We start from the raw sequence: 72,089 nt of genomic DNA on the forward strand, positions 1-72,089 counted from the left end.
ACTTTGAAAGGTCAAATAGCTCACTTCCTGTTGGAATCAGGTCCTGGGTGTCAATGCGTGATTTGTAAGTCAAACACACCAGTTTTGGTTTGATCTTGATACGACATTCCTACGGGCTGCAGTGGCCATTTTAGTGTGTCTAGGTGGCGCTAGAGAGCCCATTTTGGCACTGTAGGGGTTAATAATGTGTATTTGCTGTTTCAAATGAAGTTTCTGCTGCTGTAATCTGTCCTTTAAAGATTGTGAGACAGAGAGAGCTGTGTGGCTGTGTGTGTGTGTGTGTGTGTGTGTGTGTGTGTGCAGCCGTTGTCATGGCGATTAATGACTTGTCAGCACCTGTGGCACACACAGACAGCTAAGGAGAGCAGCTCACCAAAGGCTGTTTATAATGGGTTTGAACTCCTCAAACAAGTCCTTCCCATACCCAAACCGTTGGTCCAATCAAGAAAATAAAGTGATTTTGAGAGACAGCCACTTCTCCTGAACGCACGTGCCGCGTTTTATATTTCTCGAGTCAAAAATGTGGTCAGGGGAGCGAGTTTAAAATGTGTTGCACCTAAGCTGTTTCCAGAAATTTCTCCTCTGAGTTTACATGGGAGTGAATGAGAAAAAAATCTGCGCTCCCTTCACTTTGGAGCCACTCAGCAAAAATGTGTACGTGTGAGAGATTCCATGTCAACATATCTGCGAGCAGGACAAATTTTCCTACGTTTTGTGGTATAAATTGTGTCTGTACAGTGAAAATTGTGGCCATGGCAGCGAGTTAAAGACAAAAGTTTTAGACGATTTTTAGAGCCCTCTCCACTCTAGCTCACAGCATTCCATGCAATACACACCCATTGTAAAGTGAGAATTTCTCCACTTTTGCTCATGGTACTTTGAGAGGCACAGATCAAAAACGGTAAAAGATATGAAAAAGATGAAAACATGAGTGAATAGATGAGACCTGTGGCAACATTTGAGAGTTGGAATGGAGTCTGTAGCACAAAGTATGGAGACGCTGTAAGTGCGAGAAAAAGCCTTAAGATTGGTCTCTTTCTCCCCCCTGCTGCCATTCATTTCCTATGGGACAGCTTTGGAAGATCGTCAGGACATTTTTCTGACATCTCACCTTATGGAGGCCATAAAATCCAAACGAAGCGAGTAATGAAAAAGTTACGCACAACTTTTGATTAGAAGGAGTTGATCTGTCATCTGTGCAAGTTTGAAACCGATAGGATAAACGCTGTATGAGAAGAAGATTTTTTAGGAAAGGCAGTTTTAAGGCAAAATCTTACTTTGAAAGGGCAAATATCTCACTTCCTGTTGGATTTAGGTCAGGGGTGTCAGCGCGTGATTTTTCGGTCTTGATGAGACGAACACGCCACTTTTGGTTTCATGTTTCTACGGCGTTCCTACAGGCCGTGGCGGCCATTTTTGTGTGCCTAGGTGGCGCTAGAGAGCCGTTTTTGGCTCTTTTTGGGTTAATGTCACCATTTTATAAAATTTTTCACCGGTTCTGATGTGCGTGCCAATTTTGGTGAGTTTTTGAGCATGTTTAGGGGGTCAAATTCCAGTTCAAAGAGGCGGCGGAAGAAAGAAAGAATAATAATAATTAAAGCTGCAAGCAGCGTTTGGCGGGACCTTGCACTCACGCCCGTTTCCGCCCCCAGCATATGTCGTCACTGTGAATTATTTAGAAACATCAAACATATTGCCCCAAACATCAGAAAATCCTTACAGAGCTGAACGGTTTGATGTTTGAATGTTTTCTGTAGCTGTAGGTATGCAGAAGTGATGTCACATTATGCAAATTAGATGGGCGAATTTCTTCCCATCAGATTCCTCTTCCTTCATTTTGAGGAAAACATGACAAAAACAACACAAAACAAAATAAATCTACTGTGTAAATGTGTTCAAAATGTTTTTTGACTGAGATTTCTGAAATCCAATATGGCTGCCTGCTGGTGATGCCACAATATGCAAATTGGATGAGTTAATTTACTCCTATCACAAACTTTGGGTCACGATGAATAGTTTTCTCATTTACAGTATGCCTTTATCTGTCACCACTTTCAAGCCACAGCCTTTTGAAATGTTGAAATGAAAATGGAATATTTTCCTCAATTAACTCTGGCACCTAAAGGGTTAAAATGGAGATGCTCCCTCTGTCATGTCTGAATGTAAGATCTAGAAACGCACAGACATCATATTTCTGTGAGTTTGTGTGTGACAGCGGTTGCCATTGTAAGTAAGTAGGCGCACCTGGCAGAAGAGCAGAGAGAGACAGACACCTGTTTTAGTGGAGATTTAACTCCTCGAACAAGTTCTTCCAATTCCCAAACTGTTGGTCCAATCATGAAAATAATGTGATGATGAGAGAGATAAAGTTATACAGAAGATCTGTTTAGTAGCAGGTGAGCTGGCATGTGTGCATCTTTAAAACTGATAAAATAAACGGTGTAGGAGGAGATGTGTTTTCTTGAGACCACGTTTGAGGCGAAATCTTACTTTGAAAGGTCAAATAGCTCACTTCCTGTTGGAATCAGGTCCTGGGTGTCAATGCGTGATTTGTAAGTCAAACACACCAGTTTTGGTTTGATCTTGATACGAGCTGCAGTGGCCAGTTTAGTGCGTCTAGGTGGCGCTAGAGAGCCCATTTTGGCACTGTAGGGGTTAATAATGTGTATTTGCTGTTTCAAATGAAGTTTCTGCTGCTGTAATCTGTCCTTTAAAGATTGTGAGACAGACAGAGAGAGCCGTGTGGCTGTGTGTGTGTGTGTGTGTGTGTGTGTGTGCAGCCGTTGTCATGGCGATTAATGACTTGTCGGCACCTGTGGCAGACACATACAGCTAAGGAGAGCAGCTCACCAAAGGCTGTTTATAATGGGTTTTAACTCCTCGAACAAATGCTTCGCATGCCCAAACCGTTGGTCCAAGCAAGAAAATAAAGTGATTTTGAGAGCCAGCCACGTCTCGTGAACGCACGTGTCGCGTTTTATATTTCTCGAGTCAAAAATGTGGTCAGGGGAGCGAGTTTAAAATGTGTTGCACCTAAGCTGTTTCCAGAAATTTCTCCTCTGAGTTTACATGGGAGTGAATGAGAAAAAAATGGGCGCTCCCTTCGCTTGGAGCCACTCAGCAAAAATGTGTACGGTGAGAGATTCCATGTCAACATATCTCAGCAGGACAAATTTTCCTTCGTTTTGTTGGATAACTTGTGTCTGTAGAGTGAAAATTGTGGCCATGGCAGCAAGTTAAACACAAAAGTTTTAGACGATTTTTAGAGCCCTCTCCACTCTAGCTCACAGCATTCCGTGCAATACACACCCATTGTAAACTGAGAATTTCTCCACTTTTGCTCATGGTACTTTGAGAGGCACCGATCAAAAACGGTAAAAGATATGAAAAAGATGAAAACATGAGTGAATAGATGAGACCTGTGGCAACATTTGAGAGTTGGAATGGAGTCTGTAGCACAAAGTATGGAGACGCTGTAAATGCTAGAAAAAGCCCGAAAGATTGGTCTCTTTCTCCCCGCTGCCATTCATTTCCTATGGGACAGCAAGATCGTCAGGACGTTTTCTGACATCTCACCTTATGGAGGCCACAAAATCCAAACGCAGTGAGTAATGAAAAAGTTACGCACAACTTTTGATTAGAAGGAGTTGATCTGTAATCTGTGCAAGTTTGAAGTCGATAGGATAAACGCTGTATGAGAAGATGATTTTTTTAGGAAAGGCAGTTTTAAGGCAAAATCTTACTTTGAAAGGGCAAATATGTCACTTCCTGTTGGATTTAGGTCAGGGGTGTCAGCGCGTGATTTTTAGGTCTTGATGAAACGAACACGCCACTTTTGGTTTCATGTTTCTACGACGTTCCTACAGGCCGTGGCGGCCATGTTTGTGTGCCTAGGTGGCGCTAGAGAGCCCATTTTGGCACTTTAGGGGTTAATGTCACCATTTTATAAAATTTTTCACCGGTTCTGATGTGCGTGCCAATTTTGGTGAGTTTTTGAGCATGTTTAGGGGGTCAAATTCCAGTTCAAAGAGGCGGCGAAGAAAGAATAAAGAATAAATAATAAAGAATAATAATTAAAGCTGCAAGCAGCGTTTGGACCTCACTCGCGCCCATTTCCGCCCCAGCTTATGTCGACATATTGCCACAAACATCAGAAAATCCTTACAGAGCTGAACGCGTTTTGATGTTTGAATGCTTTCTGCAGCTCTAGGTATGTACAAGTGATGTCACATTATGCAAATTAGATGAGCGAATTTCTTCCCATCAGATTCCTCTTCCTTTATTTTGAGGAAGAGGACAAAAACAACACAAAACAAAATAAATCTACTGTGTAAATGTTGGTCCAAACTGTTGGTCCAATCATGAAAATAATGTGATGATGAGAGAGATAAAGTTATACAGAAGATCTCTTTAGTAGCAGTTGAGGTGGCATGTGTGCATCTTTAAAACTGATAAAATAAACGGTGTAGGAGGAGATGTGTTTTCTTGAGACCACGTTTGAGGCGGAATCTTACTTTGAAAGGTCAAATAGCTCACTTCCTGTTGGAATCAGGTCATGGGTGTCAATGCGTGATTTGTAAGTCAAACACACCAGTTTTGGTTTGATCTTGATACAACATTCCTACGGGCTGTAGTGGCCATTTTAGTGTGTCTAGGTGGCGCTAGAGAGCCCATTTTGGCACTGTAGGGGTTAATAATGTGTATTTGCTGTTTCAAATGAAGTTTCTGCTGCTGTAATCTGTCCTTTAAAGATTGTGAGACACACAGACAGAGAGAGCTGTGTGTCTGTGTGTGCAGCCGTTGTCATGGCGATTAATGACTTGTCTGCACCTGTGGCACACACAGACAGCTAAGGAGAGCAGCTCACCAAAGGCTGTTTATAATGGGTTTTAACTCCTCGAACAAATGCTTCGCATGCCCAAACCGTTGGTCCAAGCAAGAAAATAAAGTGATTTTGAGAGACAGCCACTTCGTGAACGCACGTGCCGCTTTATATTTCTCAAGTCAAAAATGTGGTCAGGGGAGCGAGTTTAAAATGTGTTGCACCTAAGCTGTTTCCAGAAATTTCTCCTCTGAGTTTACATGGGAGTGAATGAGAGAAAAATCGGCGCTCCCTTCGCTTTGGAGCCACTCAGCAAAAATGTGTACGTGTGAGAGATTCCATGTCAACATATCTGCGAGCAGGACAAATTTTCCTACGTTTTGTGGCATAAATTGTGTCTGTACAGTGAAAATTGTGGCCATGGCAGCGAGTTAAAGACAAAAGTTTTAGACGATTTTTAGAGCCCTCTCCACTCTAGCTCACAGCATTCCATGCAATACACACCCATTGTAAAGTGAGAATTTCTCCACTTTTGCTCATGGTACTTTGAGAGGCACAGATCAAAAACGGTAAAAGATATGAAATAGTGAATAGATGAGACCTGTGGCAACATTTGAGAGTTGGAATGGAGTCTGTAGCACAAAGTATAGAGACGCTGTAAATGCTAGAAAAAGCCCGAAGATTGGTCTCTTTCTCCCCCCCGCTGCCATTCATTTCCTATGGGACAGCTTTCGAAGATCGTCAGAACGTTTTCTGACATCTCACCTTATGGAGGCCACAAAATCCAAACGAAGCGAGTAATGAAAAAGTTACGCACAACTTTTGATTAGAAGGAGTTGATCTGTAATCTGTGCAAGTTTGAAGTCAATAGGATAAACGCTGTATGAGAAGATGATTTTTTTAGGAAAGGCAGTTTTAAGGCAAAATCTTACTTTGAAAGGGCAAATATGTCACTTCCTGTTGGATTTAGGTCGGGGTGTCAGCGCGTGATTTTTAGGTCTTGATGAGACGAACACGCCACTTTTGGTTTCATGTTTCTACGACGTTCCTACAGGCCGTGGCGGCCATTTTTGTGTGCCTAGGTGGCGCTAGAGAGCCCATTTTGGCACTTTAGGGTAATGTCACCATTTTATAAAATTTTTCACCGGTTCTGATGTGCGTGCCAATTTTGGTGAGTTTTTGAGCATGTTTAGGGGGTCAAATTCCAGTTCAAAGAGGCGGCGGAAGCAAGAATAAAGAATAAAGAATAAAGAATAATAATTAAAGCTGCAAGCAGCGCTTATGGACTCGCACTCGCGCCCATTTCCGCAGCTTATGTCGACATATTGCCACAAACATCAGAAAATCCTTACAGAGCTGAACGTTTTGATGTTTGAATGCTTTCTGCAGCTCTAGGTATGTACAAGTGATGTCACATTATGCAAATTAGATGAGCGAATTTCTTCCCATCAGATTCCTCTTCCTTTATTTTGAGGAAGAGACGACAAAAACAACACAAAACAAAATAAATCTACTGTGTAAATGTTGGTCCAAACTGTTGGTCCAATCATGAAAATAATGTGATGATGAGAGAGATAAAGTTATACAGAAGATCTCTTTAGTAGCAGTTGAGGTGGCATGTGTGCATCTTTAAAACTGATAAAATAAACGGTGTAGGAGGAGATGTGTTTTCTTGAGACCACGTTTGAGGCGGAATCTTACTTTGAAAGGTCAAATAGCTCACTTCCTGTTGGAATCAGGTCATGGGTGTCAATGCGTGATTTGTAAGTCAAACACACCAGTTTTGGTTTGATCTTGATACGACATTCCTACGGGCTGTAGTGGCCATTTTAGTGTGTCTAGGTGGCGCTAGAGAGCCCATTTTGGCACTGTAGGGGTTAATAATGTGTATTTGCTGTTTCAAATGAAGTTTCTGCTGCTGTAATCTGTCCTTTAAAGATTGTGAGACACACAGACAGAGAGCTGTGTGTCTGTGTGTGCAGCCGTTGTCATGGCGATTAATGACTTGTCAGCACCTGTGGCACACACAGACAGCTAAGGAGAGCAGCTCACCAAAGGCTGTTTATAATGGGTTTTAACTCCTCGAACAAATGCTTGCCCAAACCGTTGGTCCAAGCAAGAAAATAAAGTGATTTTGAGAGACAGCCACTTCTCGTGAACGCATACGTGCCGCGTTTTATATTTCTCGAGTCAAAAATGTGGTCAGGGGAGCGAGTTTAAAATGTGTTGCACCTAAGCTGTTTCCAGAAATTTCTCCTCTGAGTTTACATGGGAGTGAATGAGAAAAAAAATGGCACTCCCTTCGCTTTGGAGCCACTCAGCAAAAATGTGTACGTGTGAGAGATTCCATGTCAACATATCTGCGAGCAGGACAAATTTTCCTACGTTTTGTGGTATAAATTGTGTCTGTACAGTGAAAATTGTGGCCATGGCAGCGAGTTAAAGACAAAAGTTTTAGACGATTTTTAGAGCCCTCTCCACTCTAGCTCACAGCATTCCGTGCAATACACACCCATTGTAAACTGAGAATTTCTCCACTTTTGCTCATGGTACTTTGAGAGGCACCGATCAACAACGGTAAAAGATATGAAAAGATGAAAACATGAGTGAATAGATGAGACCTGTGGCAACATTTGAGAGTTGGAATGGAGTCTGTAGCACAAAGTATGGAGACGCTGTAAATGCTAGAAAAAGCCCAAGATTGGTCTCTTTCTCCCCCCGCTGCCATTCATTTCCTATGGGACAGCTTTCGAAGATCGTCAGGACGTTTTTCTGACATCTCACCTTATGGAGGCCACAAAATCCAAACGCAGTGAGTAATGAAAAAGTTACGCACAACTTTTGATTAGAAGGAGTTGATCTGTAATCTGTGCAAGTTTGAAGTCGATAGGATAAACGCTGTATGAGAAGATGATTTTTTTAGGAAAGGCAGTTTTAAGGCAAAATCTTACTTTGAAAGGGCAAATATGTCACTTCCTGTTGGATTTAGGTCAGGGGTGTCAGCGTGATTTTTAGGTCTTGATGAGACGAACACGCCACTTTTGGTTTCATGTTTCTACGACGTTCCTACAGGCCGTGGCGGCCATTTTTGTGTGCCTAGGTGGCGCTAGAGAGCCCATTTTGGCACTTTAGGGGTTAATGTCACCATTTTATAAAATTTTTCACCGGTTCTGATGTGCGTGCCAATTTTGGTGAGTTTTTGAGCATGTTTAGGGGGTCAAATTCCAGTTCTAAGTTTTGGCGGAAGAAAGAATAAAGAATAAAGAATAAAGAATAATAATTAAAGCTGCAAGCAGCGTTTGGCGGGACCTCGCACTCGCGCCCATTTCCGCCCCCAGCTTATGTCGACATATTGCCACAAACATCAGAAAATCCTTACAGAGCTGAACGTTTTGATGTTTGAATGCTTTCTGCAGCTCTAGGTATGTACAAGTGATGTCACATTATGCAAATTAGATGAGCGAATTTCTTCCCATCAGATTCCTCTTCCTTTATTTTGAGGAAGAGACGACAAAAACAACACAAAACAAAATAAATCTACTGTGTAAATGTTGGTCCAAACTGTTGGTCCAATCATGAAAATAATGTGATGATGAGAGAGATAAAGTTATACAGAAGATCTCTTTAGTAGCAGTTGAGGTGGCATGTGTGCATCTTTAAAACTGATAAAATAAACGGTGTAGGAGGAGATGTGTTTTCTTGAGACCACGTTTGAGTCGGAATCTTACTTTGAAAGGTCAAATAGCTCACTTCCTGTTGGAATCAGGTCATGGGTGTCAATGCGTGATTTGTAAGTCAAACACACCAGTTTTGGTTTGATCTTGATACAACATTCCTACGGGCTGTAGTGGCCATTTTAGTGTGTCTAGGTGGCGCTAGAGAGCCCATTTTGGCACTGTAGGGGTTAATAATGTGTATTTGCTGTTTCAAATGAAGTTTCTGCTGCTGTAATCTGTCCTTTAAAGATTGTGAGACACACAGACAGAGAGAGCTGTGTGTCTGTGTGTGCAGCCGTTGTCATGGCGATTAATGACTTGTCAGCACCTGTGGCACACACAGACAGCTAAGGAGAGCAACTCACCAAAGGCTGTTTATAATGGGTTTTAACTCCTCGAACAAATGCTTTGCATGCCCAAACCGTTGGTCCAAGCAAGAAAATAAAGTGATTTTGAGAGACAGCCACTTCTCGTGAACGCACGTGCCGCGTTTTATATTTCTCAAGTCAAAAATGTGGTCAGGGGAGCGAGTTTAAAATGTGTTGCACCTAAGCTGTTTCCAGAAATTTCTCCTCTGAGTTTACATGGGAGTGAATGAGAAAAAAATCGGCGCTCCCTTCGCTTTGGAGCCACTCAGCAAAAATGTGTACGTGTGAGAGATTCCATGTCAACATATCTGAGCAGGACAAATTTTCCTACGTTTTGTGGCATAAATTGTGTCTGTACAGTGAAAATTGTGGCCATGGCAGCGAGTTAAAGACAAAAGTTTTAGACGATTTTTAGAGCCCTCTCCACTCTAGCTCACAGCATTCCATGCAATACACACCCATTGTAAAGTGAGAATTTCTCCACTTTTGCTCATGGTACTTTGAGAGGCACAGATCAAAAACGGTAAAAGATATGAAAAGATGAAAACATGAGTGAATAGATGAGACCTGTGGCAACATTTGAGAGTTGGAATGGAGTCTGTAGCACAAAGTATGGAGACGCTGTAAATGCTAGAAAAGCCCGAAGATTGGTCTCTTTCTCCCCCCTGCTGCCATTCATTTCCTATGGGACAGCTTTGGAAGATCGTCAGGACGTTTTCTGACATCTCACCTTATGGAGGCCACAAAATCCAAACGCAGCGAGTAATGAAAAAGTTACGCACAACTTTTGATTAGAAGGAGTTGATCTGTAATCTGTGCAAGTTTGAAGTCAATAGGATAAACGCTGTATGAGAAGATGATTTTTTTTTAGGAAAGGCAGTTTTAAGGCAAAATCTTACTTTGAAAGGGCAAATATGTCACTTCCTGTTGGATTTAGGTCAGTGTCAGCGCGTGATTTTTAGGTCTTGATGAGACGAACACGCCACTTTTGGTTTCATGTTTCTACGACGTTCCTACAGGCCGTGGCGGCCATTTTGTGTGCCTAGGTGGCGCTAGAGAGCCCATTTTGGCACTTTAGGGGTTAATGTCACCATTTTATAAAATTTTTCACCGGTTCTGATGTGCGTGCCAATTTTGGTGAGTTTTTGAGCATGTTTAGGGGGTCAAATTCCAGTTCAAAGAGGCGGCGGAAGAAAGAATAAAGAATAAAGAATAAAGAATAATAATTAAAGCTGCAAGCAGCGTTTGTGGACTCTCGACTCGCGCCCATTTCCGCCCCCAGCTTATGTCGACATATTGCCACAAACATCAGAAAATCCTTACAGAGCTGAACGTTTTGATGTTTGAATGCTTTCTGCAGCTCTAGGTATGTACAAGTGATGTCACATTATGCAAATTAGATGAGCGAATTTCTTCCCATCAGATTCCTCTTCCTTTATTTTGAGGAAGAGACGACAAAAACAACACAAAACAAAATAAATCTACTGTGTAAATGTTGGTCCAAACTGTTGGTCCAATCATGAAAATAATGTGATGATGAGAGAGATAAAGTTATACAGAAGATCTCTTTAGTAGCAGTTGAGGTGGCATGTGTGCATCTTTAAAACTGATAAAATAAACGGTGTAGGAGGAGATGTGTTTTCTTGAGACCACGTTTGAGGCGGAATCTTACTTTGAAAGGTCAAATAGCTCACTTCCTGTTGGAATCAGGTCATGGGTGTCAATGCGTGATTTGTAAGTCAAACACACCAGTTTTGGTTTGATCTTGATACGACATTCCTACGGGCTGTAGTGGCCATTTTAGTGTGTCTAGGTGGCGCTAGAGAGCCCATTTTGGCACTGTAGGGGTTAATAATGTGTATTTGCTGTTTCAAATGAAGTTTCTGCTGCTGTAATCTGTCCTTTAAAGATTGTGAGACACACAGACAGAGAGCTGTGTGTCTGTGTGTGCAGCCGTTGTCATGGCGATTAATGACTTGTCAGCACCTGTGGCACACACAGACAGCTAAGGAGAGCAGCTCACCAAAGGCTGTTTATAATGGGTTTTAACTCCTCGAACAAATGCTTCGCATGCCCAAACCGTTGGTCCAAGCAAGAAAATAAAGTGATTTTGAGAGACAGCCACTTCGTGAACGCACGTGCGCGCTTTATATTTCTCAAGTCAAAATGTGGTCAGGGAGCGAGTTTAAAATGTGTTGCACCTAAGCTGTTTCAGAAATTTCTCCTCTGAGTTTACATGGGAGTGAATGAGAAAAACGGCGCTCCCTTCTCGCTTTGGAGCCACTCAGCAAAAATGTGTACGTGTGAGAGATTCCATGTCAACATATCTGCGACCAGGACAAATTTTCCTACGTTTTTGGTATATAGTGTGTACAGTGAAAATTGTGGCCATGGCAGCGAGTTAAAGACAAAAGTTTTAGACGATTTTTAGAGCCCTCTCCACTCTAGCTCACAGCATTCCATGCAATACACACCCATTGTAAACTGAGAATTTCTCCACTTTTGCTCATGGTACTTTGAGAGGCACCAATCAAAAACGGTAAAAGATATGAAAAAGATGAAAACATGAGTGAATAGATGAGACCTGTGGCAACATTTGAGAGTTGGAATGGAGTCTGTAGCACAAAGTATGGAGACGCTGTAAATGCTAGAAAAAGCCCGAAGATTGGTCTCTTTCTCCCCTGCTGCCATTCATTTCCTATGGGACAGCTTTGGAAGATCGATCAGGGACGTTTTTCTGACATCTCACCTTATGGAGGCCACAAAATCCAAACGAAGCGAGTAATGAAAAAGTTACGCACAACTTTTGATTAGAAGGAGTTGATCTGTAATCTGTGCAAGTTTGAAGTCGATAGGATAAACGATGTATGAGAAGATGATTTTTTTTAGGAAAGGCAGTTTTAGGGCAAAATCTTACTTTGAAAGGGCAAATACGTCACTTCCTGTTGGATTTAGGTCAGGGGTGTCAGCGCATGATTTTTAGGTCTTGATGAGACGAACACGCCACTTTTGGTTTCATGTTTCTACGACGTTCCTACAGGCCGTGGCGGCCATTTTTGTGTGCCTAGGTGGTGCTAGAGAGCCCATTTTGGCACTTTAGCCGTTAATGTCACCATTTTATAAAATTTTTCACCAGTTCTGATGTGCGTGCCAATTTTGGTGAGTTTTTGAGCATATTTAGGGGGTCAAATTCCAGTTCAAAGAGGCGGCGGAAGAACGAATAAAGAATAAAGAATAAAGAATAATTAAAGCTGCAAGCAGCGTTTGGCGGGACCTCGCACTCGCGCCCGTTTCCGCCCCCAGCTTATGTCGTCACTGTGAATTATTTAGAAGTATCAAACATATTGCCACAAACATCAGAAAATCCTTATATAGCTGAAGGGTTTGATGTTTGAATGCCTTCTGTAGCTGTAGGTATGTACAAGTGATGTCACATTATGCAAATTAGATGAGCGAATTTCTTCCCATCAGATTCCTCTTCCTTTATTTTGAGGAAGAGACGACAAAAACAACACAAAACAAAATAAATCTACTGTGTAAATGTTGGTCCAAACTGTTGGTCCAATCATGAAAATAATGTGATGATGAGAGATATAAAGTTATACAGAAGATCTGTTTAGTAGCAGTTGAGGTGGCATGTGTGCATCTTTAAAACTGATAAAATAAACGGTGTAGGAGGAGATGTGTTTTCTTGAGACCACGTTTGAGGCGAAATCTTACTTTGAAAGGACAAATAGCTCACTTCCTGTTGGAATCAGGTCATGGGTGTCAATGCGTGATTTGTAAGTCAAACACACCAGTTTTGGTTTGATCTTGATACGACATTCCTACGGGCTGTAGTGGCCATTTTAGTGTGTCTAGGTGGCGCTAGAGAGCCCATTTTGGCATTGTAGGGGTTAATAATGTGTATTTGCTGTTTCAAATGAAGTTTCTGCTGCTGTAATCTGTCCTTTAAAGATTGTGAGACAGACAGAGAGAGCCGTGTGGCTGTGTGTGTGTGTGTGTGTGTGTGTGTGTGTGTGTGTGCAGCCGTTGTCATGGCGATTAATGACTTGTCAGCACCTGTGGCACACACAGACAGCTAAGGAGAGCAGCTCACCAAAGGCTGTTTATAATGGGTTTTAACTCCTCGAACAAATGCTTCGCATGCCCAAACCGTTGGTCCAAGCAAGAAAATAAAGTGATTTTGAGAGACAGGCACTTCTCGTGAACGTACGTGTCGCGTTTTATATTTCTCGAGTCAAAAATGTGGTCAGAGGAGCGAGTTTAAAATGTGTTGCAGCTAAGCTGTTTCTAGAAATTTCTCGTCAGACTTTACATGGGAGTGAATGAGAAAGTAATGGGCGCTCCCTTCGCTTTGGAGACGCTCAGCAAAAATGTGTACGTGTGAGAGATTCCATGTCAACATATCTGCGAGCAGGACAAATTTTCCTACGTTTTGTGGTATAAATTGTGTCTGTACAGTGAAAATTGTGGCCATGGCAGCGAGTTAAAGACAAAAGTTTTAGACGATTTTTAGAGCCCTCTCCACTCTAGCTCACAGCATTCCATGCAATACACACCCATTGTAAAGTGAGAATTTCTCCACTTTTGCTCATGGTACTTTGAGAGGCACCGATGAAAAACGATAAAAGATATGAAAAAGATGAAAACATGAGTGAATAGATGAGACCTGTGGCAACATTTGAGAGTTGGAATGGAGTCTTTAGCACAAAGTATGGAGACGCTATAAATGCTAGAAAAAGCCCTAAGATTGGTCTCTTTCTCCCCCCTGCTGCCATTCATTTCCTATGGGACAGCTTTGGAAGATCGTCAGGACGTTTTTCTGACATCTCACCTTGTGGAGGCCATAAAATCCAGACTAAGCGAGTAATGAAAAATTTACGAATAACTTTTGATTAGAAGGAGTTGATCTGTCATCTGTGCAAGTTTGAAGCCGATTGGATAAGCGGTGTATGAGAAGAAGATTTTTTAGGAAAGGCAGTTTTAAGGCAAAATCTTACTTTGAAAGGGCAAATATCTCACTTCCTGTTGGATTTAGGTCAAGGATGTCAGCGCGTGATTTTTAGGTCTTGATGAGATGAACACGCCACTTTTGGGTTCATGTTTCTACGACGTTCCTACAGGCCGTGGCGGCCATTTTTGTGTGCCTAGGTGGCACTAGAGAGCCCATTTTGGCACTTTAGGGGTTAATGCCATCATTTTATAAAATTTTTCACCGGTTCTGATGTGCGTGCCAATTTTGGTGAGTTTTTGAGCATGTTTAGGGGGTCAAATTCCAGTTCAAAGAGGCGGCGGAAGAATAAAGAATAATAAACACTCCAAAAACAATAGGGTCCTTGCCTTCGGCGAGGACTGCTCTGTGAGCAGTCCTCTGCCTTAGGGCTCGGTCCCTAATTAAAGCTGCAAGCAGCATTTGGCGGGACCTCGCACTCGCGCCCATTTCCGCCCCCAGCCCATTTCGTCACTGTGAATTATTTAGAAATATCAAACATATTGCCACAAACATCAGAAAATCCTTACAGAGCTGAACGTTTTGATGTTTGAATGCTTTCTGTAGCTGTAGGTATGTACAAGTGATGTCACATTATGCAAATTAGATGAGCAATTTCTTCCCATCAGATTCCTCGTCCTTGATTTTGACGAAGAGACGACAAAAACAACACAAAACAAAATAAATCTACTGTGTAAATGTTGGTCCAAACTGTTGGTCCAATCATGAAAATAATGTGATGATGAGAGAAATAAAGTTATACAGAAGATCTCTTTAGTAGCAGTTGAGGTGGCATGTGTGCATCTTTAAAACTGATAAAATAAACAGTGTAGGAGGAGATGTGTTTTCTTGAGACCACGTTTGAGGCGAAATCTTACTTTGAAAGGTCAAATAGCTCACTTCCTGTTGGAATCAGGTCCTGGGTGTCAATGCGTGATTTGTAAGTCAAACACACCAGTTTTGGTTTGATCTTGATACGACATCCCTACGGGCTGTAGTGGCCATTTTAGTGTGTCTAGGTGGCGCTAGAGAGCCCATTTTGGCACTGTAGGGGTTAATAATGTGTATTTGCTGTTTCAAATGAAGTTTCTGCTGCTGTAATCTGTCCTTTATAGATTGTGAGACACACAGACAGAGAGAGCCGTGTGGTTATGTGTGTGTGTGTGTGTGCAGCCGTTGTCATGGCGATTAATGACTTGTCAGCACCTGTGGCACACACAGACAGCTAAGGAGAGCAGCTCACCAAAGGCTGTTTATAATGGGTTTTAACTCCTCGAACAAATGCTTCGCATGCCCAAACCGTTGGTCCAAGCAAGAAAATAAAGTGATTTTGAGAGACAGACACTTCTCGTGAACGCACGTGCCGCGTTTTATATTTCTCAAGTCAAAAATGTGGTCAGGGGAGCGAGTTTAAAATGTGTTGCACCTAAGCTGTTTCCAGAAATTTCTCCTCTGAGTTTACATGGGAGTGAATGAGAAAAAATCGCGCTCCTTCGCTTTGGAGCCACTCAGCAAAAATGTGTACGTGTGAGAGATTCCATGTCAACATATCTGCGAGCAGGACAAATTTTCCTACGTTTTGTGGTATAAATTGTGTCTGTACAGTGAAAATTGTGGCCATGGCAGCGAGTTAAAGACAAAAGTTTTAGACGATTTTTAGAGCCCTCTCCACTCTAGCTCACAGCATTCCATGCAATACACACCCATTGTAAAGTGAGAATTTCTCCACTTTTGCTCATGGTACTTTGAGAGGCACAGATCAAAACGATAAAAGATATGAAAAGATGAAAACATGAGTGAATAGATGAGACCTGTGGCAACATTTGAGAGTTGGAATGGAGTCTGTAGCACAAAGTATGGAGACGCTGTAAATGCTAGAAAAAGCCCGAAGATTGGTCTCTTTCTCCCCCCTGCTGCCATTCATTTCCTATGGGACAGCTTTGGAAGATCGTCAGGACTTTTTTTCTGACATCTCACCTTATGGAGGCCACAAAATCCAAACGAAGCGAGTAATGAAAAAGTTACGCACAACTTTTGATTAGAAGGAGTTGATCTGTAATCTGTGCAAGTTTGAAGTCGATAGGATAAACGCTGTATGAGAAGATGATTTTTTTTAGGAAAGGCAGTTTTAAGGCAAAATCTTACTTTGAAAGGGCAAATACGTCACTTCCTGTTGGATTTAGGTCAGGGGTGTCAGCGCATGATTTTTAGGTCTTGATGAGACGAACACGCCACTTTTGGTTTCATGTTTCTACGACGTTCCTACAGGCCGTGGCGGCCATTTTTGTGTGCCTAGGTGGCGCTAGAGAGCCCATTTTGGCACTTTAGCCGTTAATGTCATGATTTTCTAAAATTTTTCACTGGTTCTGATGTGCGTGCCAATTTTGGTGAGTTTTTGAGCATGTTTAGTCAAATTCCAGGTCAAATTCCAGTTAAAAGAGGCGGCGGGAGAAAGAATAAAGAACAATAGGGTCCTCGCCCTTCAGCCGAGGTCCCTAATAAACGCTACAAGAACAAGAGAGTCCTCGCCTTTCAGCCGAGGTCCCTAATATACACAGCAAAAACAATAGTTTCCTTGCCTTCGGCGAGGACTGGTCAGTGAGAATAAATGCGGCAAAAACTATAGGGAGGGTCCTCGCCTTTGGCGAGGACTTCTTTGTGAGTAGTCCACTGCTGTTGGGCCCAGTCATTTATAAACGCACGCAGCAAAATCAAGAGGGTCCTCGCCTTTGGCGAGGACTGCTCCTTGAGCAGTCCTCTGCCTCTAGGCTCGGTCCCTAATTAAAGCTGCAAGCAGCGTTTGGCGGGACCTCGCACTCGCGCCCCTTTCGGCCTCCAGCGAATTATTTAGAAATATGACACATATTGCCACTAACATCAGAAAATCCTTACAGAGCTGAACGTTTTGATGTTTGAATGCTTTTTGTAGCTGTAGGTATGTAGAAGTGATGTCATAATATGCAAATTATATGAGTTAATTTACTCCCATCTGATTCCCCTCCCTTTTTTTTGAGGATGAGATGACAAAAAGAACACAAAACAAAATAAATCTACTGTGTAAATATGTACAAAATGTTGTTGTATCGAGATTTATGAAGTCCAACATGGCCGCTGCATAATGACGCAACAATATGCAAATTATATGAGTTAAGTTTTTCCCATCAGATTCCTCTTCCTTTATTTTGAGGATGAGATGACAAAAACAACACAAAACAAAAGAAATCTACTGCGTAAATATGTTCAAAATGGTGTTTTACTGAGATTCATGAAATCCTATATAACGATATGCAAATTAGATGAGTTAATTTACTCCCAGGACAAACTTTGTGTCATCATGAATAGTTTTCTCATTTACAGCATGGCTTTATGTCTCACCACTTTCAAACCACAACCTTTTGAAATGTTGCAATGACAATGGAATATTTTCCTCAATAAAGTCTGGCACCTATAGGGTTAAAATGGAGATTGTGCCCCTATCATGTCTGCATAGGGCTCGGTCCCTAATAATAATAAATGCAGTAAAAACAATAGCGTCCTCGCCTTTGGTGAGGACTGCTCTGTGACCAGTCCTCTGGCTTCGGGCTCGGTCCCTAATAAAAGCAGCAACCGTTTTAACACTGTCTCCTTGTCCACGCTGTTTGTTTGGATTTTTAGCGTTAAAGTGCAGGCGTTATCAAACTGCACTGGAAAATAAATCATCACGATATGGACCTTTTTAGCTCAAACTTCTACAACTGAAATGGTCGCAACAAGTGGTCCCTTGAGTCACAAGTTATGGCAGTTGTTTTGTAGTTTGTGGCATTTTGTAGCTTCAATCTGAACATTTGATTTGACTTACTCTGCTGTTAGTTTGGTTTACGTGTTAAACCTATCTAACCTCAAACGCAGCTGTAAAATGATTGAAATAGTGTCTGTATAAATAATGACATAATCTAACACGTGTAATGACCTAATAATGTAAACAGTTCTGTGTCCAGGCTCCCATGAGCACTATGGTGTTATACATATGAGATAAAAACAAAATTTTGTGTAAACATGCAGCTCAAAGTCATTTATTTTCACTTGTACAAAACCAACCAACCTAAACCAACCATTTGTTAATCAGAATGTGTAACTACACTGCAGCTCGGCACAACCCTGCTGATGCACTATTTTTTGCACATTGTGTGACTTAAAATGTGAATAAACATTTATTATGAAAAATAATAATTCAATGACATCATGGTGGGCATTGTACATCTAGTAAGAGAAAATAATATTTATTACATGGGAAAGTTTAGTTTAAATGTGTTGTAGAACTATTACTGTTACTTTATCTACATAAGATCAAATATTTTGGTATGAAAAGCTGCATTTTTTATTTAACCAAGTATCCTGTAACATAACTACATGTCTTACGATTGTAACAAACCAAACCGCATGAAAATCGGTTGAGAATTCAGCGAGTAATGATGATTTTAATGACAAATAGTCTCCTACCTCAATAGAAATACATGCATTAGGCAGCACGGCTGCGCCTGGGCAAGATGGCGGTCGCGTTGACGTATCGCTCCAATGAGGAGCGCCGTTGAATGCGGCATCTACGTATATCTATGTTGTGAATTGCAACTACATCTGAGTGCTTTTTTTCTGAGGGAAACCCCGCAAAACAATCAGGGGTTCCTGCAGAACGCTGACATTTGACTCCACATGGATTAAGTGCCTACATGCAGTGATAGCTGGTTGGACCTCCCGGTGGCATGATGGCTCATCATCCGAGCTTATAAAAGCCTCACGCAAAGGGCGTTGGCCAGCGTTTTCACATCGACTCTGAGGTAAGTGGCTGTGTTAGCTTTATGCTACCTTAGTGTCAGCTTGTTGCGTGATGACTTTGTGCTGCTAACATTAACTGTAGCTAACTCTACTGATTCCTAAGACCCAGCTGCTTGATGTGGACATATATTAGTGAGTGTTGAAGGCAGTGCAGTGGATGGGAGCGATCCATTTGAAACATTTATTGATGGTTTTGGCTTTGTGTGCTAATGTCCGTTAGCTGTTAGCTTCGTTTGATGTTTGGCTTGAGTGAATTAGCTTGTCAGATAAGTATAGCTAACTTTTGTTTGATAAACTCGATGCCTAATGCACAAGTGGTTGATTTAAAGAAATACTGTGACATTTTAAAGGTAGTGCAGTGGATGGGAGCGATGCATTTGAAACATTTATTGATGGTTTTGGCTTTGTGTGCTAATGTGCGTTAGCTATTAGCTTCGTTTGATGTTTGGCTTGAGTGAATTAGCTTGTCAGATAAGTATAGCTAACTTTTGTTTGATAAACTCAACGCCTAATGCACAAGTGGTTGATTTAAAGAAATACTGTGACATTTTAAAGGCAGTGCAGTGGATGGGAGCGATGCATTTGAAACATATATTGATGGTTTTGGCTTTGTGTGCTAACGTCCATTAGCTGTTAGCTTCGTTTGATGTTTGACTTGAGTGAATTCGCTTGTCAGATAAGTATAGCTAACTTTTGTTTGATAAACTCAACGCCTAATGCACAAGTGGTTGATTTGTGACATTTTAAAGGCAGTGCAGTGGATGTGAGATGGATTTGTAATGATGGATTTTAATTTGTACTTATGCTAATGTGCGTTAGCTGTGTATTGTGTTTGATGTTAGCCTTTTTAGCTTTTCAGACAACTACAGCTAACTTCTGTGTGATAAACTCGACGCCGAATGCACAAGTGGTTGATTAAAAGAAATACTGTGAAATGTAAAATGCATTGCTGTGCATGTGAGATAGATTTGTACCATTTGATGACAACATGTTGCCCCATGCTAGCTTAGGTGATGACTTTGCGCTGCTAACTGTAGCTCACTTTACTGTGGTAAACTCAATTGCTGAGGCACAGATGGTTGATTTAAAGAAATACTGTGAAATTTTAAAGGCAGTGCAGTGGATGTGAGATGGATTTTTAATTGATGGATTTTGATTTGTACTAATGCTAATGTCTCTTAGCTGTGTATTGTGTTTGATGTTAGCCTTTTTAACCTTTTCGGTAACTACAGCTAACTTTTGTGTGATAAACTCGACGGCTAATGTACAAGTGTTTGAGTTAAACAAATATTAAATAGGCTATAAGATGTAGCACAATACATGTGATGTATTTTAAGCATTTATTGAAGGTTTTTGGTCAAACAGGATTCTTGCTGATGCTAATGGGAAGCAGTGTTATTGAACACAGCTATATTTGACCTACATTTAGCGGTTGTTCATCAACTGTAGTTTGACTGTAATGTGCTAAGTTGATTGTTGTGATGCTGTTCAGTCCTGCTGAGACTGAAATTACAGAGTGTATGTGTGTGTTTGTCTGTGTTTCTGTTCATGTTATTTAGCCCAGTTGGGGTGTAGATTGATTTGTGTGATGTATTTAATGAGTGCTTTTGTGTTAGTTGAGCACATTGTTTAAATGAAAGCTCTGTGTAGCTGTGTGGCTGTAGCTTAGAGATTTGTAATGTAGTGTCAGCCATTTTACTTTCAGTATGAACATATATTTAATATGGATGCTGTTGTGTTAGTTGAGCATATATTGTTTGAATGAAAGATTTGTGTAGCTGTGTGGCTGTAGCTTAGAGATTTGTAATGTAGTGTCAGCCATTTTACTTTCAGTAAGACATATATTTAATATGGATGCTGTTGTGTTAGTTGAGCATATATTGTTTGAATGAAAGCTCTGTGTAGCTGTGTGGCTGTAGCTTAGAGATTTGTAATGTAGTGTCAGCCATTTTACTTTAAGTAAGAACATATATTTAATATGGATGTTGTTGTGTTAGTTGAGCATATATTGTTTAAATGAAAGCTCTGTGTAGCTGTGTGGCTGTAGCTTAGAGATTTGTAATATAGTGTCAGCCATTTTACTTTCAGTAAGACATATATTTAATATGGATGCTGTTGTGTTAGTTGAGCCTATATTGTTTAAATGAAAGATCTGTGTAGCTGTGTGGCTGTAGCTTAGAGATTTGTAATGTAGTGTCATTTTACTTTCAGTAAGAACATATATTCAGTATGGATGCTGTTGTGTTAGTTGAGCATATTGTTTGAATGAAAGATCTATGTAGCTGTGTGGCTGTAGCTTAGAGATTTGTAATGTAGTGTCAGCCATTTTACTTTCAGTAAGACATATATTTAATATGGATGCTGTTGTGTTAGTTGAGCATATATTGTTTGAATGAAAGATCTGTGTAGCTGTGTGGCTGTAGCTTAGAGATTTGTAATGTAGTGTCAGCCATTTTACTTTAAGTAAGAACATATATTTAATATGGATGCTGTTGTGTTAGTTGAGCATATATTGTTTGAATGAAAGATTTGTGTAGCTGTGTGGCTGTAGCTTAGAGATTTGTAATGTAGTGTCAGCCATTTTACTTTCAGTAAGACATATATTTAATATGGATGCTGTTGTGTTAGTTGAGCATATATTGTTTGAATGAAAGGTCTGAGTAGCTGTGTGGCTGTAGCTTAGAGATTTGTAATGTAGTGTCAGCCATTTTACTTTCAGTATGAACTTATATTTAATATGGATGCTGTTGTGTTAGTTGAGCCTATATTGTTTGAATGAAAGCTCTGTGTAGCTGTAGCTTAGAGATTTGTAATGTAGTGCCAGCCATTTTACTTTCAATATTTAATAAGATTTCTGTTGTGTTAGATGAGCATATTGTTTAAATGTAAGATCTCTTAAAATGGATGACTGTGTCGGCCATTTTACCATGTTAGACATTTAAAAAAATATATTGAAAAAATTATACAGCAGCAGTTTATCCAGGATATGTAGAGAGAAATGCTATTGATTTAAATCTTATAGGTATGTTATTACATCATTGTCTCTAGCAGGCATTGAATTGTACTGATTTTCTACATCACACTTATTGTTAAATAAAGCAATGCTTTTTCTTTAATCTACAGATAGCCGTCTCACTTGACAGTGTGATCTGCTACCCCCTTACTTTGACAACTGCGATTGACCTGCGATCTGCACTACATCTGTGATCCTCTGATCCAGAACTTGTACACTACACACACATACATTCATTCAATTGTGAACACACATAACCAACTGATCAACACATTTCTGATTCCATACATACACACGCATACACATATTGACACACACACACACACACTTGATTATTTTAGTAGGTGTCTGTGTACTGCTTCCAAGGTAAGTTGAACTATGTATGTATTTGAAGGCTGAGGCCAGAATAGTGTGGCTTTTGAGTATGATTAGCATACAGTCAGAGTGATTTGTATGATTTCTTTGTGAATGTTGAATTAATTTGTTTTGGTTGTTTGTGTCTTTTTTTAGATGCCCCGTGCCAAGTCCCACCGGCGTGCCCAGGCCATGAAGAGGAGGATAGCGACGGCGCAGACTTGGACGCCCCTGCCACCAGTCCCCGAGTTTCGTGCTCGTATGTATCACATAGTTTTTTTTTTTTTTTTTACATGTTTCAATGGTACAAATAATATGTAATTTAAAGATGTGTAGAGCATGTGTTGACATTGTTGAATTTTGATTTGCCTGAACAGGGCGTGGTACTGGTTACCGCCATCGTGTGCGGAGATGGCCAACTTCGGAGCTGACCCAGCGCAGCTTCAAGTTGGTCACTCCAGCTCAGCATCCGGAGAAGCAGGTATAATTTCTGTCTTATTCATAAAGACAGTGATGGTTGCATGGTGTCACACCTGGTGTCTGTGTTCTAAAGCAATGTCTCTGTTGTCGCAGCACGTGTTCGTCGTTGGAGACTCCCACCTGCGCGCCATCGTGGACGGGTTCGTGGCCATCCCGGAGGGCTGTCTGTCTTTTGGTTTTCTGTCTGTTCCAGGTGCAGACGCCAGGGAGCTGAGGACGGAGGTGCTGCGTGCTGCTGTTCCGTGGACCCCGGATGCCGTGTGTGTGCTCGCCCCGAGCAACAACCTCACTGCCAGCAGGACCATCAGTGAGGCGGCGTTGGACTTCGGTGCGCTCCTGACCACCGTCTGCAGCCGCTGGCCCAAGGTGTGTTTTATGTATTTATTTATTTGTTTTTCCTTTTTTTGTTATTGCAGTCACTGTTACCAGTATTTATTTGGTAGTTGTGAACAGACGGTTGTGTTATGTGCTTGTTTAAGGGAATTAATGAAGAAATGGTTGTTTCTAGGTCTTTGTGTTGGACTTCCCTCCCCGTCTGACCATGGACCTTGGCTTCCAAGAGCAGCTGCGTCAGGAATACCACCGTGTCACAGCATGCATGGGTACATTACATTTGTGGTCATCAGTTATAATTGGTGTAATGTGTAATTCAACTGAATTTATACAAGTGTAAATATTAGAAGGATTGATTGTGTTGCTGTCATGTGTGTCAGGTCTCCCCTACGTGTCTGTGACGGCGCACTTCCCAGTCCATCGGTTGGAGCTGTGGTGCCATGATGGCGTAAGTACAGGATATTTTGGTGTGATATAAGACGTGGTGGAGTTTCATGTTTTGGTGACAGTGATTAGTTGTGTTAAACTGTCTTTCAGGTGCACCTCAGCGACTCCGATGGCATGCCCATCCTGGTGCAGCTGCTGTGGAACGTGGCGTTCCTCCAGCTGGCACCACCTCCACCCGCGCCCCCGGTGTCTCCCCGGAGATTGCCGGGTGGCCAGGTGTCCCCCACTCTGGTGGTGACGGGGCATGTTCCTGTGCCGTGTCACAGTGACCCCTGCGAGTGGGCAGTGGTTGGACGGCAGGGCAAGGTAATGTGTTGCTTCAAGGCAATTTGTGGCTTAAAGTTGTGCAAAGTTTTTTTTGTCCAAAAATGAAATCTAGCCAACTCTGTTGTTTTTGTTTTGTAAGGCTGGAACATCTCCAGTGGGACAGTCTGTCATCCCATCCAACCCTGTGTGGTTCAGCAGTGGCATGTTGGACGCCATGCAGAAGGTTTCCCCTTCTTCTGGCTCTGGCTGCCCTGCTGATCCGCCAGCTGGGCAGGTAAGCTGTTTACACATTGCGTCAACACTGTAGAGGTCAAAAGGGGAGGACAGTTTTTAAAGAGGTTTGTTTTCCTTCCAACAGACCTTCCGTGTGAAGCGTCAGCCCAGAGGTGTTGCCACAACGCGCAGAGGACGAAAGCGGCAGGTTGGTGTTTGTTAATTTTTTTTGTTTGTTCTTTTTTGGTACGATGTTGATGTGGAATTTTTTTTATATTTCTAAAACATATGCCGCGACAAACTGAGTGCTGTGTTTTAATGGTTTTTGATTTTAATTCTGTCTTGATAGGTTCCGGCAACACCTGTGCCTGCCCCTGTGACTGAGTCTACCTCCAAGCCCGGCCCAGCAGTCCAGGAGGTGTGTTTCATTTTAAGTATAATGTCACTTATTGATGATTTTTAGGAAGCAGTAAGATGTCGTCTTTCGTTGTATTATTTAGTAAAACCTCATATTTTGTTTTTGTGCCAGGTGCAGGTCACAGCCCAGCCATCTGTGGAGGTGGTGGAGGAGGTTACTGCAGCGTGCCTTGCCGTGCCGATGGAGTCCACCGTCCAGGAGGGAACCCAGATGCCACAGAGGATCGGCACAGATAAGGATGTTTTTGTTCCTTTTGTTATTGTTCCTGATGTTAGTGCAGTTGTGTCAGAGTCAGACAGTCATGTTGTGGCAGCAGAGGGTAGCAAAGGTTTTAGGCTGGGGAAGGTTGTGAGGGGAACGTTTCACCAGGGAGATGAGCGGTTTGTGTATCGAGGGCGGCAGTGTATGGCTATAGCTTTGGCCAGCTTAGCCAAACACACATTGTTGAGTGTGTTCTCGTGGGATAGGTTTGATGTTGATAGCGCGTTGGTTGTAGGTGATGAGTTGTACACTAGTTTGCTTGACCTGAACATTTTTAGCCACGAATCAAATCTGCTGTCTGTTGGAGATTTGCCAAAGCAGTTTGAGATGGGGGAGCAGTTGTTTAGCTTTAGCCACGGTGATACAGTGTTGGGTGACGTAGGCGTGACTGAGGGTGAACACATCAACAGCGGTGTGTTCATCAGTCTGAGAAATGGACTGGAAAGGATTTTCAGTCAGTATAGTACATGTATTATGACACTGTGTGGGAGTAGTTCTGCCATCATTTGTGAGGATGGACGGTTTGCTGTGGTGGACAGTCACTCGCGTTGTGACATTTGGTTAGTGCATAGTGATGGTAAAGTGTGGTGTTGCAGTTTAATTGTCTGGATGATCTCTATGGATACATCTGTTGTTTGGCAGACAGTCTCAGTTCTAGGCAGAAGCTCTTTGAGCTGTGTGGCGTTTGTGTCCGTGAGGGTGCAAGCCCAGTGCTGTCTTGTGTTTTGGTGGAGAGCTGTATTACTGAGACGAGTACTGCTCCAGTGGCAGAGTATAGTGATGTTTCTGAGGCCAGGGTAAAACACATTTCCTCAGAAAAGTGTGTCTGAGTGTGTTGTTGGTGTAACTGTAAGTCCAGCACTGTCTGGCATTTCTGTTGGGACTTTAGCCAGTCAGGTGAGCAGTGGTTCAGCGGCAGAGTCAACAGTTAGCGATGGTAGAAAGCGTAAAATTTCTTCTCGCACTAGTGTGTTGAAGAAATTAAAGACATTTGATGTTAGTGAGGTTAATGCAGATGTAGAATTTGTTAGTGCTGTGGCAAATGAGGAGCTGCTTTTCCATCCTCTTAGTGTAGATGTCTGTAAAGCTTTGTGTAGCAAGTTAAATGTAGACTTTGGGAAGGTCAGTGGTTCGGTGTCCACAGAGGTGGGGTTGTTAGGGGTCCCATGTTTAAATGAGAGGATTGTGGCTGATGGTAACTGCTTCTTCAGAGCCATCTCTCAGGCTGTGAGTGGCTCACAGAAGCACCATCGCAAGATTAGGTTAGCTGTATGTAAGGAGTTAGAAAGGAATGCAGATGAGTATGCAAGTCTTCCGAGAAGTGAGTATTCGTCTGTGTCAGAGTATCTTGCAGTCCAGGATGAGGAATGTGAACAGTTGGGCTACAGAGGTAGAAATCCAGGTCACAGCAGATTGGTTAGGAGTTAGTGTGTGTACTTTTTATGATGGACGTTGGTTGAAGTACAAGTGTAACAGTAAGTGTTTGTCAGCAGAGTGTATTTATGTAGAGAATGTCATGGGGCTGCATTTTGAGAACACTGTGTGCATAAGACTGGACTGCAGACTTGTTATAGTTATTGTAAAGTTAGTGATGTGTCAGGTTATAGCATTAGGTCTAGAGTGACAGATGTGGGTAGTGAGAAGTTAGCCGTTGGACGTAATGAATGTGTAGGGTCTGAAGGCATAGGTCCTAAGTCTGTGAAAACAAAGTATTTGAGGCAGAGAAAAGGGACACGGGAGAAAATGAGTAGGTTGCTTAGGGAGAGACGTCAAGTAAAGTTTATGAAGATGTATCAGGAAAACGTATTGTATAGAGAAAGTGTTAAAGCGAGGAGGGTTAGTAAATATACACAGAACATCCAGCACAGGCAGAGGCTTAAAGCAATTAGTAAAGCTAAGAGTATGGCGAAGTACAGAGAAAGCATGGAGCACAGGGAGAAAGTTAAAGTGATGAGTGTTCGTAAATATAGGGAAGACATCCAGCACAGACAGAGGGTTAAAATGATGAGTGTTGGTAAATATAGAGAAGACATCCAGCACAGACAGAGAGTTAAAGCAATTAGTAAAACTAAGAGTATGGCGAAGTACAGAGAAAGCATGGAGCACAGGGAGAAAGTTAAAGTGGCGAGTGTTCGTAAATATAGAGAGAACATCCAGCACAGACAGAGGGTTAAAATGATAAGTGTTGGTAAATACAGAGAAAGTGCTGCGCACAGAGAGAGGGTTATGGATAGCGTCAGGTTGAGTAGGAAGCAGAGGATGGACAAGTCAGTAGACTTTGGTTTTGTTATGGAGCAGTTTTTGGAAAAGGTCAGAGATGGTCCAGATTTTGTGTGTTGTGTGTGTCATAGGTTGTTGTTTAGAAATCAGGTGCAGGGCTGTGTAAGGGAAGTGTATGGTGGAAGTTTAGCTACAGCGCGTATTGCAGACGAGTGTATTAGTGAAAAGTATTTGCATAGATGTAACGATCAGTGTGTTGTGCCTTGTCAGTTGGTGCTGTCTAGAGGTCAGCTGTGGATTTGTCATACGTGTCATCGTAAGATTAGTGCAGGTGAGATGCCAGCTGAATGTTGGAGTAATAGCTTGGATGTTGATCCCGTTCCACCAGAACTGGGATGTCTGAATAGTTTAGAGCAGCATTTGATAGCTTTGCATATTCCTTTTATGAAAATGTTGGCATTGCCTAAAGGGGGGCAAAATGGAGTACATGGTCCAGTGACCTGTGTTCCCGCCAACATTACGCAAACTAGTAATGTGTTGCCGCGTTCGAGTATGGAAGGGTCTTTGGTGCAGGTGAAGTTAAAGCGCAAGTTGACATATAAGGGACATTACGAGTACCAGTTTGTGGATACGTTGCATGTAAGACAGGCGCTGGAGTATTTAAAGAGGACGAATGTTCATTATAGAGACATAGAGTTTAATGAGGAGTGGATTAATGAGTTTTGTAGGCAGGAAGATGGGGACAGGGAAGAGGCTGGATCAGCTAGTGAGGATGAAGCTGGTAGAGGAAGTGAGGAAGCTGGTACAGGAAGTGAGGTTGTTGGTCAGGTTGTAGAAAAGGCTGAGGTTGATGATTTAGCAGAATCAGCAGACATAGTACAAGATGAAATGTTACATGACAGACAGCAGCACTGCATGTTTCAGGACACTTGTCTTATGCCTGTTGATATTGGTCAGGAAGCATTAGATCAGTATTTTGATGATATCGTGAATATAGTGCCTGCAGAGGGAAATAGTCCAGTTAGGATGCTTTCTGACCAGAGTAATGAAGCAAAATGTTTCCCCGTGTTGTTTCCTTTGGGTCAGAAGACCCTATTGTATTTCAACAATAGGATTATGCACTGCGATGGTCGTTTTGCATGTAATGTAGAGTACATATTTTTTGCTCAGTACATGTCAGAGGTGATCAGGTGATGTCGAGTGTTTCTGTAGCGTTGCGTAAAGGTAAGGGAGGTCAGAGGTCTCAAAGGATTAGTCAGAGTATGCTGAAGGATGAGGAGTCTCTGAAGCAGTTGTTGCAGTTTGATGATGGATTTCGGTTTTTAAAGCCTCTTCGTGGGACCCCTGCGTTTTGGATGTCCGTGCAGAAGGACGTCTTGGCGTGTGTGCGTCAGTTAGGTATTCCGACGTGGTTTTGCTCGTTTTCGTCTGCAGATCTGCGCTGGCAGAATCTCCTGACCAGCATCCTGAAGCAGGAAGGCAGAACGCAGACGGTAGAGGATTTGGAGTGGGCAGACAGGTGTCAGTTGTTGCATGGTAACCCAGTCACAGCAGCGAGGATGTTTGATTACAGATGGCATTGTTTTCTGAATGAGGTTCTCATGTCTCCTGCTCAACCAATTGGCAAAATCATAGATTATTTTTATAGAGTCGAGTTTCAGCAGCGCGGTTCTCCTCATGTTCACTGTCTGTTTTGGATTGAGGGTGCTCCCCAAATTGATAAGAATACAGACGAGGAGGTTGTAGAGTTTATTGATAAGTACGTATCGTGTGAGTTACCCTCAGATGATGACGCATTATTGGACATTGTGTCATCAGTCCAAACACATTCCAAACGACATTCAAAGTCATGCAGGAAAAAGAAGACTGTATGTCGTTTCAATTTCCCAAAACCTGTGTCTGAGCATACATTTATTTGTAAAATAGAAAAAAAAAATGCACATGTGACAAGAAGGAGGCAGAGATAACAGGGGAGGATCCTCAGTCAGAAGACAAACCAGTCTGCAGGTGTTTTGAACGTAGAAATAACATGGAAAAAGACACAGCGAAGTCTATTTTGAAGTCTGTTAAGAAAGCAGTGGAAAGTGAGTCGTTTGGTAGTGTAGAGGAGTTATTTATGAGTGTGGGCAATAATCAGGAGATTTTTGAAATGGCATATAGGAAAATGCAAAACAAGACCAAGGTAGTTTATAAGAGAGGAGTAAATGAAGTTTGGGTCAATCAGTATAGCAAGCAGGTGTTGAAGTGTTGGAACGCTAATATTGATGTGAGCTTTGTAACTGATGCGTATGCAGTTGTTGTGTATATAATATCGTATATTACAAAAGCAGAGAGAGAAATTGGCCTGTTATTGAGTAATGCCCAAAAAGAAGCCAAAAACCAAGCAAATGTCTCAGCTAAAGACGCGTTGAAGAAGTTGGGTAGTGTGTATTTGCATAATAGGGACGTTAGTGCTCAGGAGGCAGTGTATAGGTTAACGAACTTGCATGTGAAGGAGTGCTCTAGGAAGGTTGTGTTTGTGCCGACAGGGAATAATATAGTGAAGATGAGTTTACCCTTCAGTGTTTTGAGGCAGAGAGCATCTGCACACGATCTTAGCACAGAAGATATGTGGATGACGAGCTTCGTGGATAGATATAGGAACAGGCCCGACGGTGATGTGTTTGAAAATATGCGTATGGCGACATTTGCGTCGGAGTATTGTGTTCTTTCCAAAAACGAAAAGTCTCCGGACATGATTCGATTGAAAAATGATTTGGGCTTCATTTTGAAGAGAACACGTACTCAGTTTGTGGTTGTTCGGTACATGCGCGTTACTTTGGAAAAAGTTGCATTTTCAGAGTTTGCTGCAGTTGTTCCTTCCATATAGAACTGACTCAGACCTCAAACCTGAAGGCTTTGAGCTGTTTGAACAGTTCCATGAGGAAGGAAGTGTGACATTTAGTGACGGGTCAGTACATGCGGTTAAGGACGTGGTGAAATAGAAACCATCCATAAACGGCCCCCAACATGGCGCTTTAATATCTCTTTACTTAAAGACCCAGACTTTGACAAAATGGTGAGACGGGAGTGGGCAAACTTTCTTGAAGACAATGACTCTCCAACTTTATCTCCATCTTTAATATGGGAAACTGGGAAGGCAGTAATCAGAGGAAAAATTATATCATACTCCTCCTACAAGAAGACAAAGGAATTGTAAGCAGAAAAAAACATTGAGGAAAAAATTAAACAACTAACACAGGAATATGCAAACAATCCAAGTGATCAAGTATGGACCCAATTACAGTGTACAAAATCGCAACTGGACAATATTCTATCAAAGAAAACTGAATTTATCATACAGCAACTAAGATATAATAATTTTGAACACAGTAACAAATCAGGAAAATTTTTGGCTAATCAGCTCCAACGCAATAAAGAAAAATCTCTGATACCAACAATCCAGGGGCCGTCCGGAAATTATACACAATCTCCTCAGGAGATCAATCAGATTTTCTATTCTTTCTACCATAACTTATATTCAACAGTAAACAATCCAAACCCAGAAGATATTCAGGCTTTTCTCAATAACCTAAATTTACCTCAGTTATCCACGGAACACAGAAATATGTTAGACGCCCCCCTGACTATTAATGACCTGCAGAATGCATTAGACAAAATGCCAACAGGTAAGGCTCCAGGTCCAGACGGCTTTCCTGCCGAATTTATAAAACATTTCTGGACAATATTAGCACCACTTTTCATCAGGACAGTGACAGAGATCAAAAAGAACGGAGGTATAAGACCTCACATGAATACAGCAGCAATCAAATTATTACTTAAGCCAAACAAAGACACCACACTTCCTTCTAGCTACCGTCCTCTATCACTAATTAACAGTGATATCAAAATTATCTCAAAGGCACTCGCTTCTAGACTGGAGAAAATAATCGCATCAATAATTCATAATGATCAAACGGGCTTCATTAATGGCAGACACTCAAGCAATAATGTCAGAAGAGTTCTTAATCTGATAAGTAAAGCACAACGCGTTAATACAAAAGCAACTATTTTGTCACTTGATGCAGAAAAAGCCTTCGACAAGGTCAACTGGTCCTTCCTATTCGCCACCCTGAGTGGATTTGGCTTTGGAGAGTCATTTATCCAGTGGGTTTCAGCCTTATACAATTCCCCTAAGGCCACAGTCACCACCAACGGGATCACATCTAAAAGCTTCATTTTGCAGAGAGGAACCAGACAAGGGTGCCCACTCGCTCTACTGTTTGCAATATTCATCGAACCATTGGCTATAGCAGTCCGTCAGAACAGCAAGATCATAGGTATCCATTCCACCAATTCAGAACATAAAATTAATCTATATGCCGACATTTTACTTTATCTACAAGAACCGAAATCGTCTTTACATGAAGTATTTAATCTCATAACACATTTCTAAACTTTTGGACTACTCCATCAACTGGTCCAAATCGACAATAATGCCAATAACGGAGAACTCTTGGAATCCTGCAGACCAAAAATTTTCTCTCCTGTGGGCAACATAAGATATCTAGGCATAAATATTTCACCCAAACTATCAGACCTGGTCCACCTGAACTTCAGCCCGCTGCTAGATAAGATCTGTGGTGACCTGAAGCGCTGGAATAATCTTCCCATCTCCCTCCTGGGACGAATAGCCACAGTTAAAATGAAAATTCTACCCCAAATTAACTATCTTTTTTCCATGATTCCATTCACACCCACATCAAAATGGTTCCTGTCATTAGATTCTGCAATTACAAAATTCTACTCAAAGAACAAGACAGCAAAAATTAGCCTAAGCACCCTTCAGAAAAACAAATTGGAAGGGGGACTAGACGCTCCTAACTTTAAACATTACTATTTAGCTAACCAGCTACAATATCTATTGAAATGGTTATATCCTAACGAAGACTACAACTCCTGGCTCGAATTAGAACAGGCAGACTGCAACAATATAAGACTCTCTGACCTCCCGTTTATCACCACTACACTCAGACGTCATAACTGTTTTAAGAACCCAATGATTGCTTCCACCCTATCAGCCTGGTGGAAAACACTTGAAATCACAAACTCTCCGATAGAACCTTGCTTGCTCTCTCCAATTTGGCACAACCCGGATTTTGAAATTGACAAAAGACCTCTCCATTTTAGCACATGGGAGATGAAGGGAGTAACTCATCTCCATCACCTTTTCCAAGACAATATACTTATGACATACACAAACTTATTTCAAACTTTTGAAATAAGAAATGGCAATTTTCTACAATATTTACAATTGATAAAAACAATCAAGAGGAGAATTCCAGCGCCTCAGGACACTTTGCAGCCACCAGAATTTGCCAAACATATTACAAAGCTTTCTCCGAGCAATAAGAAGAACCTTTCTAAGATTTATAAATTACTGTCAAAGACCAGTTCTATACATTTACCAACTTTAAAATGGGAAAAAGACCTGGGTGTATCACCGGACCCTGACTTCTGGACTCAGATATGCAAAAATACATTTAAGATGACAAGACACACTAATATACAACTTATCCAATTTAAAGTACTCCACAGAACACACATCACCCAACAAAAGATGAATAGAATGGGCTTTAGTCAATCTGACACATGCACTCAGTGTACTCAGAACACTGCAGACACCTACTTTCATGCACTCTGGTTTTGTTCACCCATCCAGCACTTCTGGTCTACAGTCACTCAAAAACTCTCCTCCATTTTGGACTGCAGGATCCCATTATCTCCCAACCTGTGCTTAATTGGTGACCTGATGACAATTGACCTCCCAAACAGCCACTGCAACTCTCTTCTTGTAGCTCTCGCCATCGCCAAGAAAACAATCCTAGTCAACTGGAAAGATAAACAGACCCTCAACATCAAACATTGGCTGAATCTCCTTGTAGAACATATTTCGCTGGAGAAAATATCTGCTGGCCACAGAAACCAATTAACATACTTTACAGAAAAATGGTCACCATTTATTCACTCACTAAACGTGTCTGTATAGTGCCACTCAGCCTGTGAGCATATGCCACTTGTACATATAAATATTACAACTCAAGAAAGACTGTTGTGTAATATGTAACGTGTTTTTGTTAATGATGTAACCCCTAATCCCTCTGTCTCTCTCACCACAATATACCACAGCGGTTCATCAGAACTCAAGGTCTTAAGCATGTGTTAGGTGCACCTTCTTCCCTTTGAATCCGGGCCTGCTCCCTAGCTCTGTGGGGGATTGCGGGGCCGGGCGGTTTCCCCTGGGAGCGGATGCGTCTGGACTGCTCGCCCTGTGTGCCTGGGGGGGGCGGGGTCTCCTCGTGCTCCCTGGGCCTGGGGCGGCGTGGCCGGTCCCCCCTGGGGGGCTGTTTCCGCCCCTGGTGGTGCGGGGTGGGTGGGCTCCTCCTCCCCCCCCCCTTCGCTCCGCTCCTGCCCTTCCCCCTCCCTCCTCCCTCCCCCCTCTCCCCGTCCCTCCCTGCTCCTCCCTCCCGGCCTTGGGTGGGCCTGGGGTCCTCCCCTGGGTTGGGGGGCCTGGCGTGGGGGATGGGTGCTGCCCGCGGGGGGTGTTCTGGTGCTGCGCAGTGTGGGCCTGCCCGTTGGTGTGCGGCCGCCGGTGGGGGGCGGGCCGGATGGGCTGGGGGTCCGGCCTTGGGTCTGTGGCGGTCTGGGGGGGTACTGGCGGGGTTGCGGGTTGGTCTGTGCTCCTGCGCGTCGGGGTTCGGGGGGGCTGGGGGGTGCCCGTCGTCCGTGCACCCTGGTGGTGCGCCTTGCCCTTCTGCTGGGGGCCGATTTGCTATGGGCGGTGTGGCCCAGGTCGGGACCACTGCGGGGGCCTGCCACTGCAGTTGCCAGTAGGGCGGGGTTAGGTGGGGGCCCGTTGGGTTTCCATGGGGCCCGCCTGGCCCGCTGTCCATGGGTGTTGGGGGCCTCGCGGCGCCGGGGTCTGGTTGGTGCCACCTGCTAGCCCCTCCCATCCATTCCTCCGGCCCTCGGGCCGGGCCTACACTGGCCTGGCCTCCTAAACCACATTTAGTTCACTCACCACACATTGCACAGTTTTAATGCACCACATACACTCACTCTTTGAGGTGCGGACCACGGATGGATTGGGGGGCTACATGATGGGGCAGGCTATGGGACAGTGGTGTCCGGTAGCCCTCCATGCTGCCCCCCGGCCCATCCTTATCTGCTCTCCAATTTTAAAGCACCACATACACCTACATTTTGGGGGACAGATGGGAACAGGTTCCAGGTGCCTTATGGCTGCACGGGCTGCAGGACAGCAGTGGGCTGTAGCCATCAGCCTTGCCCCCACCTGTCTCCTATGTCCCTCAATTTTAATGCACCACATCACACTTATGGGCACTCACATTCACATTCACGGTGTAGGGTTAATGTTTCTCCGTCAGGATCGGAGAATCATAGTAAGGGGGTGGTGGGTTTACACACACTGTAGATACGCATGGCATGGCTAGTGGGGCCCGGCCCTCCTGGGCTGAGGTTGAAGCCAGGAGCCCATTTACATCATGGTGGTTTGGCTGGATTCCCGGTGTCCGGGGGGTCCCGCGGCCCCGTGGCGGGTGGGCCGGGTGGCGCCCTGGGGGCTCTGTGGGTTCCTGCCGGGGTTCTGCCTCCTGGCCGGCTGTGGTTTATGGGCCCTCTGCTAGGGGGTCCCGATGGGGGATTGACTGCTCGTGGCGGTCCGCTCTCTCGTGTGTTGGTGGGGGCCCATCCTGGGGGGTTCGGGCGGGTGGCCCTTCGCAGTCCCCTGGTTCTCGATGCGCCGGGGACATATGCCTTGCAGTACCACCGCCTCCTTGCCTCCCTCGTCCGCCCGGGCCTGGGTGGGCTCTCATTACTGGCGCCTGGTGCGGGCCCGTCCGGTGCGGTGCTGGTTCTCTCCCCGGGGGCGGTGCCGGGCCCCCGCGCCTGGCTCCTTGGGTTGGGGGTGGTCCCTGGGTGCATCCGTGGGTGGGGGGTGGGGGTGGGGGCGGGCGGGTGGTCGGGGGCGGGTGGTGGTTGGGGGTGGTGGGGGCGGTCCGCGTCGGGCGGTGGGTGGGCGGGCCCTCCTGCCCCGCCTGTCTGGGGTGTGTCTCTGGCTCTCTGGGGGTGCCGGCCTTTGCCGCCCTGGGTCCTTGGGCCTGCGTGGTGTCCTGCTGCCTCTGCGGCTCCCTGGTCTTGGGGTCTGGGCGCTCCTGCGTTCTTGGGATGCCATACCGCCCCCCTTCCCCCGCAGGGCTGGCCCTGGACCCTGGTGATGGTTTTCATAAACACATTGGGAGGGTTCAAATACACGCATGCATGTTCAATACTTCAGCTCCGTGACGCATCGCAAAGAACCGATGGGATCACTCCAAAGGGGCCCACTTGCGTCTCAGACCTACCACAACGCGCTGGCAACTCTTCTCTGCAATCGGGCTTTCCTCCACCAAGACTCTCACATTTTTGGTGTTCAGTATAGACTTCTCTTTGTTTTTGTTTTTCAGTACAGTATAGTAGACATGTATATGTTTATTTTTGATAATCCGCATGAAGCACAACCACCTCAAGGCTACAATACATCAGCTACACTGCCTGTTTCTCCCCTGTTTTTTTTCTTTCTTTCTTTCGTTTGTTTGTTCATTTGTTTGTTTTTCCTCCTTCTTCTCCGCATGCACTGTCACTATATAACTCAGGACTTAAGCACCTACCCCCTCCCCCTTGCTTGTTTCCTTACTTTCCCCCTGACACACTTTGGTGTATCACGGCCCTCTCTGACTCATATTAGGAAGTTTTTCCAATAAAGGCTGTTAGGCTAGTCTCCAGGGAGGGTGGGTGATGGTCACAACCACGCATTATGGGTATAAAATACTTGACTGCAAGATTAACAGTGCATCAATCTTCACAAGAAGCTTACACCCTTTAGTGGCGCTAAGCTATGAAGACCAATGCAGACAAGTAAGAAAAAAAAAAAAAAGGACGTGGTGAAGGATAATAGAGCTGTGTTTGATGTAGACAATCCAGATTTAGAGCGTGCGCAGGAGATTGCAGAGCAGCATGGTGTAGATGAGGAGGATGCTTGGGGGGAGCTGTGTCCTGAACAGGAAGTTGAACATCTTGAGTGTTTAGAGGAGAGAAGGCAGCAGCAGGGATCTGAGATAGTAGAGGAGCAGTTACAAGAACATCTGGAGAATGTGCCAGATTTGGTTGTTGGTAGTAGACAGGTAGCGCAGTTGGAGAGGAAGAGGAATGTGATGTGTAGAAGTGAGGGCTTAGCTTTAGTTAGGTCTCTGAATGAGACACAGATGGCTGTGTTTTATAAGGTCAGACAGTGGTGTTTGCAGAAGGTGATGGGTAAAAACCCAGAACCTCTGCATGTGTTTGTGACAGGTGGTGCAGGGACGGGGAAAAGTCATTTAATTAGGGCTATTCAGTATGAGGCAGGGAGGTTGTTGTCCACACTTACACGATATTTGTGTTTTGTTAACTGCACCTACAGGCATAGCTGCATACAATTTAAATGCAGCAACAATTCATCATACATTCAGTATTGGCACACATGCCAGTTTGCCTTACATCCCTTTGGGTGAGGACAAACTAAACTCTTTGAGAGCCAAATTTAGTCGCCTCCAAATTGTAATCATAGATGAAATCAGTATGGTTGATCACAATCTGTTGGCATATGTTCATGGTAGGTTAAGGCAGGTGAAGCAGACGGGCGACTTTTCCCCCATTTGGTAATGTCAGTGTGATAGCTGTTGGAGACTTCTATCAGTTGCCTCCTGTTAAAGGGAAGCCTCTGTATAGCTGTCTGCTTGGTGTGGACCTGTGGTGTGGTTTTAGTATAGTGGAGTTGACAACCATAGTTAGGCAGAAGGATAGTGTGTTTGCAGCGTTGCTGAACAGGTTGAGAGTGCGTTCAAAGGCCACCCCATGTTAGCTAGTGATGTTGAAATATTAAAGGCTTGCGAGACAGGGGAAGAGAGCTCTGCTTTGCATATTTTTCCAACCAATATGCAAGTAAGTGAGCATAATTTTATGCAGTTGATTACCATGTGTCCAGATTATGTTGAGATAGAAGCCAAAGATTTCAAGCATAACAGGAAAACAGGCCAATTGGAATGTACAGCAGGGCATCATAGTAATGCGGACACATGTTTACCGGATAGGCTGTGTTTGGCAAGGAACGCACGTGTTATGTTATGTAAGAACGTAGATGTTGAGGACGGTCTGGTCAATGGCGCATGTGGCACGGTAACTCATATCAATTTTGGTGATGATGAGAAGTTTCCTAAAACAGTTTATGTCAGATTTGATGATGAGAAAATTGGCTCACAGAGGAGGAAAACACGTGCACATGCGGCAGTAGAATGCAGGTATTCTACTGCTATTGATCCCGAGGAGGACAGGGCAACTAAAGCAGGTGGTCTGCGATTTCAGTTTCCTCTTAGGCTAGCGCGGGCGTGTACAGTGCATAAAGTGCAGGGATTAACGGTAGATGAGGCTGTAGTGTCTTTGAAGAAGGTGTTTGCACCTGGGCAGGCGTATGTAGCTTTGAGCCGTGTTAGGGCTTTGTCTGGACTGATCATCAGGGATTTTAAAGAGAAGGCCATTTACTGCAAGGATGCCATAAAGGAGGCCTTAGACAGCATGCCCCCATTTTTAATTGAGCAGCCTAAACCTTCATTAAGTGCACAAAGTTTCTCTGTGTATTTAATGAACGCGTTCAAAATTTAAGTCGCCACCTGGCAGATTTGGTGTCTTGCACACAGCATTTACAGCCTAACTGTATTGCTGTCACAGAAACGTGGCTCACTGCACAGTCCTCGTTAGACAGTGTCCAAATTGATGGATATGCTTTCCACAGTCGTCCGCGAGGTTTGTGTTACAGCAGCAGTAACCCCAAATTGTTAGAGCTCCAGGATCTAGAACATGGTGGAGTTGGTTTGTACAGTGTAGGCAATTTGGACTGTAGCATCCTGCAGGCACCCGATTTGAATCTGGAGTGTTTGGTGTGCCTGTGTAGCAAATTTAACATTGTGATGGCAGTAATTTATCGTCCACCATGTTATCCAAAGTCTTTATTTAAACAAAATCTGGGGAAATTACTTGATTGGTTGAATCCAATTAGTGACACAGTTGTAGTGATGGGAGATTTTAATGAGAATGTTTTGAAAAAATCATCAATTTGTAAATTCATGGGGCAAAAAGGATTTCATCAGCATGTAACACAGGAGACAACAGAAAAGGGGACGTTAATTGATCACGTTTATGTTAAAACAGCACAGTATGATGTGGAATGTGCAGTGATGCCCACGTACTTCAGTGATCATGAAGGTATTCTGTGTAGTTTTAGTGTGAGAGATGATCAGGGTGAGCTAGAGGACTTAGACAGGTTGTTTGGGGACTTTGAGGATGTAGAGGTGGATGCATAGTGTTTAGATGTGGATTAGATCAGGTTGGTTTGTGTAGCTTCATGTGACTCATACAAAGTCCCAGTGTAAATGCAGTGGTGTTATTATTGTTGTCATTGTGTTTATCTGTAGAGTTTTCAGAGGAAACTGACTTGTAGTTTGTTGTTGTGTTGAAATTGTGTAGGTTTGCGTGCACGTGAAGTTGTGTTAGTGTAGAGTCTGTCCCACTCCATTGTGTGAAGATTGTGTATTGTAGGGAGATTTGAGTGTATTGTGTGGAAATGTTTTTAGTATGTTGATATGATTATTGTGTAGAGATTTTAGGTGAAACCAATCATGTATTACAGGTGGAATGAGTTGAGTGTTAGCTGTTGTGAATAGTGTTAGTTAATTAATATAATCATGGTTTTTACAGCTGTTAGTGATTGTAGATGTGTTGGTGTCTGTCTGCCACATGTTGGTTGTTGGTCTCTGTTGCGACTGTGAATGTATGTATTTATGCATGTTAGAGTTTGTGGTTCTTTCAGTCCTGATGTGTTCATATGCAACTGTTTCAGTCATGAAAATATGAAAAGGTTAATTTGACTCAAACAAATACATCAATAGAAAATAGATGGGCTTGATGTTGCATGTTTTCTGTAGCCCTCTAGTGTTCAAAATTCTGATCAGTAACTTAGAAAAGATGCAGCAGTACAATTATGATGTTACATATGAACACAAGAGGAAATGATTGTATTTAATAAGTTAACAGTTAATATTATGGTTGTTGTTATTATTTATTCATGTATTTATTTATCAGTCAATCAATGTTAATGATAAAACCCAATATCACAAATCACAATTTGCCTCACAGGGCTTTACAGGATACGACATCCCTCTGTCCTTGGGACCCTCACAGCTGATCATGAACACCCCCCCCCCTCCCACACACACACACACACACACACGGAAGAGCAACTGAGGAGGGATCCCTCTTCCCAGACGGACAGACAGGCAGTAGATGGCGTACAGAACAGATCAACAGATCAGCATAATAAACAGTAATACGTATGACACAATGAGACAGAAAGAGAGAAATACAGAGAGAGAGAGAGAGGCGCAGGAGAAACGGTAATGACAGCAGCTTACAACAACATTAATCATCTGGCAGGAGCACGGTAGCAACAGTAGCTTTTAATACAGGAAGTGCAGTCAGTAGTTCAGATAAGAAATGGTCATGTTTGTGTACATGACCTCACAGCAAATCTGTTCTGGCACCACAAGGCACAGACTCTTCATTCTGCATGTCTTAGCTGCCGAACAGGACACTGCTGCTGCTTGTTGTTGTTGTTGTTGTTGTTGTTTCCACGAATTCTCCTCCCCCTCGTGTCCCTCCAATCTTGTGTTTTCTCTCTGTAGTCTTGTGCACTGTAGTCTATGTGAGGGACATGATAAAAGTTCAAAAAGTAATCCAATGTCAATTGTTGTTTGAGAGCATGGACAGGAAGAGAATGTAGGACTGTTAATTGATCATTTTTTTCTACATGAACTATAAAGTGAAACAGTGAGTTATGTAAATGAATATCCCGACATGTTTTGTTGCCATATTTGCAACCAATGTATTAACTAAAATGTAGCTGATATCTTGGCTATGGAAACAAAATGTTATCTCCAAAGTATCCACATTGAAATGAAATACACTGTAATGATAAATAAACTATATAATGTTAACTACAAAATGGTGTCTGTCATACTGTTAAGAATTGAAGTGTACTGTAAAAGACAATGGTCTGTGGTGACTGTATTCCTGGTGTGTTGTGCAACACGTTATGATGTTTGTACATGAGTATATAGATATATAAATTTTAACAATTTTTAAGGATAAACATAAAACCAACATTAACATGGGTAAAACATGAATTACAAAGGAGAGTAAATTCTAAAAACATTTTTAAAGTGGTGATTAAACAAATTGACTTGTAATTTTGGAGTGGAACATTTCCTCAAAGATATGTATAGTTTCCTGATGTTTACAACACTGAAAAGAATTAGAGGAAGTTGTAATGACATGGGATTTGTTCCTTTTATGGACCTGTAGTTGAAATGGGATAATTTGCTGTAGGCCTCCAGAGGGGCATTCCAGTGTAATCCTGAACTCTGAGCTGACTTGTGGAATTGGAGGTGCTTATTAATGCTTACAGCAAATATGAGCGTGTGTTTAGTAAAACAAAAAAAAAAAAGTTACATTGTTAAAGCTGCAAAGGAGAAAGAGGCGGCATGGGAGAAAATTGCTGCCGAGACGATGCGTAAGTTTGAATGCAGTAGTCCATTAATGTAACATTTAACCACACTTGATTGAAATTGTAGCATACAGGTGAAAAAGTGGTAGAGTGGTTTTGAATAAAATGTCATTTTCATGTAGGTGCAATGTCACAGGGGAAAACGTGGAGGCAGCTTAAAATGAAATATAAATACAATATTCAAACACGTAAGGCATATTTTACAGGGCCATGATTGCACCTTTCTTTACTTTAATTCATATTTGATTTATTAAACAAAGTAGCTTAAATAACCTGTCATTCAGTGGCTATTTCATTATGTCCTGTAGGGCACTAGTGATTTAATTTAACCCCAAAAAATACTGTTTCAAGTTGTATGACCTTGGAGTGTCACATTTGATTTGTGTGGCTGAAGAATGTTGTTGAGGTAAATGATTGAGTGAATGAGTGTAATGAAAAACTGTTGTTCAAACAGATATTTATTGGAGAATGACAACACATCTGAGGCGTAAGGCATTGTGAATTAATTCTGCTTCAATATTGATCTTATTTCCTACATACAAACAACCCATGTCTGTCTGACAGCTTGCTTCAGGCTCGGCAGTAGGGAGGAGATAGGGTGAAGTCAGGGTTTATTACAGAAGAACTGCCAGTGAGCAGGTTAGGTTCACAGAGTCAGTTGCCATGGTGATTGACTTAGTTTGAATTACCTCTCTTTCTGGAATTGAAAACCCAGAGTTTCCCCTCATTTCAGGGTGAACATACTCAGAGTTTTCACTAAACCCACTTTCTGGTTGTGTTTGGAGAAATAATATTGATGAAAATAAATGGAAATACTTGTAAGGTCATTTTTAAAGTGATTTAAAATTTAAAACCTCTTGACCTGTTGAAGAGCTTGGGTGTACAACAAATGAATGTCATTTAAAAAAAAGAAGTAAAGGGTTCTTATGGTGTGAGCTCATATTTTGTAGACATAAGCCATGTGACCTAATGTGTGTAATGTCAGGTGTGTGTAATGATGAGAAATACCCACAAACATTCAGTGTTGTTCCTTGTAAATGTACCTAGGAAAAGGCAGACGACATGATTTGGGAGTGGAACTTTAATGGCCCCGTGCCATGGGAGGTTGCTGCTGGGGTGTGTGTGATTGTGTTGTTTTGTTTCTGTTTGCATGAGTGACTCGACTGATAATTAAATGACTTGTCACGCTGCATATTACATGTGCTACTGAGCACTATGTGTGCAGTATATTGCATTCCATTACAATGTGTATTTAATCAGTCACATTTTAGTGCGCCTAGGTGGCGCTAGAGAGGACATTTTGGCACTGTAGGGTTTAATTTTTTGATTGGCTAAAATGTTTCACCAGTCCTGACATGCATGCCAATTTTGGTGAGTTTTTGAGCATGTTCAAGGCCTGGCGAGGACTCCTCTGTGAGGAGTCCTCTGCCTTCAGGCTCTGTCCCTAATAATATTAATAATAACACAAAACAAAAGAAATCTACTGTAAACATGTTCAAAATGCTGTTTTACTGAGATTTATGAAAGCCAATATGGCCGTCACCTAGTGATGCAACAATATGCAAATTAGATAAGTTCATTTACTTCCATCAGATTCGTCTTCCGTAATTTTGAGGATGACATGACAAAAACACCACAAAACAAAAGAGATCTACTGTAAATATGTTCAAAATGTTGTTTTACTAAGATTTATGAAATCCAATATGGATTGCGTAGTGACGACACAACATGCAAATTAGATAATTTAACTTACTCCAATCACAAACTTGGGGCCATGATGAAAAGTTTTCTCATTTACAGTATGGCTTTATCTCTCACCAGTTTCAAGCCACAGCCTTTTGAAATGTTGAAATGAAAGTGGAATATTTTCCTCAATAAACTCTGGCACCTAAAGGGTTACAATGGAGATTATGCCCCTGTCATATCTGCGTAGGGCTCGGTCCCTAATAATAATAAACACAGCAAAAACAATAGGGTCCTCTGCTCTGTGAGAAGTCCTCTGCCTCTAGGCTCAGTAGCTCACTTCCTGTTGGAATCAGGTCATGGGTGTCAATGCGTTATTTGTAAGTCAAACACACCAGTTTTGGTTTGATCTTGATACGACATTCCTACGGGCTGCAGTGGCCATTTTAGTGCACCTAGGTGGCGCTAGAGAGCCCATTTTGGCACTGTAGGGGTTAATAATGTGTATTTGCTGTTTCAAATGAAGATTCTGCTGCTGTAATCTGTCCTTTAAAGATTGTGAGACAGACAGACCAGAGAGCCCTGTGGCTGTGTCTGTGTGTGCAGCCGTTGTCATGGCGATTAATGACTTGTCTGCACCTGTGGCAGACACAGACAGCTCAGGAGAGCAGATCACCAAAGGCTGTTTATAATGGGTTTTAACTCCTCGAACAAATGCTTCGCATACCCAAACCATTGGTCCAAGCAAGAAAATAAAGTGATTTTGAGAGCCAGCCACGTCTCGTGAACACACGTGGCACGTTTTATATTTCTCGAGTCAAAAATGTGGTCAGGGGAGCGAATTTAAAATGTGTTGCACCTAAGCTGTTTCCAGAAATTTCTCCTCTGAGTTTACATGGGAGTGAATGAGAAAAAAATGGGCGCTCCCTTCGGTTTGGAGCCACTCAGCAAAAATGTGTACATGTGAGAGATTCCATGTCAACATATCTGTGAGCTGGACAAATTTTCCTACGTTTTGTAGTATAAATTGTGTCTGTACAGTGAAAACTGTGGCCATGGCAGCGAGTTAAAGACAAAAGTTTTAGACGATTTTTAGAGCCCTCTCCACTCTAGCTCACAGCATTCCGTGCAATACACACCCACTGTAAACTGAGAATTTCTCCACTTTTGCTCATGGTACAGGACAGTAGTTAGTAAACATACGCCGTGATAATTTCACCATCTCCTCTCACTCCAAGGTCTGTAGCAGACACTTTCCCACTGATCAGCTTGTTGAACCAACAACCCTTGAGGGTCAAAGACGGCTTGTTAAAGGTGCTGTACCAACACTTTTTGAGTGGAATAGTTATACTGTTGAACCACCATGGCGCAGTGTATGGGAGAGAGTAGTGCAGCCCATTGAACTAGCCCCTCCTGAAGAGGAAGAAGAGCACATCGGTGTCACAAATGATCATTGCTCAGTCCCTGAACCGGCTGCAAGGGACATGTCCGCATCAGCCGCAGAGGATGTGTCCACAGAAGTGGAAGAGCTGAGAAAGGAGATACAGGAGTTACGTCTCTAGCGAAAGTTTGGATTACAGCGGTTTGCCGGCTCTGACACAGACATCCGATTGTATACCAGGTAAGTTAACCTAAGGTGTATATATTCCAGCTGTTTAACATTCACCAAGGCTATGATCAGTTAATTATAAACAATCCTGTTATCACTCTTAATAAAGAATGTTAATTTGCTTACTACTTGATCGCTGTATGTTTCATAGAGACGTATTGTTGGTTAGAAAGTAGCCTAATGTTCCAGATAAATTACAGCACCAAATCGCTTCTTAACCAGTCTATGTGAATGATAAATAGCACATGAGATGAATTGTAATCATAGTTGTTACAGTTCACATTATTTTGGGTACAGTGTGTGATTTTATCTATGTTAATTAATGACATGGTGTATGTGTGATGTGTCTTTTGTGAATAGATTTTCAAGCTATGAGCACCTGATGTCGTTTTGGTCTTTGATTGAGCCTTGCATTTATAAAATGGTCAAAGCCAAATCAGCTGCCAAAAGAAATGAAGAAGTCGTCACTCCTGCACGTTCATCAACGGTAGGTCAGTGTGTGCTTTATAGTTACAGATGTGATAATGCGTTTTTTGTGTGAGTCTAAAGGGTAAATTAAAGGACTTAGTCACACTTAAATACAACAGTGCCCTTGTAACTCACTGTTTTTCTCCATGTTATGGTACACCTAACCTTTATAAAAATTTTACCAAACAAGAGCACAGCCTTACTATTTCATATCTTAAAGGAGTAGTTCCAATTGTTTTAATAGGGGTTGTATGAAATACTTATCCATAGTCAGTGTATTACCTACAGTAGATGGCCATCGACAAGCTGGTGTAAGAAGCTTAGCAATGTACTCCTGTGGACAGTATCAGCAGCAACACGTATTTTAGACACCTAAAAAAAATCACTGTCCGAAGTCACCATACTGTTTTGACAAAATCAGACATTTTTACTTCACAGAATACAGGAGTTGCACTTTCACTGCTGCCTCCATCTGTTAGTTTGTTTGTGTTACTATGTGACTTTGATGAATCTATACTAACCATTCAAATCACAAGTCACACAATTGGAGAGAGTGATATTTGGCTCATATAGGGTTTTTCCATCAGAAAAGTCTGTCTGACAGCAAGGCAAATCAGTGAAAGTATTCTAAATATGGTGTACACTACACTGAAAACGTTTTTTAGGTGTCTATAATTCGTGTTGCTGCTGACCCTGTCCACAGTAGTACATTGCTTAACGTCCTACAGCAGTACTCCTGCTGCTTCTACAAACTGTGGGGGCATGTTGACCACCATCTACTGTAGGTAATACAGTGACTATGGAGAAGTACCTCATACATCCACACTTCAAATAATCCAAACATTTCTGTATTTTTACCTCCCAGAGACAGGTTCTCCAGCCCATCGATGAGTTCTTTCTTTTCCTCAGTTACCTGTCAGCTGGTTTGAAGGAAAGGGACCTGGCGAATCGATTCAGCATACACCAATCTACAGTGAGCCGCATTATTGCAACATGGACAAGTTTTCTAGCCACTGCACTGGGGTCTGTATGCATTTGGCTTACACCTACAGAAGTGCAAGCTAACCTTCCTGAGGAATTCCAAGATTTTCCAGACACCCAGGTGATCCTAAACTGCACAGAGCTAAGGTGTCAAACACCGTCCTCACCCCTCCTCCAAAGTGAGATGTACTCCACATACAAATCCCACTGCACCATGAAAGCCCTGGTTGGCATAGCCCCAGATGACGCAGTGACATTCATCTCTGAGCTGTATGGTGGTTCAGTTAGTGATAAGGAGATATTCAAACAATCAGGAATAGCTGAGCTGCTGACAGAAGACATGACAGTGATGGTAGACAAGGGCTTCCTAATCAGTGATTGCTGCAAATGCAAGGTGTACTGCCCACCTTTTCTGTCTAAGCAGACGCAGATGCCAGCATACCAGGTGAAGGAGACACAGGCCATAGCCAGACTGAGGGTACATGTGGAGCGTGTCATCAGAAGGATAAAGAAGAACAAACTTTTTGATGGCACCATCACCCTATCACATGCCTATAACATCAACGAACTGTGGGCAGTAGCTTGTTTGCTGTCAAATTACCAGAACAAGGCATTAGTCAAAAAATGGGTGAAGTGAGTTTTCATGGACTTCCGCCATGAGTATCACCACCGTGAGATTGAGGAATTGCACAAGATTATGGTGCAGCTAGACAGCTTTAAGAGGACTGTGTGATAACAATTTTAAGGACCCCCTTTTGTATCCCATTCACCAAGGTGCCACACATGCTGAGAGAGAGCACCAAGACAGCTGTCCCTTGCCTACAGTCAAGTATAGTGGTGGCAGCACTCATGCAGCCCCAAACCATGATGCTTTTAGCATTTAGGATCCAATTCAATAATAGGCTATATATTCACAATTAGGCTGTTGTAGCCTATATATTATCTTAGTTAAATATTTTTAAACCACAGCCAGACATCGAGGGTGGTCAGTAGCTCTGATTACACATGCAGGCAGGTGTGTGTGTGTGTGTGTGTGTGTGTGTGTGTGTGTGTGTGTGTGTGCTTCGCAAGAGTGGAATGAATAAATGAATCAAGTCGCTGCAGACATACGCGTGCATATACACACGCCTGATTTTTTTTAATCTTTATTTTATCCTCACAAATCAGAGCTACTGACCACCCTCGATGTCTGGCTGTGGTTTAGAAATATTTAACTAATATAATATATAGGCTACAACAGCCTAATTGTGAATATATAGCCTATTATTGAATTGGATCCTAAATGCTGCAAACCTCTATCTGTATGTTTACATTTTTTCGCATTTTGCCCTTTTGCGAATTTGACTGTTTATGGAAACAGCTTTTCAGACATCCTTAAATCTTAAAAGATTTAGTCCCCCTCTCCCATTCCTAGTAGTGGTAGCTATATCCCACACTCTTTCCAACGGACGGGGCTAGCAGCCAGTACTTGGCAGCAGTAGCAGCTGTGGCTGGACCCGGCTGCCCACATCGCGCATATCGCGGGCATAGACGTCGGAACTAGGGGTGCGGGGGGAGTGGCCGCACCCCCTCCCATCCATCCCCCCCGCACCCCATCAGCCTAAAAAAGCTTAAAAAAAAAAAAAAAAAGAATCTGAATTTAAACTCAATTTGTCTGACTTACATTTATCTCTTTCATATCATTAATGCATAGATCTATGCGCCGTTTTGATCAGGAGGGACTCGTGTAGCTGCAGGGCGAGAGCAGGCAGTTCTTGAGGCGGCTCAGGGGAAACGAGTGGATGTTGGTTTCCCCGGAACTGACCCCCTTTCCACGAGAGCGGCTAATAGAGCTTAGATCGGGCCCAAAAAAATCCAGCCCGACTCGGCCCGAGCCCGTGCACATTATGTCCGGGACCAGCCTGGCCCGGCCCGGCCCGTCCAATTAATTGTAATTATGGGCCCGAGCCCGATTTAAACCCGACATTTTTCAATAAGCTGGCTGTTATAATTAAGAGTATTAAACCGCAATTCTTGTTATTTGAATGGCGCAACACGGAAGCATGATTATGTAATAAAACAGGTGTTTATTTTAGGATCCAGGTGGTGAAGGGCTGTGCGTGCACAATGTTCCAACAGGGGACAGCCCTCCATTCCGAACCCCCCCCACTCTGAAATTGATTTTCAAGTCCATATCAAGTTTCCTGCATCAAACGCTGCCGCCCGCTCTCCGTCACTCGCACAATTCTGAAATTCGTTGCACTACAAAAGCTTGAAATGAACGTTCAACTCGTTGTTTTTTATTGAAAATGTCACTGTCTTTATTTATTATGTATAATTTCTCTAGCAGCAAACACATTTAAAGGAGACGCTTGTCAAGTCTTTGTACGTGCGCTGTCCGACTGCGGTCAAGCCAGCCGTCTCTCGTGTATGTTAAGTCAAGCCAGCCGCTCCAACATTTCAAGTGCTCCCGTATTGCAGACTTTATGGCAAATGCATGGAGGCGGTTAAGAAAGTCAGCGCTAGCATGCTACAGCGTGGACGTACTTCCGGTTTTCAGAATAAAATATGTGTGAAAGACAATGAAAAGAAAATGTGAAAAAATGTGAACGGCAATAAAAAGAGACGTGTCAGTGTGATCCTGCAATGGTTTTGAATCATTATGTCACATGACCTTGAGGCTACTGACAAAAATTATATTTATTATTAAAACCAAAAAAAATAAAATTTGAAAAGTCGTAGTAAAGTAGTAAGTAAAAAAGTAGTAGTAGTGGTAGTAGTAGTAGTAATGATAATAATAATAATAATAATAATAATGATAATGATAATAATGATAATAATAATAATAATGATGATAATAATAATAAGAAGGAGTAATAAACTATAATAAAAAGAGGTGTATCTCAACCAGCCAGTGGGGTACTATGGTCCTACACTGATTTTGAGTCATTAGGTCACATGACCTGGAAGCTATTGAGCTAAAATGCTAATATTTACATTAAAAAAATATATTAAAAATGAGAGAAATATTAAAATGTAATAAAAAGAGGTGTATCTCAACCAGCCAGTGTGGTACTATGATGCTGCACTGATTTTGAGTCATTACGTCACATGACCTGGAAGCTATTGAGCTAAAATGCTAATATTTACATTAAAAAATATATTAAAAATGAGAGAAATATTAAAATGTAATAAAAAGAGGTGTATCTCAACCAGCCAGTGAAGTACTATGGTCCTGCACTGATTTTGAGTCATTAGGTCACATGACCTGGAAGCTATTGAGCTAAAATGCTAATATTTACATTAACACAATTATTAAAAATGAGAGAAATATTAAAATGTAATAAAAAGAGGTGTATCTCAACCAGCCAGTGTGGTACTATGATCCTGTACTGATTTTGAGTCATTAGGTCACATGACCTGGAAGCTATTGAGCTAAAATGCTAATATTTACATTAAAAAATATATTAAAAATGAGAGAAATATTAAAATGTAATAAAAAAGAGGTGTATCTCAACCAGCCAGTGAAGTACTATGGTTCTGCACTGATTTTGAGTCATTAGGTCACATGACCTGGAAGCTATTGAGCTAAAATGCTAATATTTACATTAAAAAATATATTAAAAATGAGAGAAATATTAAAATGTAATAAAAAGAGGTGTATCTCAACCAGCCAGTGAAGTACTATGGTCCTGCACTGATTTTGAGTCATTAGGTCACATGACCTGGAAGCTATTGAGCTAAAATGCTAATATTTACATTAACACAATTATTAAAAATGAGAGAAATATTAAAATGTAATAAAAAGAGGTGTATCTCAACCAGCCAGTGTGGTACTATGGTCCTACACTGATTTTGAGTCATTAGGTCACATGACCTGGAAGCTATTGAGCTAAAATGCTAATATTTATATTAAAAAATATATTAAAAATGAGAGAAATATTAAAATGTAATAAAAAGAGGTGTATCTCAACCAGCCAGTGTGGTACTATGATTCTGTACTGATTTTGAGTCATTAGGTCACATGACCTGGAAGCTATTGAGCTAAAATGCTAATATTTACATTAAAAAATATATTACAAATGTGAGAAATATTAAAATGTAATAAAAAGAGGTGTATCTCAACCAGCCAGTGTGGTACTATGATGCTGCACTGATTTTGAGTCATTACGTCACATGACCTGGAAGCTATTGAGCTAAAATGCTAATATTTACATTAAAAAATATATTAAAAATGAGAGAAATATTAAAATGTAATAAAAAGAGGTGTATCTCAACCAGCCAGTGAAGTACTATGGTCCTGCACTGATTTTGAGTCATTACGTCACATGACCTGGAAGCTATTGAGCTAAAATGCTAATATTTACATTAAAAAATATGTTACAAATGAGAGAAATATTAAAATGTAATAAAAAGAGGTGTATCTCAACCAGCCAGTGAAGTACTATGGTCCTGCACTGATTTTGAGTCATTAGGTCACATGACCTGGAAGCTATTGAGCTAAAATGCTAATATTTACATTAACACAATTATTAAAAATGAGAGAAATATTAAAATGTAATAAAAAGAGGTGTAGCTCAACCAGCCAGTGTGGTACTATGGTCCTACACTGATTTTGAGTCATTAGGTCACATGACCTGGAAGCTATTGAGCTAAAATGCTAATATTTACATTAAAAAATATATTAAAAATGAGAGAAATATTAAAATGTAATAAAAAGAGGTGTATCTCAACCAGCCAGTGTGGTACTATGATCCTGTACTGATTTTGAGTCATTAGGTCACATGACCTGGAAGCTCTTGAGCTAAAATGCTAATATTTACATTAAAAAATATATTACAAATGTGAGAAATATTAAAATGTAATAAAAAGAGGTGTATCTCAACCAGCCAGTGTGGTACTATAATGCTGCACTGATTTTGAGTCATTAGGTCACATGACCTGGAAGCTATTGAGCTAAAATGCTAATATTTAGGTACATTAAAAAACTAGCCTACTAAAATAGCAATTTCATTTTTAAAAATCATTGAAGTAACATAGTATCTTACTCATGATATTGTATGTTGTGAATGTCGAGTCAGCATTCATACCAATAAAAAATAAAAATGACTTTGTATCATCAATAGCCTATGTAAACCAGTGGATGGCGCTAATGAAGCTGAACTTCCAGAACAGTCCAAGTAGGCTAGAGAAAGGTAGACATCTTCTGGGGAGAGGCACGTTGATCTGTAAATTAACTTGATGGGTCGTTTTAAGAAAGGCCAAAGAAAGAAGACTCAAGACCTCTGGCAATTAGCCGGAGGTAGGGATGCTCTTGTGAAAACTTTCATCAAACATAATTTATCTGACAATGTGACACCTGAGCAGTGGTTGGCAGTCACACTGGACATCTTTAAAACTAGTGGCACAAAATACAGCACTTGGTTGAAGGTCATCTGGACAGAGGACAGAAGAGGACTGCGGACAGAGGTGCTTAAAGGTAGGCTACCATTGAAAAGCAATTATAGGGGCGGTGGTTTGGCTCGGTTGGTGGGGCGTCCGCCCCATGTGTGGGGGCTGTCGGTCCTCTGCAGCGGCTGCTGGTTTGATTCCCGGCCTCGGCCCTTTGCTGCGTGACGTCCCCTCTCTCTCTGCCCCCCCTCCTGTCTACTCTTCAGCTGCACTATCTAATAGAGGCATGAAAAGCCCAAAAATATATATATATATAGAGCTGATTGAAATAAATACCCATCCGACCTAGCAGTTAGATGGTTTGGAAATCAGAAGACAAAAAAACAGAAAAATATCAACATATCAAAAATGATTGTAAAATGAACACAAAATGGCTCAAGAGGAAGCTGAGGATTATGACTATATAAGGGCTTCAGTCTTCAATACAGTGAATTGTTAAATATTTCACCATGGTTGTTTTATCAAACAGTTGAATGATGTTTATGTTTTTTTTGTCTCATTGTAAAGATCAAAGGTATATCCAACTGTAGAATTTGATTAATGACTTTTTGAAAATATTTATGTGTAGGAGGAGATGTCAGCGGGAAAGAAAACCTTGAGACGTCTGACAGAACAGATAAAGACAAGGATGAGGAAGAGGATGAGGAAGAGTGTGTACAGGCGAACTTAGGCCAGACCAAATTGGCAATTGAAAAAGAAAGGGAAAACACACAGGATGACAATGAACCATATAACATACAGTCACATGAAACAGAATCATCCAGCGCTGTGCCTCTGGTGGAAGAGTTAGTAACAGAGGCAACGCATGAAACCAATTTAGGGTCATCTAGCCGGGAAACTGAGGTGAGCAGTGCCGATTCCAAAAATGGCCCAGGGTCTGACTCGGCCAGCTCTGTGTCCCTGCTGGAAGTCAGCAAAGGCAATGACTTTCAGCACTCCTCAACGGATGACAGTGAAGAGGTAAAATTTAAACAATTTGAAAATATGTGTTTAGTAAAAAAGTAAATACTTGAAGTAACAGAAGGTACATTAACTTTATTCCCTTTAAGATATACATTATAGATTAACAGCTTTCAAATGTAGTGATTAGCTTTTTTTATTTAGAATACCAACTTGCAAGTGATTATTGTGGATTCACACGTTACAAACTTATTACAGGTTTTTTTAATTATTTGAAAATAATTGTCCTTTCTTTTTATTATGTAGTTTGTAGTGTGCAGTTGAACCATGGATTTGACAATCACAAAAATGTACTTATATGTGTTTTTTTGTAAACAAGCTTTATTTTTGAAAACAATTTAAAGTGACTGCTTCAAATGCTTTTATTGTATTTAGAGTGCTTTATGAAACAATTTGTTAATTTTTTCTTACTTGTTTTCAGAATACCAGCAGTGCCTCCACTACATCATCAAAAAAGAATGCTAAAAGACACCACTTCTTCACTCATAAGTTGCCCGATGAGCCATGTTTTTTTTTTATTTCACGCACTGATTGGACTAAACTCCGACGAAAACAACAAAAAAGGCAATTCAAAACTTTACACTGGACTAATGTAATTGCAAAAGGCATAAGAAGCGTGCACCCATTCTGCTCTTTTGCATTCAAGCGGCACAGTGTCAGAACAATAGGATCGAAGAAAAACTGCCCTGTGTTTACCTGCTCTGGAACATGCCTTTTCAAGGAGTGTGGTGTCCAGGTGGACGTCAAAGTGGAGAGTGATTCCTCACTCAAGGCTCAGGTCTTTTTCAAGGGGGAAATGGTGCGGCACAGATCGGACGTGCTCAAGAGAAGGCCAATTAGAGCAGATGACCGACAGAAAATTGCAGAGAAGCTAAGCTCACAGCTTCCAAGGCGCCTCCATCTAGAGAGCTTAATGAAGTTGGAGGAGGATGTTTTCAAATCTGGATGCAGGGATGAGGTGCCAGTCCCAGGAGTTTTGAAAACCATCAGCTACTCAGAAAGGAAAAAAAAGAGGCTGCACAGCAATGAGATGATCAGCATGCAACTGATGTCCGAGCAAGAAAAAGAGACAGAGGACAAGCTGATACAAAAAATTATTCTTCAGCCAAAAGGAGTGATGCTCTGGTCCAAGAAGACAATCCATCTCTTCCATCAACGGTCAAAAAGTGACATAGTATATTTGGATGCAACAGGCAGCATAGTAAAGAAGGCCAAAGGAGAGAGTTCACCATTTTACATTTATGAACTTGTAGTAAGACATCCCCTGAAAGGCTGCTTCCCAGTGCCTGTAGCTACATTTGTGACCGCAGAACATACAACAGCATCAGTATCGTACTTTTTAGGGTCCTTCATCACAGACTGTGTGAAACTTCATGGGACCAAAATTCGAAAAAGACCTGTGATGTACATATGTGATGGCTCAGCAGTTTTAATGCAGTCCATTGCACAAAACTTGTGTGGCCTGAGTCTCACAGAGCTCCTTACACAGTACTATCACATCGTGACAGGACAAGGAAAGGATAATACAACTGATCTTCCCATCCTACATCGATGTCTGAGTCACTTCATGAAAAATGCCAAGGACCTCTGCAAAAAACAGTTAGTGATGCCTTCTACTTAATATGATTTAGTTTTAATTATTATCATTATGGTGCAGTATTGGCAATATTGATATTTATTTATAAAAATCTTCCCACAGTGCTGGAAAACACTATCTCCTGTGTATGCATGTGCTCGGGCTGATGACTCAGGCTACTACGCTCAAAGAGCTTGATGAGGTTGTAGTGAGTGCTACAGTGGTGTTCTCCAGTCCAGCGAGTGATGAAAATGTTGAAAAACATTTTCAAAACCTTCAAGCACTCCTCACCTCAACTGCGCAGCCAGTCATTAATGACACTGACATTACAGAGGAAGACTTTGTGGTAGGTTATCCTGTTGGGAATTTAAAATTTACCTGTTCAGTTTTTCTGTGTTGAGTTGTGGATCATTTAGGTCTTTGGCCATGTGTGTTTGGAAGAAGTTACTTGTGTTTTTTTCTTTCATAGATGTTGAATGGACTATTCGTTGTTTGGGTTAGGGTGAAATATTGATGCATTGACATTGCAAGCCATGCAGTCAACTTATACACAATTGCATGGAGCACAGAAACATGATGTTCTTAGGAATGACTGGTGCTGTCTCCAGATACCACAATACATGAACAAATAACACGTGTGACATGAATATAATTGTGTCTCTCACAGGTTGAATCAAGCACAACACCGTTTGACCAGCATTTCAAGGAAGTCATCCAGCAGGCACCACTGGACACACAGGGAGAGCCAAATGGGTACTACTGTTCCACCTTTATCCCCAAGCTTCTGAAGTACTTTCTGCCTCAGTCAGTTCTGTGGTCAGGACTTTAACTTGGTAAGTCAGGTGCCTCCTCTATATGTATGTATAAATTTTAAGATTGTATTTCAAATTATTAAAGTCATGTCCTTATATTGCAGGAGACCTTGGACGGCATGGGACAGGTCCTGTTTATGAGGTGCTCTCAAAAAAATACAACAGAGCTGCCCAGAACTTGACACAGGTAAATGCAAGGGTTAATGTGTATTATTACATGGCTCTGTTAAATGTTGTATTCTGATCAATCACTGGTCAATCATTACATTCTAAGGTCTGTTTCTTCTGTATAAAAGACCATTGCTAGGGACGCTGCTCTGATTGGCCAGGCTACTGCTAATGGATAGATCCATGCTACTGCTTCAGAAAAAAAGAAGAGAGATTGAAACCCTTCATTCATGACTAATAGCTGAAAAGAGAATTTCCTGTCCTCAAATTCAGGCAACAGTAGCAGATCGCTCTCGTAAAGCTGTGTATGGTAATTACGATGACTTCTAATTATAAAAAAATGTGTTCATAGTTTTGTCACATGGGGCAACAGCACGAGAAAAACACAGACTTTACTTTCAGCAACACCAAAGAAGTCCCATTCCTCCTCATTTCTCATTTCACTGTCGGTGGTAATGTCCAGTTTAATGTGACTTATAAATAAAGGTTTCCATAGACTCACCGCTTATCAGCTTTCGGCTTGGTCAACCGCTGTGGGCAGTTTTTTCAGAGGCAAGATCGCATTTTAACCAAAAATTTGTCTCACATTATTTATTTCACTAGTAAGCTGTGTAAAAAGCTTCGCGTCGGGGTTCTATCCATCCTGTTGGGGTTTATTTCTCTATAACAACCTGCTCACTCTACATTATCCCTTACTTAACAGACAACCATAAACTGTGATAAAAGAACTATTTACTATTTATTTATTTATTTATTATAATTCAACAAATTTAATACTAACGTGACTCAATGTTAAATTCAACATGTCTTTAACAGAATTACACCCAAGACAACAAGACCCAGGGGATTATGGAGAAGAGCCAGTGGGATCTCAAAAAGATCCGTTTTCAGCATAAGAGGCTGACCAGATTAGATGACTTTGTGCACACCTACAAGGTGATGCATGAAGCTCTTCTGAGAGAGTACCAGGACTCCCTAAAAATCAAGACCAAGGTATTTATTTTATGGACCATAATATGATCAAATAATGTACTTGATTTAATGCTATATATAGTCGGTTGTGATGGTCTTCAATGCAGAAATAGGGAAAAAAGAAAAACGTAGCTGGTGTATTATTTCATAGTTTTTCCATTTGTTATCAGAATTACTAAATGTTGGTTTCAGAGAATAGAAGCTGTTTTGTTGTTGTAGAATTTATGTACTGAAGAGTATGTCATATTTAAAAATACCTCTCATACATTACTTTCTAAACAAGTACTTTCATTCAATGTTGTTAATCAATAATACACTGTCTTTGTCACTATATGAAAGCACAGAACGTTATAGCTTTTTCATATTGAATAATACTTCCTATTACAGACCACAATGAATCATAAGACTTGACCAAAACAACTGCAGATTAAAGTAAAAAAAAAAAAAGTTGTCAACAAATTGCAATCAGTCAGTGCTTCACAAAATTTATTAGTCTTGTCATGTATCCACAATCCAAAATGGACATCCGAAATTCATAACTTGCTTAAGTAATAATCATACATCTCTCTGTTTTTTGTGACAAGACCCACAGGGTAGATGTTGAAAGGTGGAAACAGAGGAAGCAGGGGAAGAGAGGTGTATATGTCACACCAGTGAAGAAGCCTTTTGATTTTGAGAAACCTAAAAAGCAGAAGGTAAAGACAAGATGTTGTTAGTGATCACCATCAGCTATGTATCATACTATGTGGTTACATGAAATATAAATGAGGATTCAGTGTAACATTTTGATTATCAGGTTTTAAAGAAGAAGACATCAAACCAGACTGAGGTACAGGAAAAGGTCAGAAACACCAATGACACACTCATCAACACACACTGTCTCAACTTATTGTTTAATAACTTATAATAACAAGGCGTACAACTCCTTTGCTTTTAATAATCAATAAATGTACATACAGTAAGTAATGCACATATGATATACCGGGGGATGTATGCATTTCATGCAATTCCCGGTCTCATGTTCATCACAGCTCAAGTCTCCCCAACGGTCAACATCAGTGTTCAATGATGCAGATGAACAGCAGCCCTCGCCAGGACATGTGCCAACAAAGGTGTGTTTTCTTAGTATTACATAATGGGACGTAATAATGTATCTGCATAGTTTTACTATATTAATCCATGGATGAACCTAACCTGATACATAACATGTACTGTACAGTTTGATACAGAACCGACCAACAAAACAGAGATTGACACTCTGCTGGAGGATCCACCACCACCCATGCTGGACCCCAACCAAGACAAGAGGTTGTCAGTTACAGTCTCAGAAGACCTCACAGTATGTGTGTGGAAGGCAGATTTAACAACATTCAACGTGGATGCAGTTGTCAACGCGGCGAATAAGAGCCTGCGTCATTCTGGGGGGCTTGCACTGGCTTTAGTTGAAGCTGGAGGGCCAGAGATTGTTGAAGAGAGTGACCAGCATATTCTCAAGTGTGGCAAATTGAAACCTGGCCAGGCAGTGGTCACAAGTGCTGGTAATTTACCATGTAAATATTTAATTCATGCAGTCGGCCCACAGGTCAAAACTAATCCATCCCCAACCATGCTCTCCAAAGCCAAGGGGACTTAAAAAAAGACCATAGAGAGCATCCTGCATAAAGTGAGCGATCTTCATATTCAGTCCGTTGCTATTCCAGCAATAAGCTCTGGCATATTCAATTTTCCCTAGGGACTGTGTGCAGACACGATAGTGTCCACTATAAAGGAGCTTCATGATCAGAAGAAGCTCAAAACCCCACATCTTATGGTTCACCTTGTGAACAATGATGAGCCATCGGTGAAAGAAATGGAAAGAGCCTATCTGGAGATAATAGTATCACCAACTTCAGAAGCCACAGTCTCAGAGAAAATGCTGAAGAGTAAAATGATGACAGATGAAGAACAGCAGGTACTTCAGTACTGATAAGAGTATTCTCACATATGAATGCATATCCAACAAAAATTGCATCACTCAGTGATCGATGAGCATTTCATTCCTGCATATATTTTGTATATGTATTTAGTGATAGGTACAGTACCTGCGGATGTTATCGTATTACAGGTGTTTATTGTTAATTCTTTCGAATGGTTTTATCTTGATACAGCCTGTTTAATAGTTTTATAGAAATTAATGGACTTTAATGTAAAATTTACAACATTTGAGATTATTGATTATATGGAGTTTTATTTAATTTGTCATCAGTTTTATTTATATTAATGGGATTATATGAAGAGCTAAGAAATTGTAATTTTTTTCAGCTAAATTCACTGTGGAAAAAGAAGGACACAGAAGCGGTAGTTGCAGTGATACCATCTGCCAACCAGTCAGGTTCCAGTTTTCTCATACACCACAGTGAACTCTGTTCACTGAGACCTCACCGATGGCTGACAGGCGAGGTATTTGGTGGTTTGAACATTACCCACTTTGCAATCAAATATCACACATGAAGTTGTTATGCTGACTTTATTGGAGTAAGTATTCCAAGGTTTGAAAGTTGTATTTCTTCTGTCTTCTTCCATATTAGGTTATGGAGGGTCTCTTCCATCTGTATGCCAAACAGCTCAACCTTGGAAAGACCATTTTTTTACTGAACCATTACACAGCTGGTGTGATACTCTTTGGAGAAGGAGAAAGAGTTAGACAACACAGCTTGCGGGGGGTAATGCTTGTTTTCATTCCTTCATCCTGTCCAGACCTCAAAAAGCCAAATCTATTATTGACAATTATTTAATTTATTATTATTTCCATTACAGACTGACTTCAACAACTATGAAGCCATACTTGCTTTTGTAAATGTTGGTGGAGTACACTGGAAGTTACTGGTCAGTGAATGTTAGTTCACTGGTGATCTGAAATCCTCTTGTGTTATGTATATATTTATTATGTTGTTTTGAAATAACATTAATCTTCTTTTTAGTATGTATTACCTGCCATAAGCGCAGTATTTTTGTTGGATCCTGTGGCTAATAAATCAGAGCAAGTTCAGTCTGCACATGCTGCAAAAAGAATACGGTAGGTCATCATTTTTTTTCATAAAGGTTTAGCTTACTTTTTCTTTCTTTTGTTTTTCTTTTTTTTTTTCTGAAACAACCAGTGTACATAGAACAATCAACAAATTCCTGAGAAATTTTGAAAGAAGGCATTAGCATCTGGTCTCATATACTGCTCCTTAGTTTAGTGAAAATGTTGCTATTAATTGTATAAAACAGAGGTCACAACAGCACAGTCAGTCAGAGTTACTTGTTTTATTGATTTGAAGTTAATTATTTTTTAAACCTGACTTTGATGTCGATATCGATATTGCATGTATTTTGATAACACCATGTGTTTTCCATAGGGATTACATGAGGATGAGAATGATCGTCCATGGCAAGAATGACTGGGGGAGAGTCAGATGGAGAGGAGTAACTGTCAAGTGTTTTGCTTGCTTGCTGTGTTAACCCCACACTTGAAGGGGTGTACCAACGCTGAACATTAAAAGCTGGAATCCACTCAAAGACCAGGCCATTGTTCCTTTTTTTCTTTTTCTTTTTCCTTTGGTTTTTGCCCAGAATAGTGCAGAAGAAGGAAAAGTTTCTTTTTTACAGCCTTTTTCCCTCAGCAGGTGAAAAACCTTAAAAGACAAAACACCACGATTACCATTTTGTAAAACCAGGTTCTAACAAATCAAATAATTATCAAACCCATAATTAATATACCAATTAATAATTATCAATTATCAAAACCCTTTCACATTAACCATTAACCAAGTGCATGAAAATAGATGAGCTTCTTCCCTTTAAGTTAAAACAGACTTAAGTGAATTATTTCAATGTAAATGCATCAAAATATATAAAATACATTTTTTTTAACCATGGAAACAATGAATTAAGCATTTTACTAGACCCAACATACAAATTAATAAATAACTAATCAACCAGCAATTTCCCCCCAGGTTTAGACACACATTTACATCCCATATCCACTATAAAATTATTATTTTAGCAGTGAATCACTGTTTTAGCAGCCTTAAACATGCTGTCTGCAGGTAGAAAAAAAAATGACCCGTTTATCCTATGCCCACACTAGCAGCCAATGATCCAGCACAGTTATGTCTGCACATCAAACACTTTAAATTGGGATTAAGCAGACCGCTGCAATATTTATCCGACCAAACAAGTTACAACAACTCTTCCTCACCAGCCAACATTTACACAAAGCACCGGGCGCTACAAACAACCTCACCCACATCTCAGAGGGCTGTACTACGAAGGAAGCTCAACAGAGCCAGGCTTTCTTTGCATGTTCAGGATCGACAAAGCCTAAAGCCGCAATCAAAGATAATTGGTATCACGACGGCGGTTATCAACTTGATTTGTTAACCACGGCTCTCTTCTTAAGGCTTTGTGCGTGTTCACATAAAAAGGGGGCGTTTGGAGCGTCATTTGACTCAACGTCCGCACAAAATGGATAGAGCGCGAGCTGCGTATTTCAGTCAGGAGGAGCAGGTGGAGATCATACAGGGATATGAAAAATATAAGACAATAATAACCGCTAAAAGCAACACGGTGTCAGCAAATAAAGCCAGAGAGGAATGCTGGCAGAAAATTGCTGACCGCGTCAATGCGTAAGATAACACTTAATTCTAAGAACCTGTTGTTAATTCTCACTGCTGGACATTGTCAGTCTCAAATATCAGATGCATGTTTAATATGATGTGCATTCAGTCTGACACTGTCCAAAATTCAGGAGACGTTAAAATCAGTTTAATCTGTGGCCACTGCAAAGTGAAATAATGTCATGAGTGATTATCATCTGTGATAAATACCAATAGATTAATGAATACATTATTCCTCAGCTGTGGTACCAACACCGTCAGGCGGACGTGGCAGCAAATCCGCACCAAGCATAAAAACATCATTCAGAGTGGTATGTAACCGCTTCATTGTGTTCTCCACAGTGTGTGGTTAATATACTGTGTCAAATTTTAAAGTTGCAATACTGTCCTCAGCGAACAGAAAAAAAAATGAAATGCGGAAGACAGGAGGGGGGCCAGCTCCTCCGCAGTACACCGCGTCAGAGGAGCTGGCCCTCGCAAACAATGAGGAGGCCCATCATGGAGGGCATAGAGGGGGGCATAAAATCTGACCCCTGTGCCAGCAGCTCCCAGCATCACCTGTATGTCCAGGGTATGTATGGAGCCTTTGGTGTAAAGAACTCAATGCCTGTTTTGTGTGGCTTTGAGATGTGAAAATATCTATAACAATATCTGTCTACGTCTAATTTCTAGTTGAAGGAGACACAATGGTGTTAATGGAGCCACCGCCACATGTCCCTTGTGACCCCTCCCCAGTGGTAAATATCATGGCAATTTGTCAAGCACTCTCAGTCAGGTTTGCTGTGCAGAATTCACATCATGCAGTGCTCTCCAATTGTTGTTCAGGTGGAGATAGATGACGAGGACACACTGTGTACTCAGAGAGGCCTTTAGGGGTAAATATACCTTTATCACTTAATTCTCGAATTTCTCCTTTAATCATGTAACCAAGCTTTGTTGCCCACTTATTTCACAGGGAGAGGAAGATCTCCATCAGTCCCCTCAGCCTACGGCCTCCACCTCGAGGCAAGCTAAAAAGCAAAATGTAAGGGTTTTATCATTTCTAGAAAAGTGAGCACCATGCTAAGTGAATCATGAACACAGTCCGACACCAACATGACTGAAAACATTAGTCATCTCTGCTGCTGAAGGTCTTTAAACTAAACTGCTCATACAGGTAGGAGCAGATACCATCCGAGCCCTCTACAAGAGGAACCTGGAACTTGATAATGAAAAAAAAGAACTGGAAATAAAAAAGCTCAAATTAGAAATTGGCATCCTGGAGATGAAGAGCAAGGTATTGTTGTGAACTGCAGTTTAAAATATTTTAGTTAGGCACAACTGACATTGTAAACTCATGACACTCTCTCTCTCTCTCTCCCCAGCACATGCAAAGACAATTAAATGAATAGATGGAACATTCAGCAAGTGGGTGATTGATTGTGCTTATTGCTGTGGTTGGTGTTAGGTGAAAAACTGGTTGGTGATTGCTTGTCTGATTGCCACACCAGACGGTTGGTCCAGGGTGATGGGGTCAACGACATCTGGTGCCATGAGTGGCACATGGGGTGTTCTCTCTTTTCTAATGGTTGCTATATTGTGCAGCACGACACAGGCAGTGATTGTCTCACATGCCCGCTCTGGGGACACCCTCAGGCCGCGCAGGCAGTTGAATCTGGATTTGATGACCCCAAATGTCATCTCTATCCTGACCTGCACTTACTCAGAGCCGCATTGAAGCGACTCTGAGATGGAGTGTCAGGGTCAGGATAGGGGGTCATCAAATACTTTGTGAGGGGATAGCCCCTGTCCCCCACGAGCAGTCCATCAAAGAGCCCTGTTAATAAAGTGAGAGGAAATCACGTCATCATTGCTGACAATCAAGAATTGACTGTCTCTGGAATATCTGCTGTACCTTGCTCAAACTGGTGACCCAGCAATGACTCTCTGAAGATTCTGGAGTCGTGGACGGATCCGGGCCACCTTGCCTCAACACTTGTGACCATGAGTTGGTGGTCACAAGTCATCTGCAACATGCATTTCAGGTTAATTTCACAATGACAGCACTGAAAAGGGAACTAGTGAGTTCTTTTTAAAGGAGACTCAAAAGGCTTATTAAGTGTGATGAAGAACTATAATAAAATGTGCTACGGGTGAATATTTCTGATACATATGCATACTACTGTGCAACACAATTAATATACCTGCATGCAATGTACATATGTGCCACCAGTCACCACACAAAAATGATACCAAATAATTTACCTGGACATTGATACTGTGAAAGGATTTCCTGTTGACAAAATCACCTTCATGTTCACCCAAGGGCCCTGTGATGGGGACGTGGGTGCAATCAATTGCACCTAGGACCCTGGGGAATCCTATTAAGGAATGTCATCTATATATTACATTTCACGCGAGTGAACATCATACAGCTTAGAATAGGGAAATAGTAATGTATACTACCGGCTATTTTGTAGAACGATTCTTTCACAGTTAATGTGCGCAAATGGCTGGGGAACACCACAAACATATTCAGTCTCTCAGTGAGAGCAAGAACAACTTTGCGTATAGCGCGGCAGACTGTGTTCTTGCTGAGATTTTCAGCTTCACCGACTGAATGCATGTAGGTCCCCGTGGCGAAAAAACGTAGTGCCACACACACTGTCTGTCCAACCGTGAGCGCACAGCTTCTCTTTGTGGCATTCCTGATGTCTGCATCAACCAGCGCGCATATGTACCGTATGCCCTCAGCTGAAAATCTATATCGCTCATGGAGCATATCATCAGGGAATGCCAGCGGGTCCGTGCGCTCACGGAAGACTCTCTCCCTCCGGAGTGATCCTCTTATAATCCTCGCACCCAGGTCCACCGGTGCGTCTACGAACGGCGATGCCATGATTAGTGGAGTTTGAAGGGGTTTAACAGTGAAAGGGGTGGCGCTTTTATGGCCGATTTGATCCGAAACTCAGAACATAACCTGCTCCCGACCAGGTTATGAGCTTAGCATAAATTACCATGGTGATTTAGCCTGGCTGAAAGAGAGCCACCTTCGTGACACTGAAAACCCTGGCTTTAGACTCAACAGAGCTCGCTAACCCATTAATCTCGCTTCGTAGTACACGACTCAGGTACCTTGCATCCACAAATAAAAATAAAAAGCGTTCTTACCGGCAGTCCGTTCAGCTCTTTGTTGGTACTTTTTACACGCTCTGTGGGGAAACCAAACTCCTCTGCTCTGCAGTGGCGTCTCTTTGTTCTGCTTGACTTGACACAGCTGAGTAATTAACGTGCACGCACCCCAGCTGATGAGCCGGGAGCACTCACCGCTGTAATTATGGGTAAACATAAATAAACTACTTTGATTGTGCAAACTGGCTGGCCGAACTATACCGAATTATATATAAAACTTATCTGGGGCTACCTAGGTGAATACGGGTGCAGACGTGCTCTACCAAGTACTCTATAATAAAAATACAATACTTACAAACGGGGTTTGGCTGGTTGTCATGCGTGCCGCAAGGCCGCCGCGGTTGCGGGCTCGCGCATCAGCTGACGCAACAGCTGTTCGCCGCTACAGTAACCATGGACCATCCTGTGCAACGTGACAAGTGTAGCTGTGGGGTCATTGTCACCATGGTAATGACCGTGTGTGCGTGTGGTGTGTGTGTGTGTGTGTGTGTGTGTGTGATGTTTATTCCTATCTCTATGTTTCTCTATCAAACATTATGGGTCTGACTTCTGGTGCTTAACTGAAAAATTTAATATAACAATAAAGTGACACAGTATTGGCAATTTAAAATCATAAGAACTCTTTGATAAATGGGTTAAGCAATTAAAATAATATTCATAGATTCACAGGATAAAGTCACAAGGATACATCCTAATGGATGATTGACAACATGCCAGTTGTTCTAAAAAAGACAATTGTTGCTCTTCTGGAGAGTGACATAAGTAAAGTCAGTGATTTCCACAAGGTACCATGGTGGGTAGGAAAAATGTTGCATTGATATGTCACTATGTCCAAAATTACATTGCGTTTACTGCCTTTAACCTCATATGTTTTGTGTGCTTTTTAATTCAGTGTCTTGATTCAATGTACAAAGTATCACCATATAACAATGCAACAAAATGTAGTTATCTAACATGTTCAATACATAATTTTAAGTAAAATAGATTCTTAACATACCATAAATTATAGTTCTGAAAAAAAAATCTTGGAATATAAAAACTACAAAAACTCATTTATGTCCAAATAATAAATTCACACTTAAATTTAATGTAAAATATTTTTTATTTAATTATAAATATTACTGAAGTGAGGGATGATTGTTGTCACAGCCCGTGTAGTTTGCCATTTATATGTCTTAGGTACTACTATACTTGTTTTTTGACAAATCAAATCAGATTTGCCTTTCTATTGCTTTATAATTCAAAAACAATGTTTCAAAGATGACATGCTTAATTCTGTATGTTGGTGTAGATGGCGAAAGCAGTGATGGAGGCATATCCTGCATTACCTCTCATGTCCTTTGGAACATCAAAGGAGGAGATAGCTTTGGAAAGGACTGAGTTTGCACTGGCATTACTGAATGATTCAGGTCATTTTTCTCTTTTATGCAATCAGACACATCCCAATAAACTACATCCTCTATAAAAGAGTCTACACAGTTCATATTGTTTTAGTCAAAAGTGTCATAGATTTTATGAAAAAAATCACATTGATATATCCCATACATCTCAGATGAACTCAAAATCCCATCATGGAATCAGAAAGAACTCTAGCAAACTTCTATACAGTCAACTGGAACTGAAACAGAAGCTATATCATTTTAAATCTGCAAAGGTGTGGATTTATTCATTTCTGTATTTTTTTCCCCTCAATAAGGATTCAGAATACTGATAGTTACATTTATTAAATAGACTTGAAAACTCCTTCAACATGCCTGAGGTGATGATTATTAATGATCCATTTGATAAGCTACATATAATTCAATAGCAACACAGCTGCCAATAAACTGGTGTGTGTGGAAGGTGTACATATGTCATTTATAACAGAAATTTATTTTATTTCAGTGTTAGACCTGGACAACAATGTGCTCTGCCTCTGCCTCAAAGCCCCCTGGATCAGGGCCTCCAACTACATGTTGGGTGAGTTTTTGTCACCGTTTCTTGTACATTTATGATTTGGGGTTTATTGTATAGTTATATAAGAGTTTCTCTCAGAATTTTCTAAACTAAGTACAAAGTCACTATAAGCAATGTCACGGGCTACCGAACTTCCCTGAAAACTATAAATGAAAAAGATACTAAATGTTGAGACTATGACTAAAATAATGATTAAAAATGTAGCTGTGCCCTTCCATTGTAATATTTGGTGGTCAGAACTGTAGTATATTGTCCTCTACACAGATAGAGACCTTAGCTTTCAAAACTCTATTAGCATAATGCTGTGTTCTACTGCAGTGGAAATCCGATGGAGCCACATCCTTCTCTCAGTGACTTCAAGATGCTGGCTTTTTGTTATTTAATTAGAAACAATTAACACAGCATATTACACTCATTGTAAACGTGTAATGCAGTGGACATAAATCTTAATACAAATCTGAACTGAAAAGATTATGGCAAACATTATCTTGCCTACAACCAGAAATTATTCTCTGTTGCATATTTCAATTTAATTGCACACATGATGACAAAGATTTTGTCTTTGCTTATTTAATTTTTCAGATACAGTGTGACACATGCGAGAGGTGGTATCATGAGCAGTGTCTGGATTTGGATGAAGACCAACTCCAAAAAGCAAGGGCAGCCAATTGGGATTGTGTTCTTTGCACATAAATTAAAACTGTGATAAAAAACGCAAGTTGGAGTCAGTCAGAAAGTAGGTAGTAGTCGGTTAACGGATGCCTAAGGGCGTGACTAAGTGGTAACATTTAAACAGCTGCACAGTCTGTGCGGTTATTTGCTGTGAGAGATAGACAGACTCCTCCTGGGGTGTCTGCTGCTAAATGCACCATCACACATTTCTAGAGGGCTATAAGTGATGATTGAAAGGGATTACATTTGTATGAGTCTATATTTTTTCAGGGAAATCCTGCATACTGTATCTTAAACTTTAGCTCTACAGCTTTTTTTATTTTCTAATCTTGTTGTTGGAAACTTTATGTTGACTGTTAAAGCCAGATGTTTCGAGTTTCGTTGAATGTTATGAAACTGTGATGTCAGCTTAGGTACTACTTGTTTTTTCTCTCTGGCCAGTAGTTTTTCTGGATAAAAGAAAGTGAAAATATCTAAGTACATGACTGTATATATTTGCAGGTGTTTACATTTTTTGTAATATAAGATATAAAGCCTATATTGTTAAAAAAAAGTCTGTTTGTTATAGATCTTAAGATTATTCAGTAGTAAATTATAATAAGAGATGAGTGAAATATACCTCTGATATTTACAAGACACGAGTATGGATGTGTTTATTGTATCATATATTTGCAACAACAAAATCAGGAAAGGTTGTGTCACTCTTGTTCTCTGTAAGGGACTTTGCCTACTCCATTGGATGTTTTGGAAACACTTATTTATATTGGAGTTTTAACCTCATATTTTTTTATATTAATTTTTTAAATGGCATTTTAGCTCAATAGCTTCCAGGTCATGTGACGTAATGACTCAAAATCAGTGCAGGACCATATTACTTCACTGGCTGGTTGAGATACACCTCTTTTTATTACATTTTAATATTTCTCTCATTTTTAATATATTTTTTTAATGTAAATATTAGCATTTTAGCTCAATAGCTTCCAGGTCATGTGACCTAATGACTCAAAATCAGTACAGGACCATAGTACTTCACTGGCTGGTTGAGATACACCTCTTTTTATTACATTTTAATATTTCTCTCATTTTTAATATATTTTTTAATGTAAATATTAGCATTTTAGCTCAATAGCTTCCAGGTCATGTGACGTAATGACTCAAAATCAGTGCAGGACCATAGTACTTCACTGGCTGGTTGAGATACACCTCTTTTTATTACATTTTAATATTTCTCTCATTTTTAATATATTTTTTAATGTAAATATTAGCATTTTAGCTCAATAGCTTCCAGGTCATGTGACCTAATGACTCAAAATCAGTGCAGGACCATAGTACTTCACTGGCTGGTTGAGATACACCTCTTTTTTATTACATTTTAATATTTCTCTCATTTTTAATATATTTTTTAATGTAAATATTAGCATTTTAGCTCAATAGCTTCCAGGTCATGTGACGTAATGACTCAAAATCAGTGCAGGACCATAGTACTTCACTGGCTGGTTGAGATACACCTCTTTTTATTACATTTTAATATTTCTCTCATTTTTAATATATTTTTAATGTAAATATTAGCATTTTAGCTCAATAGCTTCCAGGTCATGTGTAATGACTCAAAATCAGTGCAGGACCATAGTACCACACTGGCTGGTTGAGATACACCTCTTTTTATTACATTTTAATATTTCTCTCATTTTTAATAATTGTGTTAATGTAAATATTAGCATTTTAGCTCAATAGCTTCCAGGTCATGTGATGTAATGACTCAAAATCAGTGCAGGACCATAGTACCACACTGGCTGGTTGAGATACACCTCTTTTTATTACATTTTAATATTTCTCTCATTTTTAATAATTGTGTTAATGTAAATATTAGCATTTTAGCTCAATAGCTTCCAGGTCATGTGACCTAATGACTCAAAATCAGTGCAGGACCATAGTACTTCACTGGCTGGTTGAGATACACCTCTTTTTATTACATTTTAATATTTCTCTCATTTTTAATATATTTTTTTAATGTAAATATTAGCATTTTAGCTCAATAGCTTCCAGGTCATGTGATGTAATAACTCAAAATCAGTGCAGGATCATAGTACCACACTGGCTGGTTGAGATACACCTCTTTTTTATTACATTTTAATATTTCTCTCATTTTTAATATATTTTTTAATGTAAATATTAGCATTTTAGCTCAATAGCTTCCAGGTCATGTGACCTAATGACTCAAAATCAGTGCAGGACCATAGTACCACACTGGCTGGTTGAGATACACCTCTTTTTATTACATTTTAATATTTCTCTCATTTTTAATAATTGTGTTAATGTAAATATTAGCATTTTAGCTCAATAGATTCCAGGTCATGTGACCTAATGACTCAAAATCAGTGCAGGACCATAGTACTTCACTGGCTGGTTGAGATACACCTCTTTTTATTACATTTTAATATTTCTCACATTTGTAATATATTTTTTAATGTAAATATTAGCATTTTAGCTCAATAGCTTCCAGGTCATGTGACCTAATGACTCAAAATCAGTACAGGACCATAGTACTTCACTGGCTGGTTGAGATACACCTCTTTTTATTACATTTTAATATTTCTCTCACTTTTAATATATTTTTTTTAATGTAAATATTAGCATTTTAGCTCAATAGCTTCCAGGTCATGTGATGTAATGACTCAAAATCAGTGCAGGACCATAGTACCACACTGGCTGGTTGAGATACACCTCTTTTTATTACATTTTAATATTTCTCACATTTTTAATATATTTTTTTAATGTAAATATTAGCATTTTAGCTCAAAAGCTTCCAGGTCATGTGACGTAATGACTCAAAATCAGTGCAGCATCATAGTACCACACTGGCTGGTTGAGATACACCTCTTTTTATTACATTTTAATATTTCTCACATTTGTAATATATTTTTTAATGTAAATATTAGCATTTTAGTTCAATAGCTTCCAGGTCATGTGACCTAATGACTCAAAATCAGTGCAGGACCATAGTATCACACTGGCTGGTTGAGATACACCTCTTTTTATTACATTTTAATATTTCTCTCATTTTTAATAATTGTGTTAATGTAAATATTAGCATTTTAGCTCAATAGCTTCCAGGTCATGTGACCTAATGACTCAAAATCAGTACAGGATCATAGTACCACACTGGCTGGTTGAGATATCAATCAATCAATCAATCAATTTTATTTATAAAGCCCAATATCACAAATCACAATTTGCCTCACAGGGCTTTACAGCATACGACATCCCTCTGTCCTTAAGACCCTCACAGCGGATAAGGAAAAACTCCCCCAAAAAAACCCTTTAACGGGGGAAAAAAAACGGTAGAAACCTCAGGAAGAGCAACTGAGGAGGGATCCCTCTTCCAGGACGGACAGACGTGCAATAGATGTCGTACAGAACAGATCAACATGATAAATTAACAGTAATCCATATGACACAGGGAGAGAGAGAGAGAGAGAGAGAGAGAGAGAGAGAGAGAGAGAGAGAGAGAGATATGCAGGTAATGACAGTATCTTACAACAACATTAATGGAAGTAATAATATTATAGTTATAGTTCTGGTTACTGCGGTACAATATGTTGAAAGTATGTATTAATACCTGGCAGTATACATGTGTGACAATAATCATATGTGTATAATAACAGAAGAAGTATGACTAATGACTAATGATGGCAGCAGGAGCAGGAGGCATCTGGGACCACGGCAGCACAACCACACACGCCACGCTGTCCAGGCACCGCTGTGATATGAGTTAATCTGAGAGACAGTGGAGCAAAAGGCCCGGAGAAGAAGCCGAGTTAGTGACATCCAGAATGGCCGGGTTAGCTAGATGCAGTAATAGGATACGAGAGAGAGAGAGAGAGAGAAGGAGAGAAGGGGCCCGTGTATTATAGAGGGGTCCTCCGCAGACTAGGCCTAAGTCAGTTTAACTAAGGGCTGGTACAGGACAAGCCTGAGCCAGCCCTAACTATAAGCTTTATCAAAGAGGAAAGTCTTAAGTCTAGTCTTAAATGTGGAGACGGTGTCTGCCTCCCGGACCGTAACAGGAAGATGATTCCACAGGAGAGGAGCCTGATAGCTAAAGGCTCTGGCTCCTGATCTACTTTTGAGACTTTAGGGACCACGAGTAACCCTGCGTTCTCAGAGCGCAGTGTTCTGGTGGGATAATATGGCACTATGAGCTCTCTAAGATATGATGGAGCTTGACCATTTAGAGCTTTATAAGTTAACAGTAGGATTTTAAATTCAATTCTGGATTTTACAGGGAGCCAGTGCAGAGAAGCTAAAACAGGAGAGATATGATCGCGTTTCTTAGTTCCTGTTAGTACACGTGTTGCTGCATTCTGAATTAGCTGGAGAGTTTTTAAGGACTTACTAGAGCTACCTGATAATAGAGAGTTACAGTAATCCAGCCTTGAGGTAACAAAAGCGTGGACCAATTTTTCTGCATCTTTTCGGGTCAGGATAGGCCTAATTTTCGCAATATTACGCAGATGAAAAAATGCAGTCCGTGAGGTTTGCTTTAAATGAGAATTAAAAGACAAATCTTGATCAAATGTTACTCCGAGGTTTCTTACGGTAGTGGCAGGGGCCAGAGCAATGCCATCTAGAGAAACTATGTCATCAGATAAAGAGTCTCTGAGTTGTTTGGGGCCAAGAACAATAACTTCAGTTTTGTCTGAATTTAACATCAGGAAATTGGTGCTCATCCAAGTTTTTATGTCTTTAAGGCAATTATGGAGTTTAGTTAATTGATTGCTTGAGATACACCTCTTTTTATTACATTTTAATATTTCTCTCATTTTTAATAATTGTGTTAATGTAAATATTAGCATTTTAGCTCAATAGCTTCCAGGTCATGTGACGTAATGACTCAAAATCAGTGCAGGACCATAGTACTTCACTGGCTGGTTGAGATACATCTCTTTTTATTACATTTTAATATTTCTTTCATTTTTAATATATTTTTTAATGTAAATATTAGCATTTTAGCTCAATGGCTTCCAGGTCATGTGACCTAATGACTCAAAATCAGTGCAGGACCATAGTACTTCACTGGCTGGTTGAGATACACCTCTTTTTATTACATTTTAATATTTCTCTCATTTTTAATATATTTTTTTAATGTAAATATTAGCATTTTAGCTCAATAGCTTCCAGGTCATGTGACCTAATGACTCAAAATCAGTGTAGGACCATAGTACCCCACTGGCTGGTTGAGATACACCTCTTTTTATTATAGTTTATTACTCCTTCTTATTATTATCATTATCATTATTATTACTATTATTATTATTATTATTATCATTACTACTACTACTACCACTACTACTACTTTTTTACTTACTACTTTACTACGACTTTTTAAATTTTATTTTTTTTGGTTTTAATAATAAATATAATTTTTGTCAGTAGCCTCAAGGTCATGTGACATAATGATTCAAAACCATTGCAGGATCACACTGACACATCTCTTTTTATTGCCGTTCACATTTTTTCACATTTTCTTTTTATTGTCTTTCACACATATTTTATTCTGAAAACCGGAAGTACGTCCACGTTGTAGCATGCTAGCGCTGACTTTCTTAACCGCCTCCGTGCATTTGCCGTAAAATCTGCAATACGGGAGCACTTGAAATGTTGGAGCGGCTGGCTTGACTTAACGTAAACGAGGGACGGCTGGCTTGACCGCAGTGCTGTCCGTGGTGCTGAAATCCCCGCTGCAGCCACCGCTGCTGCTGACAGCAGACCAGGGGAGAAAAAAAGACATTTCTTTGCTCTGTGCTTTTAGAAAATAGTCCCACTGTGTTTGCCAGGGTATATCAGGCTGTGTGATTATGCACAAAGATTGGTTAAAGCATTGGAGCAATTTCATACAATTACGGACATTTAACATGATAAACTAATTTCAATTCAACATGGTAATTTGCTTAGAAGATTCAGCTGAAGCATAATGAGTGTTATACGTCATTAAGATGAAGTATTTGCTTGTTTTGTGGTTAATTATGCACATGATACATTTGACCCCATCATGCGGCCCGTTCGTCCGTGCAGACAGGGTTATATTGTTCCTTAAACAGCTTGATTTAGTTATCAAAGTTTCATCCCCCCAGCTTGCTATGCTAATCAGACGTGCGTGCGTAGACACGTCGTCTGATCATAGGGGTTAAATCTAAATCTATCTATCTGTCTGTCTGTCTGTCTGTCTGTCTATCTATCTATCTTTTTATTTTATTTCCTTGTTCAGGCACTATTTTTAACACTTCTACAACAGATCATTTGTTAGCCTATAATAATAGGATACTTGCAGCTTTATGTTGTTAATGAATTTAAAACATAAATTTTAAGGTCAAGAAAGTCATACTTTGTGGTAAAACTGTTGAGATATAAGCTTTTTAATTATAAAGACTAAACAGGAGGAGGTCGCGTATGTGATGTCATAGCTTTCGCTGCTTCCTGCAGCTTGGCCTCCCTGCTGAAATTCCACTGTTAAATGATTAATCAAATTACGTTTTTTTTTTTTTTTTTTTCCCCAAAAAAAGAAAAGGCTACAGTAGCCAAAT

The 72,089-nt window shown here is 41.0% G+C and overlaps 1 protein-coding gene, 3 long non-coding RNA genes and 2 pseudogenes across 4 annotated transcripts; 5 read left to right on the top strand and 1 right to left on the bottom strand.

The window, feature by feature from the left end:
- Positions 1-3,619: 3,619 nt before the first annotated feature.
- LOC125889131 (uncharacterized) lies at positions 3,620-10,116 on the top strand. Its single transcript, XR_007449416.1, has 3 exons — positions 3,620-3,809; positions 5,820-5,904; positions 9,953-10,116. It is a non-coding gene; the product is annotated as an uncharacterized LOC125889131 (long non-coding RNA).
- Positions 10,117-22,234: 12,118 nt separating this feature from the next.
- Positions 22,235-23,710, top strand: LOC125889061 (uncharacterized). The gene is made up of 6 exons (XM_049576710.1): positions 22,235-22,337; positions 22,456-22,559; positions 22,652-22,924; positions 23,067-23,160; positions 23,272-23,339; positions 23,429-23,710. The coding sequence occupies exons 1-6, from the start codon at positions 22,235-22,237 to the stop codon at positions 23,708-23,710; spliced, it is 924 nt and encodes a 307-aa protein (XP_049432667.1).
- A 42-nt stretch (positions 23,711-23,752) lies between these two features.
- LOC125889130 (uncharacterized) lies at positions 23,753-24,239 on the top strand. The gene is made up of 3 exons (XR_007449415.1): positions 23,753-23,879; positions 23,964-24,026; positions 24,168-24,239. It is a non-coding gene; the product is annotated as an uncharacterized LOC125889130 (long non-coding RNA).
- A 13,205-nt stretch (positions 24,240-37,444) lies between these two features.
- On the top strand, positions 37,445-39,647 carry LOC125889128 (uncharacterized). Its single transcript, XR_007449413.1, has 2 exons — positions 37,445-38,926; positions 38,982-39,647. It is a non-coding gene; the product is annotated as an uncharacterized LOC125889128 (long non-coding RNA).
- Positions 39,648-54,943: 15,296 nt separating this feature from the next.
- LOC125889062 (ADP-ribose glycohydrolase MACROD2-like) lies at positions 54,944-57,032 on the top strand (annotated as a pseudogene).
- Positions 57,033-60,316: 3,284 nt separating this feature from the next.
- LOC125889125 (putative nuclease HARBI1) lies at positions 60,317-62,672 on the bottom strand (annotated as a pseudogene).
- Positions 62,673-72,089: the final 9,417 nt, after the last annotated feature.

Source organism: Epinephelus fuscoguttatus, linkage group LG5, assembly GCF_011397635.1.
Source record: "Epinephelus fuscoguttatus linkage group LG5, E.fuscoguttatus.final_Chr_v1".
Classification (NCBI taxonomy): domain Eukaryota; kingdom Metazoa; phylum Chordata; class Actinopteri; order Perciformes; family Serranidae; genus Epinephelus; species Epinephelus fuscoguttatus.

Bases quoted from the DNA above. Each gene is read 5' to 3' on its own strand.
- LOC125889061 (XM_049576710.1), top strand. From the start codon at position 22,235: ATGCCCCGTGCCAAGTCCCACCGGCGTGCCCAGGCCATGAAGAGGAGG. The intron at 22,338-22,455 runs GTATGTATCACA...TTGCCTGAACAG, and splicing joins AGTCCCCGAGTTTCGTGCTC to GGCGTGGTACTGGTTACCGC. The intron at 22,925-23,066 runs GTGTGTTTTATG...GGTTGTTTCTAG, and splicing joins TCTGCAGCCGCTGGCCCAAG to GTCTTTGTGTTGGACTTCCC.